This window comes from Martes martes (assembly GCF_963455335.1).
Source record: "Martes martes genome assembly, chromosome: 6".
NCBI classification, from domain to species: domain Eukaryota; kingdom Metazoa; phylum Chordata; class Mammalia; order Carnivora; family Mustelidae; genus Martes; species Martes martes.
The window spans coordinates 61,269,244-61,341,332 of NC_137893.1; positions in this window are offsets into that span (position 1 = coordinate 61,269,244).

The following is a 72,089-nucleotide window of genomic DNA, read 5'->3' on the forward strand; positions in this document are numbered from 1 at the left end:
ACATGCAGTTAATAAAATCTCCAATTTTGATTATAGGGCTGAAGGCAAAATGAGGAAATGGTTTGGTCGTTAACTTGCGTTTATGGTAAACTTACACTGTCTTGTTCAGATTTTCTAATAATTGGTGTGGAATTATATGTATATTAAGTTTAAAAAAAAAACAAATTTGTGTTATTTTGATGAAATATGGACCAAAAGATGATAGCTATTACAGTAAAGACTAATATTTTATTTTTAAAATTTTATGAATATTTAATTTTCAACTTTAACACTGTTCATTTCTTAACAAGTTCTAAAGCAAAATAATATCTTGTCCTTTAAAAGAAAATTAGCCTCATTTTACATTATTTCAAACTCTGAACCCTTCTGAGGCAAATCTCCCATACACAACCACTCCAGCTGACACCTTCTCCATAAGAAATATTCATTGAGTTCTGTTTGAATACCATATATCAAGTGAACACGCAAGTGTCCTCATTATTCATGAATCAGACAGCACCCCAAGTGTACCCAGCATTAAATTGCTTTTGAACCATCTATAATCTCTGGAAATGTCTCCTCCCAAAATACATTTTGCAGAGAAACTCAATTTGAATTCTGCATTTACTCTAGCAACACACAAAAGTCTATAGATAGGTTTGAAGGTCATTTTGACATTGTTCCTTTAAGTAAAACTTCGGTATATTTATGGAAACAAACCCAGGAATGTTCTGCATGTCACAACATAAGATAAGATGCCTGCCTGGTCCTCTTCTGAATAATAATGTAGTAAAGGCACCCTTTTGTTAAAAATAGATGTTTGTTCTTCCTAAAACAGAAACAACATACAGCTTTGAAAGAGACAAGCAGAAAGCCATGAAATGAGTCATCAGCTGGGTTCGGTTACAGTGGGTTTATCTGTGACTGTGTGTGAAAAACCACTCACAAGAAGTCAGCAAAAGTGCAGCCAATTGCTGAGAGCTAATCATGCTGGGTTATTCTTGGAGGAGCCTCGTGTTTGTAGGGAGCACTGACAGTTACCAATTATTGCCTCTACTTGGCAAAATGAATGGGTCTGAAGAGTTATCTTGAAGGTGTTCTCAGCAAGAACTATATTTAAACTGCTGACACCAGTAATTGTGTCTAGCTCACCCAATCCTGAGTTTGATCTTAAGTGTTTTACAGTATGCAGTCAAATGTGGTTAACTTGGGCTTTCAGGACCAAAGAGAGGGTCTGATAAACAGCTTGCACTAAAATGCATGTTTTACAATGTTCCTTTAACTAATTTCTGTTGAGTATCATAATAATGAAAGAAATATTTTTACTATGGTTGCTTCTGAAATACTTAGGTATAAATTTCTATCATCAAGTCATTTCTAATCCTTATAGAAAGGCACCCTGGTGCATAATAATATCCATATTTAGTTTTAAATTGATGATTTATAGCTACCGTGATATAGTAAACTTGCCTTGGGAAATATAATCAATGAAAGGAATACATTTGCTTTATTTCTGTTGATTACCTTAAAGGTATACAGCATAAATGGAAACATATTATGGTGCCTTTACTGTTAGAGGAAAAAAAAACCCTCCTTGTTTGTGTTTGTTGTGGTGATTATTGCTCTTAACAGTATTTCAAAGAAGCTTATTACTTTTTTTTCAGTGTTCCAAAATTCATTGTTTATGCACCACACCCAGTGCTCCATGCAATACGTGCCCTCCTTAATACCCACCACCAGGCTCACCCAACCCCCCACCCCCCTCCCCTCCAAAACCCTCAGTTTGTTTCTGAGTCCACAGTCTCCCATGGTTTGTCTCCCCCACCTTAATTTTTGTTGAAACTTTCTACTTCCAATTTCCCCGAGATACACATAAAATTTAAGGGGAAAGAACAAATAAATTATAGACACTACATGACTGCAAAAATAAACACTATTTTTTACAGTGCAATATGAAAAAAAAGAGAGAGAGAGAGAGAATTAGGACACAAAGTCAGAGAAGTGGGAGGCAAGCAGCCACCCTCAATCTTACCTGATGAAAAAACAGATCAAGCCCTGTGAACTCCTCAGTGGCACTGGCTGGCCCGTCTCAATCCATGCCTCACGCCTATCATCAGTGAGATCATGTGCAATTTTCTTCATTCTTTTTTCTTTCCTTCTTACTGGCAATGTTAAACTTACTGTATTTTACAATGACTTTCAAAGTCTGTATTACCATTTCACAGGAGAAAATCCACAGTTTTGCATAGCTGCTTATTTTGATGGAAAGTATTTTCATTTTTCTATTCATTTTGCTTTTAGCTGGCAAAACAAGGTAAATTCCGAAAAACACATAGAGTGATAAGGGGAAAGTTTTAAAATAAATTGTTACCATAACAGAAGATTTCCCTTGCTTGAAGTATTTTAAGTATACCAAAAATGTAAACAATTATAATCTTTGATTTCATTAACTGTGATAAATGATGCTAAACTGTAAAGAACACAGTAGTTCAACATTATTTGCTTGGATATCTCATTCTTCAATTCTTTTATCTATGGTTTTGTAATTAACAAAATAGAAGAAATGAAAATTACATTAACATGTTTGAGAGATTTTTTTTTCCCCCATTGATTTAGGAATGAATTAGTTTCACACTTTAAAATGGCTCCCTTGATGAATGAATGCAGCAGCCTTCTGCTACCATGAAGTTGTTCCCCAGGATTGTCTTTATTCACTATGAAGATAATATAAGATGTGTTACACTTGGGTTCATTAAATAGGAGCTATTTTAAAGCAACTCTTAATTGCCTGCTGGGATTGTGTTACATTCCAAATCTTGCTAATGCTTCCTTACCAGATAAGAGTATCCCTGCCCCATACTGCTAATGAATGATCATATGTACAAGAATCTCTGAAGAAATGAAGAATTTTGGTTCATTTAGGGTGAATTCATACAATAAAATCTGTTGTTTGTTCTGAACAGAAACAAGAATATCATCTGATTAATACAGAAAGTAATGTATAAATTTCCATGCAGTCAAATTGTATGTCAATTTAGCTACTCAATCATTTGAGGAAATAACATTTTGCATAAGAGTGAATCATCATGTGTCCCACTTTCTCAGTATTAGCATTCAGTTGAGCAATTTTTTCCCAGATGTATTTTATGACCAACTCCCTTTAGTCCTAAGAAGTCATAGAAGAAATCATTCCATATTTTATATTTCTTAAAATAACACCCATCAGCAACTGCATTTGCAGCTGTATCTCTCACACATTTCTGCTAGGGATGTAAAATGATACAGCCCCTCTGGATGGAAAATCAGTCCCTCTGGTGATTTTGTAAAAAGTTAATCATACTCTTAGCTTACAACCCAACAGTCATACTCCTAAGTATTTATCTGAGAAAAATAAAATCTTACGGATATGAAAATCTTTATATGGTGTTCATAGCTGCTTTATTTGCAATATCCCAAACTGAAAACCACCCAAACATTCTTCAGTGGGTAGATGTACATGGTTTTAAAAACCCATGATACACCATAAGATGGAAATGTAGTCATCAATAAAAGAAAAATTATTTTTACACAAATAACTTGGGTCAACTCAAGGACATTATGCTTAGTGAAAAGAGCCAGTCTCAAAAAATTACATACGATACATGTGATTTTATGTATATCACATTCCTTAGGTGGCAAATATATAACTATGGACAGAAGATAGACAAATTGTCACAGGTTAGGATCAAGTAAGGATGTGGCTTAAAATTGTTAGAGTAAGGAAATTTCATCGTAGTGATGAAATAGTCTATATCCTGATAGTGGTGGTTTTTACATGAATCTATACGTATAATAAAATTTCATAGTACTACATACCACAACATATATCACAAAACACATCACATAAACCACACACACACACAAATAGCACAAACATATGCATACATGTGTTGCACAGACCACACATAGACACTACAACACAAACACATACACACACCTGAGTACCTGTAACAACTGATGAGTTCCGGAAAGATATGAAATTAATAGTTGTGTAATGGTGTCAGTTTCCTGATTAAAATGTACTTAGGTTAAGTAGAATGTTACCAGTGTAAAAAAATTTAGTATAGGGTCTTTGGAACCCTCTGCACTATTTTCACAACTTCTTATGATTCTTAAAATTTTTCAAAGCCCATGACCTGTTTAACCTTTATGTAGACAAGATGATATGGAAATTTGCAGTGCTCCAGTAAGTCTCAGGCATTAGGCAATTTATACTTCTAAAAGAAAGATAGTTTTATCTACATTTTATAATTGAAGACCCTAAAACTCATGAGTTATATTTTCCCAAAGTCACACACATAAGCTGGATCTACCAAGCATGGGGACTTTTTGTTTTTTTCCAAAATTCATACTGTTTTCATCTTTTTATTTTATTTTCTATTTTTCTTACTAAAAATTTCCAAGTGTCTTGAAATTTAGTTTCCCATTTCATACCTCTTCAAGTTTTCTAATGCTTCCCTTCCCTGTCCTCCAGGAGAGGTCAAATGTAACATTTTCAGAGGTCTTTCTCAAATTTGGGAGAGGGCTCAACAACTCTGGACCTACTTCCTTGTCAGTTTTTGCCTGAAGATTTGTAAAGTCAGAATCCAGTCTGAATTCACAGGAATGTGTTCTAGAACTCCTGAGAACAACTCAAGACATTCCCACAGCATAATCAGAGATGTTTTCTAAAGCACCTTGAATTGGTTAGGCATGATCTCATCAAAGTTACTGCCCATGTATAATTCCTTAATATATATATATATAAAGAAACTTCCCATTTCTCTAAATTCTTAGAAGTTAAAAATTCTGTCTGAATTATTTTGAGAAACCTAGAGATGAAATAATCTTAAATCTATAAGCTGAAAAAAGTTGCCCTTTTTGAAACATTGATTCAATTTGCAAACCTTGAAGATAGATTGTAGAGTGTGTATTTTACTCTAAAAGCAGTTATATACATTTTCTTCATATATACTTGACATACATATTAGAACAAATTAAAATTTTATGAAATCAGGTAAAAAAAGAATAAATATACTGAAAACCCAGGAGAGTAGTATATTGATTAAAAACAGTATTTTTTTGTTTAGTTAGTTAACATATAGTGTAATATTTATTTCAGGAGTAGAATTTAGTGATTCATACTTACACACAACACCTAGAGCTCATCACAAGTGCCCTCCTTAATACACATCATCCATTCAGTCAATCCATGTGCCCAACCCCCTCCGGCAGCCCTTGTTTTTTTCTCTATAGTTAAGAGTCTCTGGTATGCTTCCCCACTTTTTTTTTTCCGTCCCCATATGTTCATCTGTTTTGTTTCTTAAATTCCACATATGAATGAAATCACGCGGTATTTGTCTTTCTCTGACTGACTTATTTCGCTGAGCATTATAAAGTCTAAATCCATCCACACTGAAGAACACAATTTTTGATCCAGACTGACATGAATTTAAATCCTTACTGTCCCACTTACTAGTAGTGTTTTCTTTGATAAGTTACTTAACCTCTTTTATTTCTTAATTCCATTAGTATTCCTAAAATACTAAGAGAATGCATATTTTATATGTACTGGATGTTAATCAGATTATGATGAACTAGATCATTATCAAAGCAATTATCACAAACTGGTGAGAAAATTGATCCTCAAAAAAAAGTCAAGTCATGGTTCAAGAGAGTTATGAATTATGATCATGTATATTAGTAACCCAAACATAAGGCACTAAAAACATTAACCAATTATGGCATAAATGAGGCAGACAAGCCATTTTTATCCCACAAAATAAATGGGAGAATATAAAAATTATGATACTGTGAACACTTAGTATAATATTTAGTATAGCATATTCAAACTAAACATTAATGTTGAGAGGAAAAAATGATTTACTACAAAAATATGTTGTAAGCTTTAAAACTAATTTTTCTAAAAATTGTGGGCAATTTACATGTGAAAATCTTGGTTTATAATAGCATTTTCTATTCATCTCTTGATAATCTTAAAAAAAAAAAATGTTACCAGCTAGATCCAAGTTAAATACAAAAGCATAGAGATGTACAAGATCAGATTCTATTAAACACAAATTGTGCTTCATGATACAATATTTAAAAAATTGGCATTTAACTTTAAGAACAATTTATTTATTGATGGATGAAAGAGTTTTAAGCATGCTCAGTATTTATTCAGTTTTTAATAAAATCTTTGTCCAAACTCACTAGTAAAGATTATTAAGTGGTTTTCACTAATTCTAATTGATCATTGATTGACTATGAGAAATGTTTGATTTGGGCCACGGGATAGTTTTCTCACTTGATTTCTTTTTTACCAGTGGGCTAATCAATCCTTCCTCTACGATATTATCCTTCCAGTGGTAGCCAAGCACCAATAAATACTTTCAGAGTCCTGTTTGATTCTCCCATGCCAGAGAATTAATTAACAAGACAGGGAAGTAGGGTAGCCTTAGCAAATTAAGAAAACAGCAGCCCTATTTGGCCTAAATGTAGAACATGGAGCCCTTAAAACAGAGGTCTGGTGAAATGAAGCCACTTCTTATGAGTCATTTCACTGAGAGAAAAGAGGAGAACAGTTAAAAAGGAAAGGTTACATAATGGATTAATTACTAAAAAGGAAGTGGCAGAAAGTTGGGATGATACACAAAAACTACCATTATAAAATTTTAGGTGAAGAAAGGAAACCAAATAGGTCATCACAGTCTCTGTTCTCAATGGATCGTGGATGAATATCCTCTTCCTGAGTTCTTTTTCCTTTCTTAGCACCCTCTAAACACTTATTTTTCTGGATGCATGTTTTGTATTTCATCTTCCATTTTATTATACTTTATTTGACAAAGTAGTGTTTTCTTTAATAATTGCTATAAGGAAAAAAATATTTGCTATGAGTTTTTTTTTTTAAATTTTGATCATATATACTAATATTGATATTGTTTGGGCAGTGAAAAAAGCACACTTTGTTTCCTCTGTGTTGCTAAGAACCTGGGTTTCACCCTCAAAATGACCTAGACTAGAATCTTGTCTCTGTGTAATACTAGCTGATTACTTAGGACCAGATGGATAAAGTCCTTCCAGACTTACTTGTCTCATCTGCAGAAAGAAGACAATAATGCAGACTGTAATAGTCAGCTCAGGGTTCCATAACAAAATACTACAAACTGGGTGACCTGAACAAAATAATCTTTTATTTCTCACAGTTCTAGAGGCTGGGAAGCCCAAGAGCAAGGTGTCAACAAGTTTGGTTTCTTCTGTGGCTCCTCTTCTTGGTTTGCATATGGCTACTTTTTGGCTGTCCTTATCTGGCTTTGTGTGTGTGTGTGTGTGTGTGTGCATGTGTACATTCCCAATGCCTCTTCCTCATGAGAACACCAGTCCTGTTGGATTATCGCACCATCCATATGACTTCATGTAACCTTAGTTACCTCCTTAAAGACTCTATCTCTAAATAAAGTCACACTGGGGGTGAGGGCTACAACACATGGATTTGGGGGAGATACAGTTTGGTCCATATCACAAACCTTAAGTGATGTTTTTCATATGTATACAATTTTTAGTGATCTACCTTTTATGTATAAGTGCTCAATAAATGGCAATTTATATAATTTACATTTCACCTAATTGAAGCAGAATGCAATGGGAAGTAAGTGATTGAATAGAAAGATCACTTGGTTTATTAGTTAGCTTTTGGTGAATAAGAAAGAAATCCAAAAAACTATTTAGCACAAGATTTTCTGGGTCAGCTCTTTAAGCTGGACTCAGCAGGATGGTTCATTACTCACCCAGGCTTAGTTGATCTCAACTAGACTTACTTAAGAATTTGTAGTGAGTTAGTGGGCTTTCCAGGGCTGGGAGGATTATGATGGCCTTGTCTGAGATGGCTGGGATGAGAAGGGTCTCTTACTATGTGATCTCTGTGTAGTTTTTCAGCAGGTGAGCTCAGGCTTATCCACATGGCTATCAAAGGGATCCAAGAATAGCAAGCAAGCAAGCTCAGTATGCAAGTGCTTTTCAAGTCTCCCCTTGTCACATTTGAATGTTTTATTGGTGAAAATTAATTTCATGAAAAACCCATCATCAAGGGGTGCAGAAATAGATTCCATGTGACGAGAAAATCTGCAATGCCCCACTGCAAATATGTGAAGACAGGAAGGGAAAGATCTAGTGCTACATCCCCTGACCAATAGACATTCAACTATTAATTCCTATGATCATCCGTCAGAACACCTGATCAAACTGTGCTGTGCTATCATAGATCTTACATCACCGCCATTATGTTCTTCAGTTATTTGGGGATAGAGCAATGTGCCGTTGCTTAGGAATGTTTCTTGGGAGTTTTTCAAAGAAAGATACTGTCTTTTTCTGACCTCTGACTTCCTGGTTCCCACTGCCAGGATAATAGGTACAAAAGGTAGACAGGATAATATAATGGTTTTGTAATCATCAGTTGCAATAATATGAAATGGTTAAGAACCTACCCCTGGGAAACCAACATCTATATACAAATCTCCACTACTTTAAGAATCACATTTTTTTAGTCTTACATGTGTGGATGAGATCACTACATTTTTCTTTTTAGTCCCTATTTCTTTCATAGTCAGTAAGTGTCACATGTTGCCTCAGAGGAGATTCAAATTCTGGAATCAAAGAAGGGATTACATCTTGATTTTTCAGTTTAAAAATATTTCCTGTGATGTACTCAGGATATAGAAAAATGTGAGGAGGCAGAGCAGATTCTGACTTCCCCTTAGATTAGAAATAGATCTCCAAATTCTGGAATGTTTCAGTAGAATTTTCATTTGTACTTGGAATCTGAAAGCAGGACAGCTATGTTGGAATACCCTCAGGTCAAGTCTGTGTCAAGGGAAGGCAGTAGAGTATTCACACTATGTCCCGAGTATAGGTAACAAAATACATTTTCATGTTCAGTCTATAGGCAAATGAGTTGAGACTACCTCTTCTGAGTTTCAGTATGCTTCTGATAAAGATTACAGTCAAACAGGGCATAGGTATAGTTGAGGAAGTTTAAAGAAATATACAGAGGAGATGTGGCTGTTGTTGAAAAGCAATGAAACACCTATCTGCAGTCATTGAAGTGCAAAGGTCCAGAGTGGAAGGTGCATGTGGATACACCTTGAGCAGGTGAAGGCTAGGGGGCAAAAGCCCCCATCAGAGTTGTGAAAACAAGAGCTTAAATGTCCTAGTCTTAAATAAGAAATTTTACTGTTTATACCACAGACAGACAAACAAACCAACAAACCAAGAAAACCTAATTATTGAAGTGAAATTCACAAGCTGTAAAATTTACCATTTTAACATGAACAATTCAGCGGCATTTAGAACATCCATAATATGACATCACCATTTATATCTAGTTTCAAAACATGTTCATCTCTGCAAAGTAAAACCTCACACCCATTAATCAGTTTCTCCTCATCCCTCTCCCCTCTCCCCACTCCCGTGCCTGCCACTGACACCCACCAATCTATGTTCTGACTGTGGGTTTGTCAATTCCGGATATTGCATATGTGTGGACTTAACAAAATGTGCATGTGACCTTTTATATTTGGCTTTTTTTACTTAGTTGTTTTGAAGATTTCATCCATGTTGTACCACGTATCAGCACCTCATTCCCTTTCATGACTGAACAGTGTTTCATTATATATGCATGTATCACGATGGGTTTTTCTGTTCATCCACTGATGAACATTTGAGCTCTTCTATGTTTTGGCTATTATGAATAGTGCTGCTGTAGACATGTGTTTGAGTGCCAATTTTCAGTTCTTTGGTGTATATACCCAGAGTTAAAATATCAGTATCATGGTAACTCTACCTTTTTAAAGAGCCACTGAATTATTTTCCATGGTGCCTCAAACATTATGCATTCCCACCGCATTTTTTGTTTTTTCGCAAAATATCATAAGAAAGTTTTGCATGAAACAAATATGAAAGAACATGAAAAACTAATAATAATGTGTTGATGATTATCTCAAATATAACTCACAAAATATAGACTAAAGTTGCACAATTTAAACATCTCCAGATATCTATTTATCTAATATATTATCTATTATCTATTCATCTATTTACCTACACATGTTATTTTTAAAGCTATAATGAGAAATTTGTTTCAATGTATAAAGTAAATCTTACATTACTAACAACCTGTTTCATAACATAATGATACTGAGAAAATTCCTAGAATTTGACTAAAAGGCATATTAAGTGGTGACACTTTTTTTGTTAAATCTTCTAAGGCAACATAATAGAAAATTTTCTTTTATTCTCAAATAGGAACTGATTCTTGAACAGCCCAGATTCCATAAAAACACTCCACATAATTTTTCTAAGAAGTCTAAGAAATTTGGATTTGAGCTGCATCTGAGTAAATGTCATTGTTTAGTTCAGATAGCAGGTTTCCCTAAAATCATTGTATCAAGAGTTCACTTTCTAAAGTTTTTGGTTAATTACCAATATAAGTAGAACTTTTAAATGTAGCATTGATAAGCACATATTTTCTTAAGCATATATAACAATAAATTTCATTCTTTCTTATGATCTGATATCTGCTCATCTCTTTCTTTAAGTGGCATTATAAAATGTTTTCCAAATATAAGACTGTTTACTGAGCTAATAAAGTAATTAGCATGATTAAAATGATGGTCAACTCAAGCAAACAAATTCTGTCAACACAATCTGTGTATTAACACAGGGGATATTTATAATTTAACACAAATGTGTCCAAGTGAAATAATTTATGTAGATAGATCTCTGGCCAACCATGGAGAGCTAAACAACTTTTTGGAACATGCTTAGAAACCAATTAAAAGATAAATTTGACAAAGATTAAAGAAAATTAATCATGGATAAGCATCAGACTCATGTACATTAATTTCTTTTACAAAGGGTGTGCGACTTGACCTGATTCTGAAAACATAAATGACAAAGGAAACAGATGAGGTGGGCAGAAAAATGACCCACTCTAGTTGTCCATATCCTAATTCCAAACTCAGACTTTCCAAATGTGATTAAGTTAAGGGTCTTGCAGAGGGGACTTTGCAGATGTGATTAGGTTAAGGGTCTTGATTAACCTCGGATATCTGAATAAACCCAATCGAATTACCTGGGGTCCTCTCAGTTAAGAAAGAGTGGTGGAAGAAGAGAGTTAGAGTGATTCAGTGTGGGAGAGCTTGACCCACCATGCTGACTTTGACAATACAAAGGGCCATAAGCCTATGAATGTGGCTGGCCTCTAGAAGCTAAAAAAAAAATCAGTCTCTCCTAGCATCTCCAAAAAGAAATAGAACAATGATAACATCTTTATTTTTGCCTAATGAAACCAATGCCAGATTTCTGGCCTAAAGAATAGGAAGATAATAAATTTGTGTTGTTTAAGGCACTGTTTTTAGTAATTTGTTAGAGTAGCAATAGAAAACTAATACACCAGAAATGGATGACAGTGACTCATGAGTGTGAATTCTAAGTTATGTCTTCTTTGAAGCATTATGTCCATTACTCAACTGCCTTATTTTTATTATGACACCACTATAAAAATAATAGCATTCATGCATCCAAGATGAGCCTCTTTTAAGAAATTAGCAAAATAGACACACAAGAGAACCTCTATTGTAAAGAAAAATGATTATAAATACAAGTTGTATAAAATTGTATCCACAATTTCCTTGAACTTAAGTCAAAAACATCAATGAAATAATTTTCTAAATAAATATGTGATTTCACGTACAACACAGATCTATGAATAAATAATTAAGAATAACTTATAAAATGTTCCATAATTATCACTGATGGAACATTTAACTTCTCACAGAATGAATGAATTGCTAGTTTATAAATTATTCCAGGTCATAAGAGATAAGAAGCTATATAAATCAAAATATGAAAAGATAGATATGTAAGCCAGAATAATTAGCACAGAAATAATTTCAAAGCATGGCTTAACAATTTTTAGTAATCTTCAAAAAGAAGTGTAACACATTCTGTAAGGGAACTACTAAGATAATTCACTATATTAGTTAGTTAACTAAAAACATTTTGTCCTCAAGCAATTTGACCAATTTTATTTGATCAAATCAACACAAAATCCTATTCAAAAATATTGAGAAAAATTAACAAAGACATTTCCTTTTAAAAAATAAATTTGCTTTCAGCAAAGGAAATTGTAGCAGATGATGAAATAGCAGTAGAATATCTATTAAAATTGGCAATCCTGACTGGATATCTGTTATCTTATTATTTTAAGATTATTTTGGAAAATTATGTTTTCTTCAGTTAGAGTGAAACAGAAATAAGAGATCTAGAGTGGAAGAAGATTAAAGTTTATTATTTATACAGTATGTGTAAACACAAAAATCCCAAAGAAATAAGTTGAAAAATCTTCCATATTAAAAATACAGTGCTAGGGGCACCTGGGTGGCTCAGTGGGTTAAAGCCGCTGCCTTCGGCTCGGGTCATGATCCCAGGGTCCTGGGATCGAGCCCCACATTGGGCTCTCTGCTCAGTGGGAAGCCTGCCTCCTCCTCTCTCTCTCTCTCTCTCTGCCTACTTGTGATCTCTGTCTGTCAAATAAATAAAATCTTAAAAAAAAAATACAGTGCTATATATTACAATTAGGTACCTACACAAAATTCAATAGCTCACTGAAGTAGAAAAGAAGGTTGTTAATATTCTTAAGCTAGCAACAACCCCAATAACAAAACAATAAAAAGATTTGTGGTCTTTGGAAAAATATGTATGTATTTTTTATAAATACAAAAGAAAAAATAAGTAGGAAACTGTATCATGATTCCTTCTAAAATGTTAGAATACTGTAAGATTCAATCAATCTATTGAATTCATAGACTAAACCAATCAAAAATAATTAGCCTACTGAAGCTCCCTTGTTACTCAATAATATGATTCCTAACATTTTTTTTTTTTAATTTTTAAAAAGATTCTTTTTTCTCAGAAGATTTTGAGAGAGAGAGAGAGCACACACAAACAGGAGAAGGGGCAAAAGGAGAGAGACAAGTAGAATCCCTACTGAGCAGAGAGCCTGATGCAGGGCTCAATCCCAGGACCCTGAGTTCATGACCTGAGCCAAAGGCAGGAACATAACCAACTGAACCTCCCAGGCAGCACTGATTCTTAATATTTAATTGTTATTCTTGACAGAAACAACAGAGAGATAGTGAAAAATAATGAGATACTTTTGATAGAATATTATAAGATAAATCTCATTTGCATCCTCACTATACTGAAAGATAAAATTCATGACACTCTTCTATATGATGGCTTCCTGTTTGGGTTAGAAAGCTCAGATATTAAGCTGGAAGTCTGGCAAGCTACATGTTATGGATTGAATGTTGGAATCCCTCCAAATCAGTATGTTGACACTAAGCTTCACTGTGATGGTATGTGTAGGTGGAGCCTTTGAGAGGTAGTTAAATTTAGAGGAAGTCATGAAGGTGGGGCCCTTGATTTGGATTAGTGCCCTTTTAAGAAGAGAACTAGACAGGAGAGTTCTCTGTCTTTCCATGAACACACAAGAGTCCATGTGAGTATACACTGCGATGGCAGCTGTTTACAAATCAGGATGTGGGCCACCACTAGCACCAAATCTGTCACCACCTGGATCTTACACCTCCAGTCTCCAGAAGAGTGAGAAATAAAAATTTCTGTTGCTTAAGTCACCCATTCTCCAGTATTTTGTTATAGAAGCCTGGTCTGACTAAGACACCATAGTTTGTAAAATCTTTCAGAAACTCATTTGGAATCTATGTTCCTAGCCCCTTCCCAGCTCAGACTCATCGCCGTAGACCAGCTCTTTTAGTTAATAATTTTTAACAAGTTTTTCTAAATTTTCTTAAGTGATAGAATATAGAAGAATATGACCTTCACAGTACACTCCCTGCAGATACCAAGACTCTTCTCATCTTTTTATCATGTTTTATTTTGCATGTTAGTTTGCTCTACCATGATGTCCTCTTAGATCATTTTGATAGATCATAGGATCGTAGTTGTGCGAGTCTTTCTTCAAGAAAAGAATGAGAAAAATACTCTGTCACCTCAGAAGAGCACAATTCACCTTTGGTAGTTTGAGGAGCAGTTTTCTGACTGGGAGAGACCCAATGTGCCTGAGTTAATAAGAATTAGGAGAGTAAATTCCTTCTCCTTTACATCTCTGAAATTATGAGTCAGCATCATGGACCATGATCCAGACCCCAATTTCTACTAGAAATCATAATTGCATTTTAGCCAGATATCTCTGATGGGAGGGTGCAAACAACTCACCAATTTAAACTAATAAAATGTTCCTGCTTTCAATAATATTACATCATAACTGAAACTCATTTAAAACTTGAAAAAAAACTTATAGTAAATGATTTAGAGTAAATATTAACAAAGCTCTATTTTGTAGAGGTTTTCATGCTGAGAACACTCTTTAAACCAGGGTGGCAAACTAGCAGCCTCAGGCCAAATCTACACCCCCCACTTGTTTTTGTAAACAAAGATTTATTGGAACACAACCTTATAAATTCTGTTACTTACTGCTATCTATGGCAGCTTTCATGCAGCAACAGGAAAGTTACCTAGTTGCTACAGAGGCTGCCTGGCTGGAAAAAACAAAAATATTTGCTATTAGACCTTTTATAAAAAAGAAAAAGCAAAAAACAAAACAAAACAAAAATCAGAAAAAAAAAAAACAGAAAACAAAACAAAACAAAAAAAAGTGCTGATTCCTGATCTAAACCATATATGATATTGAATTCAATGATTTTAGAAGAGATAATGTAATGGCATCCCTATATTTATTTAAAATAAAATACAATAGAGCAGATGCACACGCCATATGTTTGTCAAATTGTATTTGTTAAAATAATTTTATGTTTCTACTGTTTCTGATAAAAGCAGAGTTGTCATTAAACATGCAGCATCAAAAAACTCCGTCAACAGCCTGTTGCCTATTTGGTAATGTATTCAGACATATATCAGGGGACAGAATAACTGTGCATAATCATCTCTTGTTTCATTTTTAAGTAGCTTGGAAAGAAAAAAATTCTTTAATGTTCAAGGACTCTCCAGATGCAAAAAGTATTGACGTTTACCTCTTTTAAATTTCTTTACATTATAAATAAGATGAACGAGGCCAAATGTTGGTATAAAAAGAAGACTGTTGGGTGCATGGATGAGACCGAGTTTCAATATAACTTTTATGAAGCAGGGAGATGGTGCTAGAAGATCTTAGCTGAAAATGTCCAAAATTGCAAGTTATCTTTTTGTATTTAATGTTCTTTTAGCTTATTGCTTGGAATGGTTTGCATAAGAATAAGTGTTTTATTTTTTCGTTCGTCTGTTTCTACTAAAGTCCTATTTGTATGATTATGATACCCTAACTGGTTACTGTGGAAATTATAATGATATTAGAAACTGATTATGACTTCCGAATGAGACAAGCTGCAGGGCTGGCTAAATATATAAGCAGTGAAAAGGATGTGTTTTCATGTGAAGTGCTGAGTATTATTAAAAAAACAAAGGGAAAGAGAAACAAGGAAATGGGGAGATACAAATAAAAATAATGAGCAATTATATTCTGCCTACCAAAGTTCCCCTGCAGTTTCAATCAACGTCTCTGCTCCTGCTTTCTGTTCTCAATAATCGTGCTAGTTCTGGTAAATATAACCAGCATGATCCAAAACAGCTGTGATTGCTTTCCTGTGATTAATTAATTAATTCATACTCTTTAGTTTACTACTTTATGTATTTTTTAAACACTCTACATTAGCATTTATTTCTGACCTAAGATTGGAATGAATGAATGGTATCAAGAGAGAAATTAGAGTCTACTCAAGGCCCAAAAAGTAGAGTCCCATTTCTTACCAAACTCTCCAGAAGTCGAGGGGCTATTCATGTTGTTACACTTGTGTGACCTTACATTCTACCCTCTGTAAAAAGGGCATACAAACACCACCTACTCCATGGAGTTCTGGGGAGATTATATGAGACAATACATGTATAAAGTGGTTAAGACAGTGCCCAGCATGTGAACAGTCCTCAGCAAATGTTAGCTATTATAGTGGTAAACTTGGAAGCTGCATACTTACTCAAACAATGAGCAACCACAAAAACATTTGTGTAACTTCTTGTCTAGAATATTTATAGAAGTAGGAACAGCGGTCCGCTTACAAGCTGTTGCTTAAAAGTACCATGGAGTTTTACCTTCCTTTAATCCCCCACCCCCATTTTTCTCTATATTGGTGATGCTGCGTTGCTATTGGCTATTGGTAGAAATAAAATCCCTATTGGAAGATAATTGCTTGCCCCAAACACCAGAATCTTCATAGTGGGCCCCTGTTGTGCAGTAGTGAGCCTAGACCTTCAAAGAAAGCAAATTCAACGAGGGGCCTGGAGAGAAGCTGAGACAAGACTGGCCCTCAGTTGATCTCATGTACCCAGAAGCTATCCGGTTATAAATAGGTGAGTGAAGACCTGGTGTTATATAGGTCTCCACTGAAAGGAGCCCTTGGAATTAGGTCTCCTAAAGATAATCTCACTCTATTTGCACACCCAAGTTTTATTAGTCCCCGCAAATGTGAGGTACGTTGGGGAAATATTCCTAACTAAAACTAATTTGGATTCCACCTGCTCACCTATGAATGAACTATAAGCATGACCTCTTAATTAGTATGCCCACCTTACGGTTGCTACCTCAGATCCATACAGCTACTGGCTGTCATCTAAACATGAAATCTAGCTAAGCCACCCCCATACTCAAAACTTGTTCGTGTCTTTCCATGGAGTATAAAGCTCAATCTTCATAGCATCCATACAAAGTTATGTTCGTACTGGTCTTGCCATCTTCCTAGCTTCATTTCTCATGCCTCCCTCACACCCCCATTCTAAAAGGCTCTTCCTCTAAGAATCCTCTAAGTAGCATGGAACAGTGAACCGAATTTCTCTGGTATGTTCCCGGTTATGTCAGATTTATTTTTGTTTCAAGGCAGGCAGTTGGTCTCCTTATTAAATTACATTCAATAAACATTCTATAAATGCATTTCTGTTTTATTATTATTCTCATAGTCAGGAGGTATTTCCTAATGTTTTGTCTAAATCTTGCTTTAAAAATTCAAATGCTAAAAAAAAAAAAATCAAATGCTTTCCTGCAACTTTAAAGAAATGTAGAATTAAATGAAGACACATTGCACACATCCTTTCATACACTGAGAGTTGTTGCAGAGCAAGAACTTATTTTTCTATTTTGTCTTTTTTGAACCAGTCATAGCATGGATCATGAAAATTTACATATTAATAGGTGTTTAATAAATTTTTGAATAGAAAGAATGAGTGGAGAATCCCTTTAGACTATTTTTCTAGACTGATGTAAACAAGCCTTCAGAGACTGAGATTCTCCTCTATTAAAATAGGTAGTAATCATCACTTTATAAGAAGCAAAAACTACAAAGTAATTGAAAGAGTATTCACATATATCTCTGTGTGTCAAAACAGGACTCCTATAAACAAGTGTGGAAAGCTTGATAAATATTTCAATTTATACTCTTAAGAGTTTGGGCATCCTTGCGCTATTATTTCTCCACAGAGCAATAGTAAAAAGGGCAGCTGCTGCTCATATAGGATACATATAACAGCTTTCCCACAACTCTGATGCAAGTTCCTACATAATTGGAATTTTGGATGAGGTGACAATTACTTCCAAGTTTTCTTTCAGTTATTCTCTAAAGTGTTATTCAAAACACTGTGTATAATAACTGGTACAATAAGTGCCAACCAATCAGAGTACACATGTACCCATTCAGAACAGACACCGGTCATAAACAACCAGCACAGCAATGTGGATTGAATCACTCTTGCCTACACTGGAATTCTCATTAGAGGGAGAAACCTTCTGCCTTTAGAGCACTAGGCCAAGGCTTCAAAAAATACCTTTCTAAACATCAAGGAAAAAAAAAAATCTACCCTAGACTTGCTTTTTTTAAAAACATTTTCTTGTTTCCTCAAGCACGATACTCTGCAAAGAACCATTCTAAATCAGGGATATTCTAAAATAAAGTTGAACAGAGACTGGAAGAGTTGTTGGACATGCTACTTTTTGAGCATGTAAAATTTTAATAATGCATTTAAAAATAGTGCATGTAAAAATTTTAATGTTTCTGGTCTTCTATGGAATATGATCATTTGGCTAGTAAACTTCAGTTAGAGAAAAATAATGCCTTCTTTGTGAAACTGTAGCCTCATTCTCCCAGCTTTGTAAGTTTCCTCTTATACCACCACCTGTTTCTGTAAGTTGAAATAACACACGAGAAGATTTTCATGCAAGTTTCAAAAATACATAGTAAATACTCTAAAAATTCTATTACTACTTTTATTGTCTTTTGTGTTTTTGTTGTTGACACCAGAGAGTCATGAATAGGGCGAGCCCAAGAGGGAGTCTCGTGGGAGGCCAATGGCATTCCAGGCAGTAATTATTCTCCTTCCGCCCTGTGTGCCCTACCCCATCATAGCCCACATCTGGGTCATAATTCACGCTCCGTGTGTTGCTCGTTCTTCTCTCCTCCAGGCATTAATAATATTTATCCATCCTTTTTCCGAGACTCTGCTCACCATTGAGAAGAAAATCATTTGAAATTCTTCTATTATTTTTTTAAAAGATTTTATTTATTTATTTGACAGCGATTGCAAGTAGGCAAGATTGCAAGATTGCAAGAGGCAGAGAGGCAGGCAGAGGGAAAGGGGGAAGCAGTCTCCCTGCTGAGCAGAGAGCCCGATGCGGGACTTGATCTCAGGACCCTGAGATCATGACCTGAGCCAAAAGCAGAGGCTTAACCCACTGAGCCACCCAGGCTCCCCTGAAATTCTTTTAATGGACACTAATGATTTGCAGTGTTCCTGTTTCTCTTTTCCCCAAACATGATCACAAGCATCTTAGGAAGTCATATTGGGAACCTTATTTCAAATAAACCTTTGACAATTTTAGATAGTGTGGCAAGATGTAAAAAAGGCAACTATTCAGATATTCACTCACCCTCATGTTTCAGAAGGCCCACTTAAGCCTTTTTTTTTTTTTTTGGTAAAGAGGAAGTAGACTTTAGCTTATTATATATTAATATGCATATGATACTTATTCAATTATAGCTTCTACTAATGGTGACACAAAACCTCAGGTCAGGGATAGGCCAGTTTATTTTGAATGTTTCCATTGTGCTGTCATAGGAGGTTTCTAAGAATAACTGAAGATTATCATCTATGGAAACAGCCCTACACAATTTAGTTGAACATTTCCAGTTTTATTCATAAAGTACTTTTTTTTTTCTTTTTTGGTTCAGAATAGCAACAGAATAGCAACTGTAGGGTTGGACGCATTAAGTTTATTTTATCACTTTTAATGCAAAGATTATTACTGTAATTTACATATCTTAGTAAGAGCCAAAAGCTTCCTGCTGTGGTTTTTTCCACAAATGTGCTACAAATTAACAACCCAGCTACATTAAAGCAAATGAAAAAAAAAAGGTTAATTCTTTTCAATATAAGAAAAATTATCTGTACATGAGACTATATAATTCCCTCAATAAGATTTCAAGAAATAAGAAAATAAAAATTCTATATAAGCTGCATTAATGCTTTAGTCTCATGTGATATGGAAACATAAATCATAAGAAAATATAATAAAATCAATATTGATGAGGCATAACATTTGAGGCTGAGAACCATGGTAAATTCATAAGAAAAAGTGCATCAACAATATTTTCAGGAATCACTTAGGCCTTCATCATGTAAAAATGATTGAAATAAGTATGAAATTTCTTTATTTCCCACTGATATAAAAGCATCAGCTTTTGGTAAACAACTAATCTGATGCTTCAAGAAGGAGTTCCAATAACAAAATAGCGCATCGGGAAATTGCCATTACTCAAAGTATTCCAGTGAGGTAATGAACACTTTCTATACCTAGTATCTTGATGGGAATCCCTGGATGACCCTTCTGCCAACATCACCCATAGACTTTACCATAGACTTTACCAAAATAATTTCAAGAGCCATTCACCATAGACCAGTTTCCCAATGACCTGCATCATCTTTTTCCTATAGCTTCACTGATTTGTCCAAACCCAGTGCACATTGTCCCACAAATTTCACTTTCATCTGCTGCTTCCTTTTGAAGCCAAAGTCACTTAGGTCATTTTAGAACATAGGATATGGGGTAGTCAGTAAGTTGATGAGTGAGTAACATAAATTATAGAATGTGCAGTGGTTGAAAAAATATACTATAACTAATATGTCAACAACTTTTAGTTTCAAATGTTCCATAAGAGTCATTTGTTAGGCGCCTGGGTGGCTCAGTGGGTTAAAGCCTCTGCCTTCGGCTCAGGTCATGATCCCAGAGTCCTGGGATCGAGCCCCGTATCGCATCGGGCTCTCTGCTCAACAGGAAGCCTGCTTCCTCCTCTCTCTGCCTGCCTTTCTGCCTACTTGTGATCTCTGCCTGTCAAATAAATAAATAAAATCTTAAAAAAAAAAAAAGAGTCATTTGTTAGGAAACCATAGTATTATTTTAATTCTTCGGTGTTTAAAAAATGTGTAGGAGCATTTAAAGTTGTATATAAATTCACAGAAACTCTGATGCTCTAGCTAGGTAAATAGGCTGTCCAAAAAATATAAGATGTATTGCTTCCAGATTGAGATCAACAATGATTTTTATAGTACCTACTGTTGTTCAGGTACTGAGCTAGGCTTTGGGAAACAAAGACAAAAATGGATCTTTTCCCTCAAGGATTTCAGTTACCTCATGAGAAACCATTTCAGTGCATTCATATTCCTCTTATACAAAGAGATATTAATTACATATTTGTAGAGATGTTTTTAAGAATATGCTGTATTGTGACTATAGCTGACCCTTGAACAGCAGGGGTTTGAGCTGCATGGGTCCACTTACATGAAGATTATTTTTGATAAGTGCAGTACAATACTGTAAATGTATTTTCTTTGTGATTTTTTTAATAGTATTTTCTTTTTTCTAGGTTACTTTATTTGAAGAATACAGGATATAATATATATGACACAAAAATATATGTTTACATTATTGGGGTTTTGGTCCACAGTAGACTGATTAGTTATATTTGGGGGGAGTCAAAAATTATGCATCATTTTTTGACTGTGATATACACAGTGTGTTTGACTCCCACATTGTTCAAGGTCAGTATGTTTGACTCCCATATTGTTCAAGGGTCAACTGCACTGTTTATAAAAACAAACTATAGAGTAAAATCTCAAACAACATGGAAATGTGTAAAACAAAAAGTAAAATGACCTAATTTCCTATAGTCTTCCCTTTGGACTTTAGGTAATGTTTTCCTCTATGTATCCCTCTTCTAAAGACTTTGGAATCAAATTATACAAACTTTCTACAATTTCCTTAGTATTTTTTTGTATAGATAAGTCACAATACATTTAACTTGTATTACTTAAACTTTTACATGTAATTCAATGTACTTAAAAAAATAGAAAAAGTCAACAAAATTAATTATTAATTAAAGTGACTAGGACCACTTAAATTTATAAAAACATCTAAATTAAAAACCATTAACTCCACATATTTGGTACTTGATATTTATTATACGCATTATACATAATATACATAATAAATATCATAGCATATTAATTAAATGTAATTTATTTTATTTTTTTTTATGTGGGGCTTGAACTCATGAACCTGAGATCAAGACCTGAGCTGAGATCAAGAGTTGAATGCTTAACTGACTAAGCCACCCAGGCACCCCCTAATTAAATGTAATTTAAACATGAGAAAACTATTGTCCTAAAATAGATTTTGAAGAATAATGGCAGAAATTAAAGAAGTGTTTATATAGAGAAAATAAAGCACAGGAACATGGTGTCTATTTCATTATTGATCATAACTGATCATTAAAAAAAAGAATATATACCGAATGCTGGTGAACGATCTTTAAAGAAGATATTATTTAATTCTCTTTATCAGCTCTAAAAGCTTTATTTTATGTCTATTACTATATTTATTCCCAGCAGTTTGTGTGCATTTTTTTGCGTGTATGTGTATGAATTCACAAGCTCACTGTAAATTTCCTATGAGGTTGCAAAGTACTTACATTATTTTAGGTGATCTGAATAAGAGTAAAATTGAGGAATCAAATTACTCAGCTATCAATAATAATTATAAAGTTTCAATGATTAAACCAGTGCACTATTGCACACAGACAAATTAATTGACCAATAGAAGAGAATAGGTAAACCAGAAGAAGAATCAGTCATATATGATCATATAATTTGTTCCAATGGGGCCAGTGGTATTCATAGAGGATAAGGATAGGCTTTTCATTGAATGATGTTGGGTCAATTAGAAAGCCGCATAGGAAAAAACACCAAGCCTGACATTTACATCATACCATTTACAAAAATCAATTCAAGGTGGAGTCATAGCCTCTTGTGAAATTGAAACAATAAAGTTTCTAGAAGAAACATAGAAAAATATCTTCATAACCTTGGAGTTGACAAAGATTAGGAACTAGGGCACACAAACACACAAAAAAAGCTAATAAATTGGATTTCATAATTAAACTTAGTACTTTTGTTCATCAAAGCAAATCCTTAAAAGATTGGAAGGCAAGCCAGACTGACAGGGGATATTTGCAACACTATAGTCTAAAAAAAAAAAAAAAAAAAAAAAAAAGTTTTCTATCCAAAAATCAGCAATACATGAATAATGTAACAACAGGGAACCATATTTTAAAGTTAGCAAAGGAGGGGTGCCTGGGTGGCTCAGTAGGTTAAGCGTCTGCTTTTGCCTAGGGTCATGATCCCAGGGTCATGGGATCAAGCTCCATGTAGGGATCTCTGCTCAACTCTCTGCTGCTCTGCCTACTTGTGATCACTCTCTCTCTCTCTCTCTCTTACTTTCTGTCAAAAAAACAAATAAAATCTTAAAAAAAAAAATAAAGTTAGCAAAGGACATGAGCAGGCACTTATCAGCTAAGAATATATTTATGGCTGATACACATATGTAAAAGTTTTCATCATTATTCTTCTGAGAAATTCAAATTTAACCTGCAAAGTGATATTAATATGTAATCATAATATTGGCTAAACTTATAATTGCAAGTGTTGCTAAATATATGGCACAATCTGGAACTCTGGTATGTGGATGGCGTGAATGCATGTTGGCATATCATGTTAGAAAACTACCTGGTAGTAGTTTCTGAAGTTAAACAAATGTCTCCTTTTTGATCTTAGAATTAGAAGCCTAGGGAGAAACAGAAAGTATTGAGTGTGTACAAAAATAAAACAAAATGACTATGTACCAAAATGTTCCTAGTAACTATTTATAATAGCCCAAGCTAAAAGAATTTAAATATTTCACAATATAAGATAAATATATAAATTGTGGTGTATTGATACAATGAAATACAGGTATTCCCCATTTTTGAAAGTGGGGGAATATTATGCCCTTCATTTTCATAAAAGATGTATAATAGTACCTGTTATCAGTAACTCAAACAAATCTGAAGGGATTTTCATTTTTATGAAAAAATATGGAAAGCAAAAATAGCTTTCAGTGTTTTGTAGCGAGCTGTAGAGTAAATGTACATCCTGAACAGCAAGATTGGCCCCGCCAAACTCCTTCTTCCTGGAGCTATGCTCAGCATCTTAGTGTCAAACTGCCAGAGCTTTGAACTGCGTCTGTGAGCATCTGTGCTTTATCTAGACTTGCTCTGCATCCTTTAGCAGATCAGAAAGCTTAAGAGAGGGTTTATGGGGGATGGGGGAGCGGGGTAGTTATAGCTTAAAAATTTTTCCATATAAATTCATGGTAATTGTTTCTTTGCTTTATGCCATTTTGGCTTACAGATTTTCACAGGGTACCTTTACTTCTGGATAGCAGGGGAATCCTGAAGTTAACAGCAATACAAAATAGAAAAATTCTAATTACAACATGGATTCATCTGAGAGACGCAACTTTGAATGAAAGAAGGTAGATGTAAAAATAATACAAATTGTATGATTCCACTCATGAATTTAAAAGCCGGTAAAACCAATATATGGTAATAGATAACAGAATATTGATGACTTTTGGGAATTGGGGAGGTGGAGCTTCTCGGGTTTTGGGAGTTATTCCGTATATTCTAAGAGTCCAGGTACCAATCAAATGTGTACTTAACTGGATTTAAGTTATACATTATGAATATTTTAAACAAGGCAATGCTTATTCCTCTGAGATGAATTTCTTGATACTTACTGATGATCTTAGAAAAACATACAACTAAAGTATCAATTTGTATCCAAACTACATATATGAATTTGTGAAGAATTGACCTAGAATCATTAGCAAAGGGAAATTTCACTACTTATTGTTGAATTTGTACCATTTCAGAATGGACCTAGGGCTTTCTTAAATCAAGGATATAGATTCCTTAGGATTTTTTCATGTCTCAAATGAACCTAGAGGATCCTTTAAAAATTTGATGTATACTGGGGCGCCTGGGTGGCTCAGTGGGTTAAAGCCGCTGCCTTCGGCTCAGGTCATGATCCCAGCGTCCTGGGATCGAGCCCCACATCGGGCTCTGCTGCTCAGCAGGGAGCCTGCTTCCTCCCTTCTCTCTCTGCCTGCCTCTCTGCCTACTTGTGATCTGTTTGTCAAATAAATAAAATAAAAAAAAAAATCTTAAAAAAAAAAAATTGATGTATACTTAGTGATAATAATGTTGTTGCTAACCAATTCAGTTCATACTGTGATGAATCCTTGTTAAGAATAATGGAGAAAGATTGAGTATTGAAAATTAAATGTTCTTTCTTTACCTGTTGCAATTCATCTAACATGATTTAGTTTGAGTTGTATATCGTTTATTCATATGACAAAAATAGGTGTTTTTTTTTGAATAACTGAAAGATTATTCCAAAAGTTGTAACATTATCATTGTAGGTGGTTAGTAATGAATGGATGAGGATGAGTAAATCAATGAAAGAAGGGGTTATTTAGAGACATCTCCTCATTTATTTCTGGACATAGTTCTTTAGCCAATAAATTGGATAGTTTAAAGGTTTGGCAAGTTATATGTAAAGTACACAAAATACTACATAATTGTTAATTAATTCAACAGATATTTATTGAGTGTTGCATATATGCCAGATATTCTTCCAGAATCTGAAGTTATGTTAGGGAACAACAACAACGACAACAAAAAATTACTGTTCTAATGCAGGTTTTATGGAATTTACACATCTTTGATTTTTTTTTCAGCTCTTCAATAAATAAATGATGCATCTCAAACAAAGTGAGAGAATAGAACTGAGCCTTTGTTACTCGTAACATAACATTCTATAGCCAGATACTCTCACGCACACAGGTGCATGCACTCACAGATACATGTCCTGGGTCCACCCATATGAACCCACCTTCATAAATCACATTTACTAAAAGAAAAAAAGAAGAAAGGAAAAAAGAAAGGAAGGAAGGAAAGAAGGAAGGAAGGAAGGGAGAAGGAAGAGAATTTTGCCCATTGCACATTCCCCAGAAGCCATCAGCCCTGCAAGGAGGATATTATTACAACATTCATGCCAATTTACATTAAGATTTCAAAAGATGTGATTGCATGGAGAACAGTTCAGATATTAAATACAAAGCCATGGGGTGCCTGGGTGCCTCAGTGCCTCAGTGGGTTAAAGCCTCTGCCTTTAGCTCAGGTCATGATCCCAGGGTCCTGGGATCAGTCTCTCTGCTCATCAGAGAGCCTGCTTCCCTTCCTCTCTCTCTGCCTGCCTCTCTGCCTACTTGTGATCTCTGTCTGTCAAATAAATAAATAAAATCTTAAAAAAAAAATAAGTGCAAAGCCGTATTTTCACATTTATCTCAAGCCCCACCTCATCTACTCACTCAAGTTTTCACTCACTGAACCCGCCTTTAACTGTAGATGCTCTTAAGATTTATTCCACTACTTGATATTCACCACACACACACCACAGGTGGAATTTTATTATATTTCTTTTTGCATCATGTTCTCTAGCCACAAATACATTACATTGTGCTATATTTGTAGTTAGAATATTGGCCACATACATTAGTTAAAATGATGAAGTACTACTGTGCTAGTTATAGAAGGGATGGTGGTGGGAAAAGTAAAGGTAATAGAAAATAGAATACATGTTACTTACTATTGTGGACTGAATGTTTGTGTCCTCCCCAAATTCATATGTTGAAGCTCTTTCTGCGAATGGCCAGAAATCTCTGCACCGACGGGTGAGAGATTACTTGAAATTTTCCTCTGAGAGAGAGGAGAAAGCAAGGGGGTCAATGCTTAGAGATGAACACCCTTTGCTATTTTTTGCTCCTGCTTTTATTGGTCCTTCTGGATAAGCACAAATCCTTATCACTATTTCTCAAGAACACTATGTGTGACAAGGGGTCTTACTGAAACTAGGAGGATCTGTTTATGGGAAAGATAACGATATGCTAATCTGCATGTTCTGCGTGTTCTACTTGTTCTGCTACACACAGCCTAAGGGACAATACACACATCTCTTAGATCACAGGGCGGATGTTTGGGCTAAGAAAGCCTCGGGGAAGGCAACTCCCCTTGCCATTCCAAAGGCCTATGCCCTTTCTGAAACCTTCCCAGTCCTCAGTGCTCTGTGTTACATTTTAGCAAGCAAGGTATTATGGCTGATTTCATGCTCTACATTAAACCCCAGCATCTCTAACCCTCAGAGTGCTTGTATTTAGAGGTAGGGCCTTTGGGAGGTAGTGAGTTCTAAATGAAGTGATGAGACTGGATTCCATGATAGGATTAGTGACATTGTATGAAGAGAAATAAACCAGAGCTCCCTCTGTCTCTCCATCATGTGAGGATCCAAAGAGAAGGCAGCCATATACGCAAGCCAGGAAGAGGGCTCTCACCAGAAACAGAATCGTCTAGCACGCTGAATTTGGACTTCCCAGTCTCTAGACTGTGAGAAATAAATGTCTGTTGTTTAAGCCAACCAGTCTACGGTATTTTGTTCTGGCTGCCTGAGCTGATTAAGATATTTACTAGCGACTTAAACTATGGTAGGCAGACACAAACTGATGACTTAATTTTTTATAATCTTCTTTACTGTTTAAAACAAACTGATACACTGGGTGCTGCTATTACTGCTGTTTTACAGATGAAGAAACTGAAACATAGGGAGATTAAGTAATTTGCCCCAGGCTACACAGATAGTCAATGAAAGGAAATCTAACCTCCAAACTATTAAATCAATCATAACATGCTGCTATCCCACGAATTTGTGTTATGCTGCTTTTCAGTTAAAATCAGAAGCCATTTCTAATAAATGACATCCACAATTCAGAGTTACACATCTCAATTCAGCAGCATATAATAATGAACAATATATATGGTAGAGTTTATTGTTGAGTAAGTAACATTATTTTAGGAAACAAGAAATAACTTTAAGGGTGTTATCATGGAATTTAAATTATTTATATATAATGTAGCCACTGTTATACATGTATATAATAAAATGGGTTTACATTCATTTATTATTTTATTCATTCAAAATATGTACATAAATAAGAAGCATGTATTCTTATATTTAAGAAGTTCAATAATTAAACAGGAGTATAGATTATTTTTTAGACAACGTATATGTGCTGATGGAGATAGAGCAAGGCAATGGTGTAGAAGAATAGAAACAAATTGCTAAGTCTGAGAAGTCAGAGAAAGTTTCCAGTCAGATATGACATTTAAATTGACATTGAACAATGAGGATCCTTTTGCAATCAGGTGATGTCTTAACTTGAAAACATAGGACCTATTCAGGTTGTCAGCTGATAGGTCATTAAAAATAATTTTTGCTGACTCTTCACTATATGACTTTTCTATCACAAGCCAAAAGGAAGTTATAGCTATGACACTGCTGTAGCAATTTATATATATGTGTATATATATGCACATATATATTAGACTTCTCAGGGCTTAAGGCCATAAAATTTAAAAAATAATATTTTGCATAATGTTGAATCATTTCTTAAGCAGTAAATAAACCTCTTCATTGAATGCATGGATGGATTATAACCAAAACACAGTTCCATCTACTATTATCCAAAACTGTAATATACTAATGAAGCTTTAATCACATGTGTACTAATTCTAATTATAAAAATAATCAATCAAGAGTGGAAATTAGAGCCCTTAGAGGCTTACAGTCATAAAAAATTAATATTCTTAAGGATTATACTTAAATTCCTGTATACTTGGGTAATCAATTATATATTTTAAATGATATGTTATATTATATTTGCATAAAATTAAGTGGGAGAATTTGAAATGGAAAAATTGGAAAAAAAGGCACAATGCAAATATCCTATCTGGTAAAGAAGAGTTCATTTATGTATGTGTAAAAATGGATGATAGTAGCAAACAAAATACTTTGGCATTTAGATTTAATTGGTTCAATTCAAAAAAGTAACCATTAGTAGTTTTATTTGACGATGACAGTATTTTCAATATGCTGGAAATTGCATTTTTGCATCTGTTTAAACATATAAAGTAAGATTTTTAAATGGAAACTAAATATCCTCAAAGGGGTACATAATTTTAAAAAATCATTTTATCAATAGCACAAACAAAATCTGTTAATGTTACTTATTTGAGAACTGAGGGATAATTTATGAGATAATATCAAGCTAAAATATGGCAATCAATACATAATGAAAGTGGTTATACCACGTTGAGAATTTAAGGCAAAAAAGAGCAAGAACAAATGTTTTGAGTAGAATACTTTATCACAATATAGTGTCTATTTTCTTTCTAAAACAAGACGGTGTGGCACAGTTAGTCTTGATACAACCGTTTGAACTACTGAGTTATAATTTGATTACCAGCGTTCATACATTTAGTCATGTCCATTAGGTATATTTTCTTAAGCTTCTTCTCCATTATAGCTTATATTGATAAATGGTAAGCTCTAAATCTCAGCATACATGTACATATAGAACATGAATGCTAAAGTTGTGTTCTGAGCATACATTGTGTATTATTCAGGCTAATAGACTGCAGGAATTCTGTGTCACTGTAGGTTGGAGTTGATGCATGAACTATGTTAGACAGCAAGACAGAATTGTTTTCAATGTAATCCTCAGGGAGTCCTTCAGAAAAGGGAAAACAATGATTTTGAAGGTTCATTTCAGTGCCAGCTGGCAGAGATCTTAAAGGTTATTCTGTTTTGCCCATACTACATAGTTATTTAAATGTCTCTGTGTGCAACATATGAGAGGAGAGTGTATTTAGAAACACTGGAATTTTAAAAATGTGTTTACAGTGGCAAAAGAAATGAAAAGCAGGAATGTGCTGAATACCTTTTCTGGTTGTATTGCATTAGTATTCTAGTTTTACAAATATTTGTTCTATTTTCACTAAAAGATTGCATATCATGCCTGAGATATTTACCTCTACCCTAACTGGATGCCAAAGACCTACCTGGGCATCTTCTATTGTTTCTATTTTCTGCCAAATTAAATATTTGTTATACAGAAGCAGTATTCTACAAGCCTCGATTTATTTTGGTTAGCATGGTTTAGACATGAGTAAAATGAGGTTGAAAAGACCGGAAATTTACTTAAAAAGAAACAATCAAGGGGCGCCTGGGTGGCTCAGTTGGTTAAGCCTCTGCCTTCGGCTCGGGTCATGATCCCAGGGTTCTGGGATCGAGCCCCGCATCGGGCTCTCTGCTCGGCAGGAAGCCTGCTTTCCCCTCTCTCTCTCTCTGCCTGCCTCTCTGCCTACTTGTGATCTCTGTCTGTCAAATAAATAAATAAAATCTAAAAAAAAAAAAAAAAGAAACAATCAATTGAAGAAATCAATGGTCCTTACTTTATCAAGAAATAGTTTTCTAAAACTAATACGACTTCATAATGACATTATACAACTTCAGACTTACTTTTGTTTAAAATTTTCAAATTTCAGATATCCATAAGGAATAAGCAGATAAATAGCTCATTCTCAAACAAGAAATCTTCATTTTCTTTTTATTTTTTTAAATTTTGTCAAATGATATTTTGGCTATCTACTAAGTAAAATTCATGTGGATATTCCCATAAGAGACAGCTTTATGGACATGCAACCAAGAGAGATCTCATGGGGTTCTGTGCAACCAAGTGAGATCTCACGGGGTTCCATGGTTGGTTTAATGCTTTGTTGCCATCACTTAGGAAAAATAAATAAGGCGGGCTTGGGCAGCTCAGTCGTTTAAGCAAAGGACTCCTAATTGCGACTCAGGTCCTGGTCTCAGGTTCTGAGATGGAGCCCATCCCCGCGGAACTCTGTGCTGGGTGTGGAGTCTGCTTGTGATTTTCCATGTGCCTTTTCCCCACAGCTCCTGTGCTCTTTCTTTCTCTCTTAAATAAATAAATAAATATTAAAAATGGAAAATAAAAATATATTTTAAAAACTGTTGGTTTTATGAAACAAGCCTTAAAAGTTATAATGCAGGCAAAATAAAGCACTGCTCTCTAAAAATGTTTAAAAATAGAAAAAATCATTCAATGGACTGAGATATTCCAATAATAATCTGCAAACAAATGTCATTGAGAATATTGTAATGAAATGGGATTAGCACAAAGAATTGAGCACTGGACGTATGGGAGCTTGGAGAGGTAACTAAATGCAGCACAATTAGCCTTCTGTAGAGTTTCATTAAATAAGAATATTGTCAAATCAATTACAAATGCCTACTAGAGAGAACTGACTTAAATACAGAACATCTATAATATGACTTGTCTTCTAAACCAGTGATTCTCAACCTTTCATGCATACAACAGTGTTCTTGGTTAGCTGTTTTAAATTTAGTCACTGATTTATGAGATCTAGGATAAGGCCACAGCAATCATTTTTAGAAAACGCCTGCCGGTGGTTCTGAATGAAGTCTATCCATGGATCAAACTTTGAAAAAAACAAATTTATCACAGTATCCAGTTGGTTTGAAGTTGACAGTTTATTTCCCACCTATTAAATAACCCAGTCATTAGATTTTTTTTTTATTGTTGTCATTGTTTGTTTGTTCTATTAAAGACCTGGCTGCATTAGTAATATCATAAATGTTTTTAGAGAAATCAATATTTTTAGCTGCAAGTTATACATTATGTTTTATGGAAAATTTCCCTTCAATGAGTGGAAAACAAAAAAAGCTTGAGTAAAAGAACTAAGCAGGTAATGGGAGAGCTATAGTTAATCTAACACAAATATCTGGAGAACTTACACCTTTTGGATAAAATTATCCCCTGAATTTACAAATGACATCTTTTAAGATAAGCAGTATAGCGGCTAAAATAAGAAAATGATTACAATTGTAGTGGGAAGAAAGCTCTGTCATACTGCTAAGTAATTTTTTCCATTGTCTAAAAATAAGGCTGGCTTAATTTAATATGCAGTAATATTATAAAAAAAGTGTGTTTAATACTTTGCATTTGTGAATAAAGTAGCATTACTCAGATCAACATGAATATCAAGACTCATTTGGCTTTTTATATGTTAAGTGATTAACACAGTTTTATTTTGCAATCAAGCAAAACTGCTATAGAACCAGAAAATATTCACATGTGTGTGTGTCTTTTTCCTTCCTCAGTATCTAATTTTAACCAACTGGGTTATTTTAAGTTATTCAACATTTGAGATGAAAAAATTTGCTTTTTAATGGAGATTCTGCATTCATCATAAAGATAAAACAAAAAGTCCTTGGCAGAGGTTTTCTCCACAGAAGCAGGCTATTTTTGTACTGTATATTTAGCAAATTGCAAAAATACAAATTCCAGAAATTGTAACTCAAGAATTTAAAAACAAAAAGGGCATCTATGTATGAATCTCTTTTTGGATTTTTTTTATTACTGTTAAGTAATAAAGCTTTCAGGGATGATATTATAATTCTTCTGAAGTCAACAATTTGTGAAGATTTATTTTAAAGTGTAGTTAAGAAGATAGTCAACAACAAATAGAATCAATGAAATGAGACAAACATTGTTCACTATTTGTTTATTTGGGAAAAATAAATGAAGGGGATCCTGAGTTGTGTCAGGTAGATCTCCAGAAAACGCCTTAAAGGAAAGAGAATATTTGACATGCAGTTTTAAAGTTGATGTCAATGTTATTGATAATATTTTTTCCTGAACACATAAGATGCTGTGTTGATGAGGTAATGGAACAGAGTTTATATTGAATTACATTAGTCAGAACTTGAGAATAGTTTGTTGGTTCAGTAACATTAACATTTTGCCCTACTTGGAAGGAAGTGTCTTTTCTATAATAAAGCAATAAACTGTGCAAGCCACACATATTTTAATGAAAAACTATAACCAGTTTCAATTGACAACAAATTCAATGTGTATTAAAAAAAGCATTTATATTTTATTATCCTGATTTTAAAGTGGAATCAAACCAAGTATGAATGTGATTTTATGTTTTGATTCTAGCTGTAGATCTAACGATGACATTAAAAATAACACTTCTTGAATAAAATTATTAGCTTTTGCTCCATCATTACCAGTCAGAAATGTTTGTTCAGTGTCACTATGATTACGAAATATAAAAGAAATACTTAAAAAGTGACTACTTCATTCTACAGAGGTCTATCAAAAATTTTAACTATGCCCTATGAAATATTTAGCTCTGATTCTTCAGAGCTGAAGTAATTTCAATTCTTCCCTACATGTCACATTTCCACCCAATGAGAATCGAATATACGAGAACTCAAATAAAAATCTGTCTTAAGTTTGTTATCACCAAGTAGTTCTTTGGCACGTCAGTACTGTCTTGGTTCTATTTCTGTTTTCATTCTCTGTAGCAGATGGGTAGTTACCTACTAGAGAGACAAAGCAATACTTTTATTACTATTACTATGATTAATTATTAGCTAAACTCCAAGCATGATTTGGATTTCATCTGTTTGTCATTAAATTTTTCCCCCTCCCATGTTCCAATCCAAGATAACACTAGGGTGTTTTTAAAACTGCAAAAATTCTAAAAAATGTGTCCTTTCTCTTGTACTCTTTTCTCCCGCTTTGTTTATCCAAGTGCTTTTTTTGTTTTTGTTTTTTTCTGGGTTCAACTGTAGTAAACATGTTCTAACTTGTTATCCTCCCAGGAAACCATCATACCTTTGATAGAGCATAACAAACTATCCACAATTTCTATCTTCACAGACTCTATTTCCACCTTCAAAACTGTGGGGTTTTTGTATGTTACAAGGTCCTTCTTTATAAATATCGTGTTGCTTTTTTAGAAATGCTCTTTTCTCACAGCTTCAAATCTTACACATCTATTTATTTGCAAATCTCTTTTAGCAAACTGTAACCTCTAAACTCAATTCTAAACTGCATGTTTCCAACTTTTGGTCTGAAAATTTCATCTTGCATATTCCATCAATATATAAACTCAAACTCTTCAATTAATTTTTCTCCTTTTAACACTAATCTCTTATTTCTGTCAATGGATCAATTTCCCCAAACTCAAACTTAAAAACTTAAAGACATTTCAGATTTTAGCTTTTAATCTTCCTCTTATTCACTAATCTCAAACTTCCATTAAGGATTCCTTAAAAAATATTTCTTATAATTCTTTATCTTTCTATTGACTCCACTAACTCATGACTCTTCATTTTATTGCCAGATATTTTTAAAAACCTCCCAACCTGCCTCTCTTTACCAAAGCATTCTTCCATGGTTCTCTACAGTTTTCAAAATATTCTACAAATTTTATTTTCAGATTGTTCTTTTATTCAAAATGTTGAAGGATTTTCCCTTACTTACGGGACAAAAATCTTAACCTTTATGAGTGCTCTCCATCCCCAGAATCTGTTTGACGACAACTTGCTATACCAGTTCTGTCCAGTTGCATTCATTATTCTACTCCATTGTGTGTGTGTGTGTGTGTATGTGTGTGTGTGTGTGTGTATTCTACTTTGTTTTATATATACATATATATATATACACACACACACACACACACATACATACATATATACACACATATATATGTGTATCTTGATATATGTATATCAAGATCAATGCTTGTGAGAGACTGTCTACTGGAATGAGGGGTTAAAGACCTCGGTGAAACTGTTCTCCCAGAAAAGTAATGAAAATACTGAGAAAATTTTTAAAAAAGCATTTTAGAATTCTAGAAATTAACCAATTTAACAAAATAAATGGAAAAATCAACACATGAAGTACTGGTGGGTATTAATAAGGATAGCATGATTATGTCATTTTGACTTAAAGCTATTCTCATTCTCCCTCACTCCCCAGCTCACTGGCATGGTAGGCATGAAAGCCAGTAGGCTTACAGCCAATAGAGATGACTGATAGCTTTTGAAGCTGTTGAAAACCCCATTCCAGAACATAGTCTATAGTTTGAAAAAATTAAAAAATACTTTCTGGAAAGTCTCTGTTTCCAGAGCTTTGTAGCTATCTGATTTAATTTGGGACTCAGCTCTCAAAACAAACACACAGACCCCCAAAACAGTAACAACAATACAAAAACAAAAACAAAAACAAACTCTATTCCCAAGAAATACTGAAAAAAATAGAATTTTGCTGATAACATAACCTAGGACAGTTGGGGTTGACAAAAGTCTGACCAAAAATTTAAAAGAAACCACTAAATTGTTTATCTTATCTATGGTGTTACCTTTTGAAACTGTCTTCTTTCATTTGGAAGTTAAGCATTTAGGATTTATCTATGCTTTTGCATGTCTTGATAACTCATTCCTCTTTATCACTGGATAGTATTTCAGTATTTCATAATTTGTCTTGTTGTTTGTTTTAATTTAACTATTGAGGGATGTCTTGGGTACTTCCAGGCTGGGCAATTATGAAATAGCTGCTATAAAAACCCACACGTAGGTTTTTGTGTACATATACATTTTCAAATCAGTTGGATAAATATCTAGGAGTGTAATTGCTATGTTAAGACTATGTTTAGCTTTGTAAGAAATTGCCACACTGTCTTCAAAATAGCTGTGCCATTTTGCAGCCCACCAGCAGTACATAAGAGTTCCTGTCACTACACATCCTCACCAGCAGTTGGTTTTGTCAAGTTTTTTTTTGGCTTTCAGCCATTCTAACAGGTGTGTAGTGGTATCATATTGTTGCTTTTATTTGCATTTCTTTAATATACATAATGTTAAGGATCTTCTCACATGTTTATAGGTTATGTGTGTGTGTGTGTGTGTGTGTGTGTGTGTATTTAGCAATGTGTCTATTCAGATCTTTTGCCCTGTTCTAGGTAGATTTTATGATAAAAAGAACAAACGCTCCCTCACTGAAATCTGTCAAAATCCAAATCCCTGGAACTATATTACATTCAATAGGAAAAAAAATGACTTTATAAATGTGATTAAATTAAGAATTTTGAGATGGAAAAATTAACCTGGATTATCTGGACATGCTGATTGTAATCTCAGGGGACCTTAAAAAGGGGAAGCAGGAGAATTAGAGTCAAAGAAAGAGTTGTAATGATGGAAGCAAAGGTTGGAGTGACTTGGCACCAGGATCAGCCTTTAGAAGGTGAACAAGACAAATGAGGAGACTCTACCATACATCTTCTCAAGGACTGCATAACTGCTAGTTTGTTTTTTTTTTAACTTTTTACTTGCCAAACTTAAGATTATAAATTTGTGTAGTTAAGCCATGAAATTTGTGGTGATTTGTTACAATAAAACAAGAAACCAATGCAAATTCTTTATTTGCTTACCATCGAGTTATGATTTCTTTGTATTTTCACTAAACATGGATTTTGTAAGTATTTTTCCTGGTCAGACTTTTTTTTTTCCTTTATTCTATTAACATTGTATTTTGAATTTTAATGAAGTATAACTTATTTTTATCATGGATCATGATAATTGGTTTTGTGTCTAAGAACTCATTACCAACCAAATTGCAGGGGTTTTTTCTATTTTTCCTCTACAGCTTTTATATTTTCCATTTCATCTAGTTATATAATCAATTCTGACAAAATATTTGTGTTATATGTAAGGTGTAGGGCTAAGTTCATAATCGTGCATGTGGATATCCAATTGTTCTCCCATCCAATTGTTCTACCATTGGTGAAAAGACTTTTCTTTCTTCTTGCTGCTTTTGTGTCTTCATCAAAAATCAGTTGACTGTATTTCTTGGGTCTACTTCAATGATCTTTATTCTATTCCACTGATCTATGTATCCGTTCTTTCACCATCATGATGCTGTCTTGATTACTATAACTTTGTAGTAAATATTGAAAAAGGATAGTGTGTCTTCCAACTTAGTTCTTCTCAGGATTTTATTGGCTATGTGAAGGCCTTTGTTTTTCTACATAGCTTTTAGAATTAATTTGTCAATATCAACAAAATAACTTGCTGAGATTATAATAAATATTGTGTTGAATTTGCATATTAAGTTGAAAAGAATTGACATCTTAACAATATAGATTATAAACACTTTTCTCTCTATCTATTTAGATCTTTGATTTCTTTTATCTAGATTTTAGTTTAGTGCTAAATTTATGCCTAAATACTTCATTTGGAGGATTTATTATAAAAGGTACTTTTTAATTAAAAATTCTAGTAGTTTTGGCACCTGGGTGGCTCAGTGGGTTAAAGCCTCTGCCTTCAGCTCAGGTCGTGATCTCAGGGTCCTGGGATCGAGCCCTGCATCGGGCTCTCTGCTTGGCAGGAAGCCTGCTTCGCCCTCTCTCTCTGCCTGCCTTTCTGCCTACTTGTGATCTGTCTGTCAAATAAATGAAATCTTAAAAAAAAAAAAAAAAAATTCTAGTAGTTTTTTACTGGTATATGGGAAAGCTATTGACCTTTTAATTTGTGTTGATCTTATATCCTGCAAACTCATAATACTTATTTATTAATTCTAGGAGGCTTTATGTAGATTCTTTTTTTTTTTTTTTTTGACAGACGGAGATCACAAGTAGGCAGAGAGACAGGCAGAGAGAGAGGGAAGCAGGCTCCCTGCTAAGCAGAGAGCCCGATGTGGGGCTCAATCCCAGGATCCTGAGACCATGACCTGAGCCGAAGGCAGAGGCTTAACCCACTGAGCCACCCAGGTGACCCTTATGTAGATTCTTTTGTGTTATCTACATAGTCATGTAATCTGTATATAAAGACAGTTTTGTTTTTTCTTCACAATTCATGTATACTTTGTTTTTCTTATTATACTACCTAGATTTCTAGTATAATGTTGAATTGGAATGGTGACAGAGGACATCTTTGCCTTGTTCCTTATCTCAGGAGGAAAAATGTCTAGTCTTTCACCATTGAGTATAATATCAGCTTTAGATTATTTGTAGAGGTTCATTATTAAGTGAGGAAAGTTCCACTCTATTACTAGCTAGCTAGAATTTTTGTCCTGAATGGATTTTGGGGGACACCTGGGTGGCTCAGTGGGTTAAGCCTCTGCCTTCAGCTCAGGTCATGATCTCAGGGTCCTGGGATTGAGCCCCACATCGGGCTCTCTGCTCAACAGGAAGCTGCTTCCCCCTTCTCTCTCTCTGAATGGATTTTAGATTTTGTCAAAAATATTTTTATGAGTCAATTGAAATGATTATATGATATTCCTTTTTTAACATATAGATATGGTTTATTACTTGTATTTTTTTTTTAATGTCAAGTTAAGCTTGCATAGTTGGCATAAATCTCACTTGGTCATACAATAAATCATGGAGTAAATCCTACAAATATGAGATTAGTTTAAATGACTTCTCTTTCATTTCTAATATTTGTAGTTTATTTCTTCTCTTTCTTTCTTGCTTAACATGTCTAGAAGTTTTCCAATTTTATTGATTTTTTTTCAAATAACCAATTTTTAGCTTGTTGATGTTCTCTATTATCTTCTTGTTTTAGCTCTAATTTTCTTATTATCTCCTTCCTACTGCTTGTTGTAGAGTTAATCTGCATTTCTTCCTGTATATTTCTTTCCTTTTTTTTTTTTTTTAAGATTTTATTTATTTACCTGACATAGAGAGTTCACATGTAGGCATAGAGGCAGGCAGAGAGAGAGGGAAGCAGGCTCCCAGCTGAGCATAGAGCCCAATGCGGGGCTTGATCCCAGGACCCTGAGACATGACCTGAACCAAAGGCAGAGGCTTAACCCCCTGAGCCAACCAGGCACCCCTCTTCCTCTATATTTGTAAAGTGGAAGTTTAGGTTATTGATTTTAGATCTTTCTATCTAATATATGCATTAATGCTATACCTGTCCCTCTAAACATTGCTTTTGCTGCATCCCCACAATTTTTGGTAGCATGTATTATCATTTTATTTAAATCAAAACATTTTTAAAATTTTTTCTTGAGATTTATTTTTGGTCCATGTGCTAACGAGAAGTGTATTTTTTTTTTTATTTCCAAATACTTAGGGATATTCCAGCTATCTTTGTGCTATTAATCTCTACCTTAATTCCAGCATGATCTGAGAATATACTTAGTAGGATTCCAATTTCTTTCTTTCTTTCTTTCTTTCTTTTTTTTTTTAATTTGTTAAGGTGAGTCATCTGGTCCAAAATGTGGTCTGAATTGACAAATATTCCAAGTGACCTTGAGAAAAATGTGCATTCTGATGTTGCTGGATGCAGTATTCCATAGAAGTCAATTGGATAAAATTGATTGATTTGTGCAGTTCAGTTCATCGATATCTTTATTGATTTCCTGCCTGCTTGACCTATCAGTTACTGACAGAGAGGTGTTAAAGTTTCTAATTATTATAGTGTATTCATTTATTTCTCCTTGCAGTTCTGTCGGTTTGTGCTCTCTGTATTTTAATGTTTTGCTTTTAAGTGCATAGACATTAAAGTTTGTTATGTTTTCTTGAGGAACAGATTTCTTTATCATCATGTAATGACCCTTTATCTGTGAAAGTGTCCATTATTCTTAAGTCTGTTTTCTATAAAATTAATATGTTGCTTCAGCTTTCTTTTGATTGATGCTATCCCTCTCTTTAATTTTAACCATCTGTACCTTTATATTTAAGGTCGATTCCACAAAGACATCATATAGCTGCATTTTGTTCTCAAAATGCTCAGTGAAATGAAACTATGCACACAAAACTTACAGAAAGTATGGCAACTATGTCTCACCAACTAGGGAACTTCACAAAAAGATAGAAATAATAATAATAAAACAATAATAATTATTATGATTATAAACAATGATTTCATTAAAATAATAGTAGAGGATAAAATAGAAATTCTGAAGCTGCATAGTACTATAACTGAGATAAAAATTTACTGGAGGGATACAGCAGTGGATTTAAGCTGGAAGAAAAACATAACTAATGAACTTGAACATAGACTGAGGGAGATAATCCAAACTAAGGAACCAAAAAAAAAAACAAAAACAAAACAAAACAAACAAACAAAAAACCCAAGGAATTAAGAAAAATGAATATAGTTTAAAGATGATTGGGACAACATCAAGAATGCACATACGAATAAAGAAGGAACCAGAAAAGTATAGTGGTAAATCAACAGGAAACAATATTTGAAGAAATAATGTAAATAACATCTTAAAAAAAAAAAGAAAAAAAAAAAGACACAAGGGGCACCTGGGTGGCTCAGTCTGTTAAGTGTCCAACTCATGGTTTCAGCTAAGGTCACGATCTCTCAAGTCCAGCCCCACATAAGACTCTGTGCTCAGTGCAGAGTCTGCTTCAGATTCTACTTCTCCCTCACACTCTCACTGTCTCTCTCTCTCAAATAAATACAAAAAATCTAAAAAAAAAAAAAAGATGAAAGATTCCAAAATTTAATAAAAAAAATTTAAGCTAAACATATGAGAAGTTCAACAAACTCCACGTAGAAATACCTCAAAGAGATCCCCACCTAGATTCTTCTTTGTCAACCTAATGAAACTCTCTAAAATTGAAGAGAAAAGCTTGAAGGCATAAAGAGAAAAATTGCTTATCATGTAGAAGGAATCGCTATAAGATCAGCAGCCAACACATCTGAATTGAACCCTCATGTGGGCCAGAGGGGAGTAGGAATATGTATTCATGTTTTGACAGAAAAAGACTGTCAACCAAGAATTCTGTATCTTACAAAACTGTCCTTAATAAGTAAAGGAGAAATTAAGACATCCTTGACTCAGTAGAGAGTGGCAGAAGTGATTTTATACACATTCTTTCTACATATTTTGTATATATCTAGAAGTATTCTAGTATATATATGATAATAATCCAAATATATATAATAAAATACTATTCAGAAAAGAAGGGGACAAACTATGGATATATGTTATGCCATGAATTAAATTCAAAAACATTTTAATGAAAGAAAACAAACATGTTCAGGGGCCCCTGCGTGGTTCAGTCAGTTAAAATCTGCCGTCGGCTCAGGTCATGATCTCAGGGTCCTGGGATCAAACCTCGTGTCAGGCTCTCTGTTCAGTGGGGAGCCTGCTTCTCCCTCTCCCTCTGCATCACCCCCCACTTGTACTGTCTCACTCTCTCTCTGTCAAAATATAAATAAAATTAGAAACAACAATGACAAAGAAAGAAAACATGTTCAGTGAAAGAGGGCAAACATAGAGGCTACATATTTTATTATTCAATTTATATGGAATATAGAGAAAAGATGAAGTTTAAAGACAGCATGTATATTAGTGGTCACCCAGAGAGAAGGGAGGGAGGAAGAAGTACAAATAGTGCATACATATAAACAATACATGGTAATTTTGGGGTGATAAAATGTTCTAAAATGGATTTATTGTGATGGTTTCACAATAACTGAATTGATGTTTTACAAAAAATCATTGAACTGATTGAAATCACTTGAAAAGAATAAATTATATGATATACAAAATATGACTCAGAAGACTTATTAAAATAAACCAAGGAGGAGGAAGAAGGAACTATGCAAGAAACTGAGCATACAAAGATGAGTAAAACATGATCACCACCTTTATTAGCTCCCAGCTTAGTGAGTCTAGTGGGAGAGACAAGGTCACCAGAAAACATTCCCACTACCACCAAAAATAGAAAAGAAAAAAAAAATCCTGTGCAGTTTTCTGTTTGAGAAATAAAGTTAGTATTAGGGGTGTAGACTGTCATGTTTGAGGAACTCAAAGTTCCTCTTACTTATCCTGTTGAAAACTATAGTACGATGTGGGGGTAGTGAGAAGTTAAGGTCAGTTGACAATTTTGAAACTGAAATCTTTTCTGCAATGTGTATAGTCTGTTATAACAAGCTGAAAATTTGCAGTAATGCATTTAAGAAAAGACAATTGACTGAACTAAAATAATGGCAGGGATGATCCTAAACAGCAGTAAGAAACAAGGATATTTAAGAGATATACATGCAAAAATTTAGCATAAAGCAACTTGATAATTTCCTAAGAGTACATTTAAGGAATTTTATCATGTTCCAGCATCTAAGCAAAATGATTCTGGACAAAACTAAATTTGCAAAGATACTTATTTTTAGGTTATGATTCAAGGATGAAAGTTTATACGAAAAGTGTTAAGTATGTTGTTTATATTCAACTTCACAGTGAAGACTACAATACCTTCTTCTAAATTACAGTGATGGTTGATACTGCTTAGAAGTGGAACAGTGTGCATAAACAGTATCTTCCACAGAAAAACTTATATTAGTCAACACTTAAATATAAGGGACATGAAATTAGAGATTTTCATCTATTTTATTTACTTCTGTATCTGCAACATTGAGAACATTACCTGTACACTGTAGACACAAATTATATTTTTGTTGAGTAACTGAATATACACAAAGAGTAAAGGAAAAAATTCTGGAGAAGGATTTTTGTAACCAAAGATACCAAGGTTGAAAGGAATTGATTGAACTGAGATATCACAAATTGAAAATACATTTCCCAGGAATTCGTAATAGAGTTAACCAGAAGGGGTCAGTACCATTCTACCTTGGACCCAAGCATAATAAACTAGAACTAAACAAATAGCACTTTACACTCTGTCAAGAAGAAACAAAGAGGAATTTAAGTATCCAATTAGATGAAATTTCCTCATATCATTTACAGAAACTCAGTGACTCCTATTATTATTGTAGTAGTGAAAGCAAATAATTTAGTGAGACTTTATGAAATAATGTATAGGACCTATGAATAAAGCACTTGGGCAGCAACCTTGTCATTGCCTGAAGGCAACCACCTCATATGAAATTTTAGAAGTGTGTGAAGGTTTTTAAAATCTAACATTTCTATGCCTATCAACATGTTTTATTATCACAGTTCTCATGATGATTTGTTGAGACTTGCTATGGGCTAGGAACTATCTTAATTGTTCTCCACCATTATCTAACATAAATGCCAGTGACAAGCAGTAAGGTTTATTATATAGATGAGGAAATTGAGGATTTACAGATAGTAAGTAGAAAGATATAAACTCCAGGATAGCAGAGACTTTCTCTCCTTCACTCAGTGCTGTATTCTCAATGCTCCATTAAGGTCACTATTACAGGCTGAATTATGATACCCACCAACGTATATGTGGAAGCTCTAATCCCTAGTATTATAGAACATGACTATATTTGGAGATAGGGCCTTTCAACAGGTAATAGGTTAAAAACGAGGCCATAAGGATGGGCTCTAGTGAATCTGACTGGCATTCGTCCAGAAAAGAAAATTTGGACACAAGAGAGATATCAGTGGTGCTCCTGCACAGAGGAAAACACCAGAACACATACACCCAGAGGAAAGACCATGTGGGGACTACAGCAGGAAGGTGGTCATTTGTAAGCCAAGGAGAGACCTCAAAAGAAGCCAAACCTGCTGATACTTTGATTTTGGACTTCTAGTCTGGAGAACTGTGAGAAATCCATTTCTGTTGCTTATGCCACCCAGGGTGCAGTACTCTGTTATGGCAGCCCTAACAAAATTAGACAGTGCTCACAAATATCTGCTGCATAAATTAAATATTTTCTCCAATTTCACAAAATCTAGCATGTCTGTAGTGTTCTGAAGCTAGACTCCAGGTTGTTATACTTACTACTAGAACCTTCTGCCTTTTATGTTCCTGCAGCAGATTCTTTAGGAGAATTCAAAATTAGGCACCTTCAATATCAAATTTATTTAGCCATAGGGATTTTTCATCAATTTATAAAAAGCTCATATTTGGGGGGCACTTGGGTGGCTCAGTGGGTTAAAGCCTCTGCCTTCGGCTCAGGTCAAGATCCTAGGGTCCTGGGATCAAGCCCCACATCGGGCTCTCTGCTCAGCAGGGAGCCTGCTTCCTCCTCTCTCTCTCTCTCTGACTGTTTCTCTGCCTACTTGTGATCTCTGTCTGTCAAATAAATAAATAAAATCTTTAAAAAAAATAGCTCATTTTTTTTTTGTAGTCTAGATGTTTGAAACCACCTTTTCATGGTGCTAAGAACCTGATCATAGGGCCAATTAGAAGACATAAGTTCAAGCAAAAGTCGCATTGATTCTTCAAGTTTCCCAAGAACTAAGGAATAGTCTCTCCAACCTAAGAAATCAACAGCCAAAGTACAGATAAAATTAAACTACATACAATGTAGATAGATCCATAGGAAATAATAGGTACATTTATATATGGCATCTACACAACTGAAATGTTGAGACACTTTCTCAACCACAAAAATATACATGTATTAAAATATTCAAGGAAATAGAATGTTAGAGTCCTTCTCACTTCCTTCACTGAATGCAACTCTGAAAGACCTGAAGATTTGTTGGGCCAGACCTCAAATCTGACTCTGCAGATGTCTTATGATTTAACATCAGGTCTACTCTATCTGTGCCATAGAATTACATTGATTCCCTGGGAACATGGATGTGATTGGATAACTCAACCAAACAATGCAAGGAAGAAAACAGCTAAGCTTATAGGGTCAGAGATAGACGTAGTTTAACAAGCTACGTAGGTAGGTTGGGTGGCAGAAACAATAAAAATAAATTAAATAAAATAACTTAAATAAAGTACACAGTGGTATTGCCTGAATTTATTCCTTAAGTAGTAGATTTGTTATTTTTTTTTTCCACATGAAGAATTAAAGCTTAACTCATATATTCTTTAGGAGATAGCTGCGGGCCATAGTCATTATTTATTTCCAGTTGTGAACTGCAATCTTACTTTTGCTACTGCATTCAGTTCACATTAGGGATTTTTTATAAGGTAAGTATTTAATAATAATGAGTAGATCCTTGCAAGTGTAAATATCTTCTTAAATGTGACCACTGAATAGTACTTAAGTTGAAGTAGGTAACAAGGATCTCTTCCTAAAAATTGTGTTCTGTTGCTTTAGGAGATTATGAAACAGTATATTCAAAAGTTCATGACCGGCGTGCCTGGATGGCTCAGTGGGTTAAAGCCTCTGCCTTCGGTGCAGGTCATGATCCCAGGGTCCTAGGATCGAGCCCTGCATCAGGCTTTCTGCTCAGCAGGGAGCCTGCTTCCCCCTCTCTCTCTGCCTGCCTCTCTGCCTACTTGTGATCTTTGTCTGTCAAATAAATAAATAAAATCTTTAAAAAACAACAACAAAAAGTTCATGACCAATAAAATATTTCACTGATGTAAGAATTTCTGTGTATGTTGGGGGGGTGCATGTGTGGTACATGTGCATGTGTATGTATGTATGTGTGTGTCTTCTTAGATTCTATGAGAAGCCTACTTGTTCTGAGGGGCTGGAACAGCCTTGTGATTCCTATAAATAGTCAGCTTGCCAAAACCTCAGATTCTATTATTAGCAATTAGATAGATAAGAACTAATCAGGATTCACTATTCTAATTGCACTGCATCTGTGTTCTTCAAAGCCCCCTGCAATTTTGTCTTTTAAGAGTGAAAAATGGGAAACACAAAATCTACCACTCTTATTTTGTACAATTTTGTCAAAATTATGATTTAATAGCAATAGAATTTTCAACAGCTAGGCAATTTCCCCTGTTTTTATCCCAAAGTCACATCAAGTGAACCTGAGTCCATGATGAATGTCTACATTAAAGCTATCATTGCTAATAGTATTCCATATCATTTGTCTTTGGTTCCGTGGGACCAAATTACAATCACCACATGACTGTAGCTTATCTTGTGATTAATGATGGTTTTACTAAGTCACTGACAGTGAAGCTTCTGGGAGGAAAATGGTAATATGGTTTGAAATTTTAAATTGCACATTTAAAAAATCATTACCTGGTTTTCAAAGAGATGGTTAATTTGTGCATGATAGGGGGTAAAAATCTAGTCCTTTTAGCCACTGAAAAGAATCTCTCAAGACAATGATTCCAATGTTTAAAGGCCATAAGATGCTATAAATAACAAAATGTTCCAAGGAAATGCAAACATCTCTTAAAATGGCTGCTGAGTTTTTCAGATGGATGAAATTTTAATATCCAAAAAAAGTGCAGAGACTAAAAAAACACCCCAATAGAAAATTAAGTTGGGTGATATATTGAAGAGCATTCTGTATGATATATTGTAGGTTCAGAAAACTGCTCTACACCATTTCCCTGAGAGTCATCGGTGCACATCTAAGTCATTAGTGAAGGAATATTATCAGCATCCATTGGACTTCTGATATTTTCTTTTAAATTACCTCAGTCTCGAAACTCATATGAACTTACATTATTACTGCTGGGACTAATTGGCATTGGTTCAGTTTAAGCAAAGAGAGATTTGTAAATTCATTTTGCTTTAGGAAATAGACAGCCAATATCAGGAAAAGATCTTTTGATTTCAACTTTATCTCTTTTTCTATATGAAACTCAAAACCTTTTTTGCAATCTTAGCCTCAGTTAAGCTTCATAATAATAGACAATTTGCAACTCAAATGCCCATAAAATAACCTCAAAACACTAAAGATAAGTCATGAATGGTTTTGTCCTCCTATAGTTTGGTAAAAATAGAACAGAGGAATCCAAAACTCCATTTCTAGCCCTTCTACAAGTCAATTGACCATATCTTCTATGATTGAAACAGTCAAAATATGTCCATCTTTCAAAAACCCGTAATCATCCAAGTGACTGCAACCCTAACAATGGCAGCTCAGATTGTTATTTTATTTCTGCGCTTTTCATGCTATGTTACCTCCAGAAAAATACTTTTTTTCTAGTAGTGTGTTGATCTTCTATGTGTACTTGGGCTGAAATATTTCATCTATTGCCTGATATGATATTGTCTGAAAGAATGAGTGTCCAAGAATTGATATTCTCATGACATTATTGTTTTCTATATAAAAGGGTATATGATGATGGCTTCTGTTTTTAGAGAGAGTCATCAAAATGTTGGAGGCTGCATTATTTAATCTGGGCAAGTGATCAATCCTACTTGTGCTCACTCTGCTGTTTAGAAGACTAATTATTATAGCAATTTTAGGTGATTTTAATGTTCTAAGAGAGCTCAATGAAGACCGTTAAACATTTATTAGAAACATATTTGCCTCTATGAACCTCTAAAACAAGAACATCACTGCAGTTTAACCATTTATTTCTTAGTGCTGGTGTTAACATTAATTGTTGGTGGTTATAAAACCATTTAATTTTCTTGATTAATATAATAATTAAATGTGTTATTATAAATAAAGAAGATGGAATTAGTGATGTAGTCTGTATGAGTGATGACAGATAAGTCTTATGCTCTATTTTTCTAAAAAGACCAAGTTAAAGAGACATTTGAAGATTATCATTCAAAATAAAGCTATTCAAAACAAGTAAAATAAGGAAAGGAAAAGTCATCTATCATCACTGGCATAATAGCATGATAAGATCTGTGGACTCACTTCCCAGTGGAATAAGAGAGAAATTACACACACAACGCACAAACACAAAAGAAAATAATACAAACAGTAAGGCCACAACCATTAAAGTATCTAGAAATGGTGTTTACATTATAGCCAATAAAAAATATTTATTCAGGAAAACAAATTAAAATTCAGTAATTCAGTAATTTGGAGGAAAGGAAACTCCATTTGAGATCAGTGGAGCTAAGACTACCTCTACTCTGATCTTCTGATTGGAAGTCTACCTTGCCAAAGGGTCAGAATGTTAGCATTTTTCATCTTGTCCTACAAGTAACTTTGTCAAAGTTCTAGGCAAGAAATGGAGGCTCTCTTTTATTTTGACCTAGCCTACACTACTGGGAGGATTTCTGTCTCGAGTTTGGGGCCCTGGTCATCCTTTTCTAGGTCCATAAAGCAATATTTCCATGTTGGAGTGGTAAGCTGAAAAGACCTCCTACTACTCTCCTTTCCACCTAGCACTGAGTTCCTAAAGCAGGGATGACACTAAGAGTGAAATGAACTATTGTTTCTGCCCCAAGATCCAGAGATGTGGCTTAAAGAATTTTTGTGAGGGTGAAGGGAGAGAAAATCATAAAAGAGCTCTGTGTCTCTTCCAAAAATAACAAACTACATTTGCAAAAGGGTGTGGAGAAATTGAAGTCAAGTGTGCTGTCAAAAACAGTAGAGGATGTAGTGAAAGGAAATTGGTAGGAGATTCATAAATTCATAAAAGATTTAGGCTAAACGCCGTTTGCTTATTCTCCAGAGAGAACTGGGAGAGAAACAGCTAGAAGGCACCTTCCTGGGATCAGAACAATATCAAAAACGGATATTTGTAACCATTTATTCAAAGATGTTTGAATTTTTAAAAAAATGAAAGAAAGAAAGAAAAAAAGTGAAAAAGCAACGAGATAACAAGCAGTGGATTTCAACCATGGGGATCTCAATTAGTGGATCTCGACAGCAATTAATGGATCTCAACATTATCTAAAGAAAGAGATGGTCAAAGGAAGCTCTGAAAAAAAAACAGCTATTTCCAAGGTGACTCAGGGTACTCTTTAGGTACAATATAAAGGGCTTAATACTAAGGGAGGGAAGTAGATTTTACTAATATATTATAGCCTAAACCAATAACCAAGCAAAAATAATAAACCTGGAGTCAGGGAGTACCTAGAGTTACTACTATACATTATTTAAAATATCCAATTTCCAACAAATTTCTGAAATTCAAAGAAATAAGAAAGTGACTCACACACCAGAAAACAAACATGCCACAGAAACTATGTGTGACCAAATGCAGCATTTAAAAAGAACAACAAAATATGCTGAAGCATACATTATAAACACATTATAAAACATTCAAGGAAATGCAGGAAAATATGATTAAAGAAAAAACATTATGAAAAAATAAAGAGAGATTATTATAAAAGAATCAAATGGAAATTCTGCAGTTAAAAGGTACACTGACTTTCATGAAAACTGCATGAGGGGCTCAATAGTAATTTAAGCTGGCAGAAGAAATTATCAGTGAAATTGAAAATAGATCAATAGAGTTGATGTAAGCTGAAAAAGAGATATAAAAAAAAGAAAAAGAGAACTTCAGATCAAGGTGAGTACCACTAAACACAACAACAAATGTGTAATGGGAACACCGAAAGTATAGGAGAGAGAGAAAGAAGCAAAACATTTTTCAAAGAAATGACTTAAAACTTTCAAAATTTATTGTCAATTAATAATCTGCACATCCAAGAAGCCTTTTGACCTCCAGTCAACATGAATGCAAAGAGATCCACAAACAGACATATAAAAATACTAAAAACCAAAGATGAAAAAATCTGGAAGATAGTCAAAGAAAAATGACTGCTCTCTTACAAGGGAACTCCGACAAAACAGAGTCCTCATCAGAAGACATAAAGAGTAGAAAGCAGAAGGTTAACATACTCAAAGTGCTCAAAGAAGGACAACAACCCCCCCCCAAAAGTTGTTACTAGCTGACCTACCTTAAAAGAAATGCTAAAGGAAATTCTTCAGGCTAAGGGGAGTGACCCCCAGATAGTATTTTGAATCCACATAGAAAAACAAATAACAATAGAAAAGGTAATCATGTAACTACGAAATATAGTGTAAGTGTTTTGTCTTTCTTCTCCTAAATTGATTTAGAAAATAATTGAATAAGACAATATGTATATAATGTTTTGTTGAGTGTGTATCGTGAAGAAATGTAATATATTTACCAATAACAGCACAAAGATGGTGTTTGCAAGTAAGTATTGAGCTAAGGAAATGATTACAGATAGTAACTTGAATCCACAGAACAAATGAAGAGAAATAGAAATGATAAATAAGAAGGTTACTATAACAAAAACTATATAAAAAAAAGAACAAGTTATTCTTTCTTGAATTTTTTTGCTGATTATACATGTTCATTGAATATATAGTAAAACTTACTGCTTTCATTTACAATATAGATACTGCTTTGGTAACCATGTGGGTTAAAATAGCCCAAATTAATGAAATTTAAAAACATGTATTCTCTTAAATATCAAACAATTTATTAAAATGCTAGTTTACATGTTGATTAAAATTTCTATTATCATATTAGAATAATCACTACATTAAAAACATTTTTTTTTAAAACAAAACTTTAAGTTGCATTTGTGAAGATCAGCAAACTGAAATAAGCCCTTCCAACAAGTGATTTTGACTAACAAAGTCACTTGTTGGAAGGGCTTATTTCAGTTTGCCGATCTTCACAAATACATATATATAAATTCACAAATGCAAATATATAAACTCAGAGTAGTGTGTAACTAGCTTACCTCTGCAAACCCTATGGATTTTAGCAGTTTACCTCTGGTTTGAAGCCTATGTAATACCTTTTGGATAAATGCCATAATCAGTACTTATTGATCTTAACATTAAATGAATAATGGCAAGAATTCCTCTTTTGCATAGGCAAAATTGACATTGTAACTGAGCCAAGACTGCAAAAATTTGGGTATTATCAGGGAGTCATCTATCTCATTGTTCAGCTCCTAAATGGAGTTATTAAACCATCTCATAAATATGGAAATGTGTAATATTTTAAACCATAACCAGGTGGGTAGAGTTCCTGGGAAATACTTCCAAATATGTAGCCATCATTAAATTTAGAAATGAGTTTAATATAACCTAAATAAGTCTATCATTGATGTATTTTTGGTTGATGTAGAAAAGATTTCTCAATGCTTTTCAAAGCAATTTCTCAAGAAAATTCTTTTAAAATATTAAAGAATGAAAGGTCAGAATCTCAAGGTCTTGATTTTATTTGTAGATGTTATAATTACTGAAATATTTTTGCACCTGTCACTCTGACATTTAGAGCAGAAAAAGAAATAGAAGGTAGAACGGAATCTTGACAAAAACTACCTATCATTCAAGATGTCTTCCTAAGTCAACAGAGTTGTAATTAGAAGTTTAACCACATCTCAAATATGGAGTACTATACACATTTTTAGGTGTTTGGTGTATAATTGATGATAAGAAAGATATCTCACTTCCACATTTTGAAAACAATGAATAAAACAGAGGATGCAACGTAACCGTAATTGAGTTAAAATTCATACCTACTAAGATTCTCATAGGGAGAATGTCCTTCACCAGCTTTAGATTGAAATGCCATCGAGATTCCATTACTACCGACTTTCTTCTCCCTTCATTTAAAAGCTGTCTTTAAGAGATGCCACTCATGGGGGCTAGAAGAAACCTAGATCACAAGAGAGAATCCATATGATGTCATCCTTAAGAGAGAAATACTTTAGATCTCTTCTCCAGGTATTCCCTTTAAACCTGTTTTTTTTTTTTCTTCTGTTTTTCAGGTCAATATGACTTTGACATAGCTTTCGATCAACTGCCTTCTTTTCCTAAATGCTTACCTAATTAAACTCCATAAGAGGAATGTGTTTGCAACATATAAATATGATGGACATATATATACACATATATGTTGGAAATTCAATTCAGTGCTTTCCTTCTGCCAGTCTTTTCTTGTTGTTGTTGTTAAAACCTTTATAATGGGACACTACTTGTCTGCTGCCAGCTCTTGAAAGAGATCTTTTCACAGGAAAGAGATGCCTACCACACTGTATCCATCTTTAACTGCATTATTTATTCATTTAAAAAAAATCAAGCTCATATAACATTGAAACCAGAGATTATGTATATTCACAAATCCCTTCTAAAGCTCTATTTTTAAAAATCTAAAATGAATAATTTTATTTAAAAAAGAGAGAGAAGCTTTATTATATTGAGATAGATCAGAGAGAGGCATTAGTAACTAAAAAAAAGAAATGTAAATATTAGCTAGCACTTTGTTATGGAGACTATTAGTACCAAATGTCATGGGAATTACAAATCAAAGATGTTTCTTTAAAGAGAAAAAAAAAAACTTTCAGTGATATCTGGCATCATCTTCAACACATAAACAACTTGAGGAGGAGTTTATACTAGTCTATTAATGAAGATTGATTATGCAATAAAATTAATAATATGGAGATATGAATAACCATGTAAAGATTGCAGGCTATGTGTGTCCTCATGGATAGATTAGAGCCTTTGATAGGGTTGTAATGATTATGGGCCAGCTTGAGGGAGATTTTTTGCCTCATAGGTTTAGAGAAACCAACTGGAAAGTAAAAAAGAGATTGGAGAATACGTAAATAATGAACATATAAGCAACATCTACCATGTATCTGGCATATTGATAAAGCAAAGACTAAGGAGGCAGAAAAGTAAATTATGGTGATGGTATGAATTTGCATCTATACACTGAGGTGAGCAAAAGATGTCCAACTAGTCTGTCTTAATTTTTAGTAAAACACAACAGTGCTGAGGTTGGGTACTATTAACAAGTGGGAAAAGGCAAGCATTGAGCTTCCAGTTCTTGGAATTAAAAATGTGTAATTTTAATTGTGCTCTGAACTCTTTCTCTAATGTCCATTCCATAAAAATAGCTTTAAGAACTGGGTTGTGAGGGGCACCTGGGTGGCTCAGTGGGTTAAGGCCTCTGCCTTTGGCTGGGGTCAGGATCCCGGAGTCCTGGGATAGAGCCCTGCATCAGGTTCTCTGCTCAGCAGGGAGCCTGCTTCCCCCCTCTCTCTCTGCCTGCTGCTCTACCTACTTGTGATCTCTCTGTCAAATAAATAAATAAAATCTCAAAAGAAAAAAAAAGAAAAAAAAAGAACCATGTTGTGAAATGTTAGAAATGAGAAGTAGAATATAGGTAACAAAGGTATTTTTAAAAGAAAATACACCATTTTTCGTAGCTTATAAAATAAATAAGGAAGTCATAAAGAAATAGCTCATTGTCTAGAAAATATAATTTTCCAAAATATTTGTAAAGGAGGAAAATATATCTATCAGAGAAGATTGAAGAAAGCAAAAAGCCAACTACTTCAACAAGATTGCTTAAACACATATGTGTTCTCCTGTGATTCTCTCAGGCTTTCAAGAAAGAAATAATTTCTTTATTATATACCTTCTATAGCACAGGAAAAGAGATTCTCCTAATCTATGTATGTTTAACAATTCATTCAAGTATAATTTACCTACACCTTAAGTGTATAGTTCACTGACAAATAATTGAACCCAAAGTAATCTCCACCATTAACATACATACTGTTTGCATCACCCAAAATGTTCTCTCATACCTCTTTACACTTAATTCCTATACTCTATATCTGGCCCCAAAATTGACCGGCAAGATTTCTGTTACTAGAGGTTGGTTTCCTCCTTCATCAATTTCATATAAATGGAATTATACAGTAGATACCATTTTTGTCTTGCATCTTTCACTCAGAATATAGCTCTATTCCATTCATCTATGTTGTGTATGTAAGCAATTTGTTCCTTTTTAATAATAAGGGATATTCTCTTTATTAGATACATCATATTTTTGTGATCCATTCATTAATTGCTGAATACTTGGGTGGCTTCTATTTGGGGGCTATTATGAATAAGGTTGCTATGAACATTTGTATACAAGTCTTTTTGTAGACCTACTAAAAAAAACCTATTAAGTAAGTATTTACAAGTGGAATTGTTGAATGTATAGTATATGCATGTTTAATCATATAAGAAAATGGCAAAATGCTTGCCAAATGATCACACCTTTTCACCCTTTTGCCATCAACTTTCAAAAGTTGCAGTTGCTCCACATACTTGCTAAGTCTGTTTAATTTTATTTTGTTTACTATGTGTTTTACGCCATTTAGTTTTTACTTTATACATCCCCACTGCAAATGCAAGTTGACTATATACACTTATCTTTCTTCATAAGCTGTCTGTTCACTCTTTTGCTTATTTTTAAAATAAATGGTTTATTTGCTGTTGTAATATTAAGTTTCAAATGTTCTTTCTGTATATTTCAATACAAGACTTTTGTTAAATATATATATTCTTATATTTAATCATAGTCTCTGACTTGCCATTTTACTTACATCCTTCAAAGAATAGAAATGTTTAATTTTAATGAAATCCAACTTATCAATTTGTTCTTTATGGTTTGTGCTGTCAAAGTCCTGTTTAAGAAAGAATAGGACTTCAAGGAAGTTTACCTCAAGATTTGTTTCCATTTTATGTACAAGTTTTAATTTTTATATTTTGAGTTAATTTGGGGGTGTGTTATCTTTTAAGGGTCAAGTTTCATTCTTTTACCAAATACAAATCCATTTTTTTCTCTCACCATTTGCTGAAAGACCAGTCCTTCTTCAATGACTAATTTCAGCACTTGCTTTTAAAAATCAATTGACTATTATGTGTGGGTATATTTCTGAATTCTTTATTTTGTTGCATTGATCTATTTATCTATCCTCATGTCAGTGCTCCTGCATTGACTAATACCAACATCACAGTAAATCTTGCAATCATTATTAAAATTTCTCTAACTTTTTACATCTTTTTTCCAAAATCAAATCACTTAAAGTCCTTGACTGCTAATTCCATTGCCTCTCACATGTCTGAGATTTATTTTCTCCTGTTTATTGGCCACATTTTCCTCCTTCTTTGAATGTCTAGTTATTTTTTAGTTAGATACGACACCCAAAAATACTGGTGCTTACGCTGTTTAGTGTCTGAATTCTATTCTATAAGTTAACGAGTGTTAAAGTTTATTTAGGCAGGCTGCAGTTAAATTACTTAAGAATCAGCTTCATCTTTTTGAGGCTTGTTTTTGAGTTTTGTTATGGTGAGTCTAGAGTAGCCATTATGAGACAAGATTAACCCTGCGAAGTTTTTTATTCCAGGTCCCTTACTGGAAACTAAGAGTTCAATAAGATCTCTCCACTTTGGTGGTGGTATCTCAAATATCTCTCAGCCATATTGTCTTTAGGAACTGCTCCGCTTATAGATCACTAATAATTGTTTCTTGCTTAGCCTGGTGCAGCCTGCCCGGGCATGTGGAGATTAGGTTTGGAACAAAGACCCATGTACAGACTTGTAGAACTTTTTCTCTGTAGAGATTTCTGCTCTGGTCCATAAATTCCAGCTGTAACAGCATTTTAAAACTTTGATTATTGTCTTCTCAACCCAGTGAAATTGCTGTGCTTGGCTTGAATTTCCCTTTCCTGTCTTAAGGCCCAGAAATTCCCCCCAGGCATAATGTGAGGCTTTCTCCTTCCTCTCAGGAGTTAGAGCATTTCTATGACACAATCTATTCATGCTTATTGTATAGGAATGCTTTAGTCATTAGTTGATTTTCTCTTTTAAGTCATGAACTAACACGGGCTATTTTTCTCTCTTTAATAAAAATGATTTTCATTACTATTTTTATTATTCTGAATCTCTGTAACAGTTTTGGTATATTAAAATTATTTAGAGGTATCCAGGGCGCCTGGGTGGCTCAGTGGGTTAAAGCCGCTGCCTTCGGCTCAGGTCATGATCCCAGGGTCCTGGGATTGAGCCCCGCATCGGGCTCTCTGCTCAGCGGGGAGCCTGCTTCCTCCCTTCTCTCTCTGCCTGCCTCTCTGCCTACTTGTGATCTGTCTGTCAAATAAATAAATAAAATCTTTAAAAAAAAAAAAAAAATTATTTAGAGGTATCCAACCAGATAGAGTCATAATCATGAAACAACATGATGTAGAAGAAGAGTTTTCAAAGAATTTTCCATGGAAGGCCAATTCCACTAAGAATCTTCAGGTAGCCATGGTGGGGAGGGAGGCAACATGAACAGCAGCAAAATTAGGCAAACTCTTCCTCTTCTTCCCTTCAATGAGATCAAGTGTATATTTATGGTTGTATCTATCAGAGTTCTCCTCCAGATTTCTTTGAACAACGATTTTTACAACTAAAGTATGAAATTAGCTCATTTAGAATGCATATGCAGAAAATATACACGACATATTGTTAATTCTTAAAGTTCAGATTAAAAAACATTTTGAAACATATTTTTGATTTAGAAAATAGACACTCTAACTGGTTATTGAATTTGGAGTCATTATGATTTTCTCCTTTACAGGCACTGTGTAATCCATGATGAGTATATTATTATATAAATAAGATATGCTAAAATTGTTATAAAGTAATAAACATTGTTCAGAAAATATCAGAAGACCAATTTCATGTTTTATAAGATATAGAAAAATTACTCAGTATCACTATCAGAGGTTTATAAAAATTTATAATCTGTTTTTATTTTGATCAATGATGGACAAAAGCAAAGAAGATAACATTTCCTGAGTGAAAACAATAACATATTGAAATTAATGTATGTGTTATTATTGTAAACATTGTGTTATTATTGTAAACATTGTGAACACAATGTTTTGAGGTAGACTTTCCCTCAACCTCAGGTTACTCAGCTGTGAAATGCCAAAATAATTGATTTGTGGAGTTAAGGGGATTAAAGATGATTTAGACACAAGGCTTAGTTCATAATAGACACAGAAGGAAGACTAGCTTTTACTTCATTCATCATCTTATACATCATATGTCTTAAGGAAAAGAAACCTTAAAATCACTCAAAATCCAGTATGTAATTGTCCTCAAGAATAAGGAAAATAACTCCTTCAAAAGATCTTTGGCCTTCAAATTATTGTTAAACTGCATATATGAACTCAAGATGGCATGAATTTACAATTTGGAAAAGGGAAATTTCTGTTAATTTACAATATGTTGGTATAGAGAATGTCAGGAGTATGTATTGTTGATTTTCATAAATTTTCCTTTTCTGCTTGACTTCCTTTTTCATGGAAAGCTTCCTGTGTTCTGGAAAGATTGCTGTTTGCATTTAGTGCAGATTTGTTCTTGTTAATATTTTATTAGTTGCTATTTTTAGTTTTAATAAAATACTACCTCTGGGCGCCTGGGTGGCTCATTTGGTTAACTGAATGCCTTCGCCTCAGGTCATGATCCTGGAGACCCAGGATTGAGTCCCACACTGAACTCCCTGCTTTGCAGGAAGTTTGCTTCTTCCTCTGACCCTCCCTCCCTCTCATGCTCTCTCTCATCTCTCTCTCTCTTTGAAATAAATAAATAAAATCTTAAAAAAAAAAAAAAAAGACTACTTCTAAGTCTTGTCTCTCCAGGCTTTTCCAGGCTTTTATATGTTAATTGTGTGCAAACTGAAGTGGTTGGGAATATTTTAAAAACTCTTTGTGAAATAAAGTGTTGGGCTCACACTTCCCAGTGGCCACCAGTCTGGAACAAAGCATATTGACAGGATTCTTCACACTTGTTTGGCTCACTTGTTTTGTCTCTACGTCTCTTTGTCTCTCTCTCTTCCTCTTGGGTTGGCTATCACAGCTGAGTGGTGACATTTACTTTTTACATTATTAAAATAGAAAGCAAATTTTGTCTTAAAGATAGCTCCTTTTATGAATTTGAAATGTAGGTTAAATGGAATTTGTGTTTGTAATACCTACAGTTTACCTAGCACGGACGTAACATTTTCCCATGTAGTTGCATTTTACCTTTACAACATTGTGAAATGAGAAGTATTTTGAGCCCTATTTTACAGATCATAAAACTGAGACACAAGACACATAACTTAACCATAGTTACCCAGCTGGTAACCAACAAAAGCTACATTTGATTCAATAATTTATTAGAAATGTAAATCAAACTTTAATATTAATCTAACTTTTCAAAGTATGAGATACTTTTAATTTAATTTAATTTAATTTTAAGATTTTATTTATTTTATTTATTTGAAAGAGAGAGAGAGAGAGAGAGCACTTGAGCAGTGGGGAGGGTTGGCTGCCAGGATCCTGGAATCCTGAGCTCAGGCAAAAGCTGACACTTAACTGATTAAGCCACCCTGGAGCACCTTAAGTATAAGATATTGTAAGTTAAAATTACCAAGACAACAGAACAGTCAACCTTTGACCTCAAGTTTGAGAAGGGACAAGTTCTTCGTTTTCCTTAGTTGCTAAATTTCTGATGATAAACATCTATGCTTCTAATGATTTTCATGCATCTCTTCCCCATGGTGATTCCATTTTAGAAAGTAATTTCACTGATAGGAGTAAAAAGATTCAACATTCTAAAAGGATAGGGGAAGTATTTCAAAATCAAAAATTCGGTTTTTTCTTTTTCTTTTTCATTTTTAACAGAGTTGTAAAATGGTTTGCTTCTTAACTGCTTGTCCCCTTTCAGCATATCTTATAATGGAGGAAGCCAATGACAGAAGACTTGGTGCTGGAGGCAGGAGTAGGTGGAGCTCACCTGCTTCCTGGACTTACAAAGGTACCTAGAGTGTCTGAGCTCAGTAAGCATTAAAATGTGTTGTGTTTATATTGTTAATTTTTTCAGAAAGTACCACAGGCTTTATATGTAGGAAAGATAATGCAGACTGCTAAAGAGTTAACTAAATGAAATAAGAGGCAGTTATATATTATTTTTAGCGAGAACATTAGAAGATAGTCTACTTTAGTTCTACATTTGGCATCATTTATCTTTCAAACTACAATATGATTACCTATTACCAAATTTGTTTGTTTATTTATTTATTTAAAGATTTTATTTATCTGACAGAGGGAGAGAGATAGCAAGATAGGGAACACAGCAGGGGGAGTGGAAGAGGGAGAAGCAGGTTACATGCTGAGCAGGGAGCCCAATGCAAGACTTGATCGCAGGATTCCGGGATCAGGACCTGAGCCAAAGGCTGATGCTTAAGGACTGAGCCACCCAGGCATCCAGTTACTACCAAATTTAGTAGGTGTTGTAAGCATTGCTAAAATTACCTTTTAGAAAAATCCTTTGACCTCTTGAAAACGGTGATCTGGGGAAAAAAAAAAAAAAAGTAATTCAGGTAATACATATGCAAAATTCATCATTGTAAAAAAAAAAAAAAGATGATTAGCTTGTTTCAACATCCTGGCATGCAGTGAGTGAAACTGTTTTGGGTAAAAAATAACATAATCAACTATAATTATTTGCAGTTTTAATAGCTTATGTAAGTCTGTTTAATTATTAATAGTAAAATTGACTCCTGAGGACAGAGCTTGTTGCTCTTGAACTAGGTAGGCAAATAAAAATTCTTATAATACATATAAGTTTGTCAGTAATACATGTATGCCCTGAATGCTGATTAACTACCAGACAACCAACCTTATTTCAACCTTATTTCATTTTATTTGGACTTTACCATATGAAAAAGTAGAAGAGTTTATTACTATCTGTTTAATTTTTTCAAGGCCTATGGGTAAACAAGATAACTTAATCTAAAATAAAGCAGATATTGACATGGGTTATAAAGTTTGACTTCTCTACTTGATCAAATTAGTTGGGAAATTGCCAAATCCTCCTTTTTTATATAACAATAGGTTTATCTTTCTATGTTAGGTCCTAGAGGCATGAGTAGTCAGTTTAAGGGGAGAGAAATACTACTGACTATGTTGAACTGTGTGCAAAGTTGACAAATGTCCTTCAGTTGTTTACATGAAGTAATATGGCCTTGGATCAAAGAGAACATAGATCCCATTTTCATAACAACGGATTGAACTGATTACTCATTTAGTTTTTTTCTTAAAGTTTCATGTATTAACTATGAAAAATGTCTTTCATAGCTGCATTTATTTACACCATATGCCTGTGAATTTGCATATGCCATAAATCTTACAGGTCATATTTAATTCTGAGAGATACAGGCAAATTTTAAGGTTATGTCAAAATGCTGTATGGAAGGCAGCAGGGTGGTCATGAAGAGAGCACCAGCAATCAAACTCAATCTGGAGAATGGAACTTTAGTTCAATAGATTGATCTCTTATTACTCAGATCTGTCCTTTCATTCACCTACCTTGCCAATGATAGACTTGCAACATAATCTAAAAACAAGAGCTTGCTTTTAAGAAGCCATTTGCTAAAGAGCTTAATCTATACCATGAGGTCAGCCATGTGTTAGTAACAAAGATTGTAAATATTGTTAAATAAAAATTCAACTGAGTAAATTGTTAAGATCTAATTGACTTTATTAATTGATTCATGAATCTGGCAGGAGCCTCTCTAGGAAGTAGAGGGGAGTTCCAAAGGGCTACAGAAAAATAAGGTTTTTAGGGCAGAAGAAGTAGAGAAAATATATTAGCAAAGAATCCATTGCTTTAGTCAAGATCACCTTCCTAAAAGGAGCAGAAGGGATCTCTCAGTAAATTTCCTACTGCTGAGAAGGAAATCCCCATGTTAACTGGTTAAAGGCTACATTTCTAGGGGTTTGTAACTGCATTTAGATTACTTTTAAGTCTTGGTTTACTGATAGGGCCTTAACCCAAGAGGCACCATTTTGGGCCTGTGGTTTTCTTTTTAACAAAACCAACTGTATTTTTCTTTTTCATGTCATTTGATCAGGACCAAAACAAAACAAAACAGCTAAAATAAGTAGACTACATTGTAAACTAAATTGTCTGCTCTCCAAGATTAAATTTGTTCTCATCATCTAAAAATTGATTATATTTTAGAACTGAGTGAATATCTTGCTTTTATGTTTTCATTAGATATTAATAAATTCTCCTACTACTAATGCCGTTTGCTATATGAGTGTAGATCTACACTGAAGATACAGTTAGTACTATTTTTCCCAAAATTATTAAATCAGAAGCTCATTTTCTTGAAACAAAAGAACTCCAAGAGGCTGAATTAAACATGTTTTGGAGAGAATGATATGAATTATGGCCATTCTTTTCCATTGCTAATTTAAAAACATTTTGCTTGTAAGAATAACCTTATAGAAATAATAATATTACCTTACTTTCCTTTAACTTTATCACATTGTTATTAATTTACTTGCCTACGAGTTCTGGGATTGTTTTTCTGTGCCTTATTTCATATACATCTTCATTTATAGCCTCAGAACTTCAGAATTTCTATTATACATAGTAATGCATTATATCTTATTTTTGTCTGGAAATTGTGTAAAATATGCTATTATACTAAACTTCATATATTGATAACAATCGTAGAATCATAGGCTCATGATACAGTTTGAGCACAAATAAAATGCATTTCATATATGAATATGTGTATATGCACACACACACACAAATACACACATACTCATATAATTAAAGACTGTGAAGTTTATTAAAAAGAGGGAGAAACAATGCAAATATAACATAAATAGAATTATAGAACATAGAGCCCTAATTGCTTACTTTTTGTGGTAACACTTCCAGAGAATTAAAATCAAAGTAGGTAAATGTATATGATGACAAAATTGCCCCAGAATCATCACATGATAGATATTCTAGCAACCTTTACTGGATGAATTGTTTATTAATCAATGAACAGATAATTCAGCTCTTCTACAAGTCTTATTCTTCATTTTTCATCCCACATAAATCTTTCCTTCAAATATCTAAGATATACTTAGTTTACTTTGGATTGTGTAACTGTCAGGAAATGACCAAAGTAGATATTTCCTGTGTAAAACAGAAAAGCTCTCATTTTAATTTAGATCTACCTTGTGCTTTAAATAACATTCAAATCTGGAGAAATCTTAAATGACTTACTGTGTGTGTGTGTGTGTGTGTGTATAATTTTATAAAATTTATATATATACATTATATAAAATGTATATATATACATATTTATCCTCATAGGACTAAGAAAATGAGAAAGTGCTAAGGAGGGTTATAAAAGAAAGAATTGTTACACTTATTATTTCTAGAGATTTACTTGATATTTTTATGAACATTATTGAATTTTCTGCACTTACTTAGTAATCCTAAAATCTATATAAACGTATCACAGATTGTGTGTATGATCAACTTATGACCGTGTTCTGCTACTTTACTGCAATTCTGGAGTTTGCATTTTCATTGGCCCCAAGTAAAGGACAAATTACCTCATGGCAAGCTGTATAAATAAAGCTTTTACAATCATTTACATAAGGAAGAGTAAGTGGGGAAATTAAGTCATCAAATGACACACAGTCTTTGAACTCTGCAGAACTCAACGGAACCGTCCTGTAGCATTCAGTATCATAATCATTTCACAAGCAGATGTTATAAGATTTAATTTTTCTACAAGTAATTATGATACTAAATATGTAATAAAGGACTTCATACTTCAAATTATTTTTTGTATTTTATGACCGTGATTGAATTAACTGAATCTTTGAAATAATTCCCTGATAGTTAAAATTATTAGTTTTTTTAAAGGCAAAAAAAGAAATGGCAATGATGTACTTATAACTCAAATAATGGTGCAGCATGATCAAAATAAAAATGAGAAAAGTGAAAAAGCCCATTTTATACTTTTAAATTCATTGCTAATTGTGTTTTTTAAAATATCTTAATATACATGCCATATTAAGTTTATGTTGTTAATTTGAATTTTATTGGTATGGTGGGAAGTTTCAGTATTTTATTTGAAAATGTAGTTTAATAGAGATTCAGAGCTACAAATAAAATAAGTTTTATTTATATATATATTTAAGTAATATTATAAAAGTTAATAACACTTGGAATTAAAGATCATTTAGTTTTGTTTTTTTTTTTCAATCTGAAAAAGCTCTTAGATTAGTAAAGTTGAAAACTCCAGAAAAGAGATTCGTAATTATTTTTGTCTAAAATGTAGACCAATATTTGATATTTTTTAGTTACCAGCTGTGTCTCTTTCTTTTCACAATTGTAGCATTAAAAGTTTCCATATTTTTAACATGTGTATGCTCATTTCAGGGATAAAGGCAAAGGAGAGTAAACAATAGTTTCTACTCTCTGCAAGAGGTTTAAGGGAACTCACTAGATAGGACAGTTGATATAGTGGAAGTGAAACAGCAAGTCAAATGGCTTAATGCTATTGACTGGGGAACCTCTTCAGTTCATCGCCCTCAAATTCAGTATCTGTTGCTACATATAATTTTACTTCTTTAATTGATACAAGCAGATGAGCAGTTAATGCAGCTTTCTCACAGGACTGTGCTATAGAGCTGGTATTGGATATTGTATTTAATAACAATAAAAATCTACAAAAATATGTGTCAGAGGAGGGTGGGGAGACAGAGAGATTTTTTAAAAAGTCAAGAAATGTTGAAATTTGGAGGGGAGAAAAATTTAAAGAAATTTAATCCCAGTCGGGGCGCCTGGGTGGCTCAGAGGGTTAAAGCCTCTGCCTTCGGCTCAGGTCATGATCCCAGGATTCTGGGATCGAGCCCCACATCGGGCTCTCTCCTTGGCGGGGAGCCTGCTTCCTCCTCTCTCTCTCTCTGCCTGCCTCCCTGCCTACCTGTGATCTCTCTCTATCGAATAAATAAATAAATAAATCTTTAAAAAAAAAAAAAAAAGAAAAGAAAAGAAATTTAATCCCAGATCAGAAGGGAGTATAATGACCTCACGGATACTATCAACTTAAAATAAGCAAAATATAACATCTAAGACTTTTGTTGAGATAATACACATCATACTGATGGCATATGAGCCTATAGGACTGTCTTGTTTATCTTTTCAACCTCTGTGTTTCCTTTTGTGCCTGATATGTATAGGCTCTGTAATGAATTTCATGGTATTAATGACAAAGGGAGCACAAGGAGTTTAAAATTTAGCACCAGTTGAAGATAAGGACATATATGGGAAGGCCATGAATAACTAAGTGGCTAACAAGACACACACACACACAAAAAAAAATTAAGCGTCTTTTTTTTTTTTTTTAAAGATTTTATTTGACAGAGAGAGAGTACAAGCTGGGGGAGCAGCAGGGAGAGGGAGAAGCACGCTCCTGATGAGCAGAGAGCCCAACGTGGGGCTCTATCCCAGGACCCTGAGATTATGACCTGAGCCAAGAGAGACACTTAACCAACTGAGTCACCCAGGCATGCTGATATACACAAAAATTTTTCAAAGAAATATAGAATTTATTGCTGAGCAAGCTAAAAGCCCTTTCTATCTGGTAAACTTGAGGCTTGAGACAACTTTGACAGATAAATATGGAGTGAGGGGATGACATGTAGAGGAACATGGACAGAATCAGAAGAAGCAAATATAGATTATTTTGTGTACTACCAAAAAGATCAGCTGGACTAGAGAATAGAAAATATAACAAGAGGAAATTTAGAGTAGCCTTGAGATTTAGATGCCGTTTAGATGCCTTGAGTATAAGAGGAAGGACAGGGTCTTTATTTGAGAACAAAATACTGTTTTTGAAGGATTTTCTGCAGGAGTAAAATATAGTTGGATTTACTTTTTAGACAAAATATTGTGAGGAATTGTAAAGGAGACTGGATGGGAAGAGAGAGGTTATTAAAAAATGGGAAACTGTACATACATTGGGAAAAATCATGAGTCCATAAATTGGTGCAATGTCAGTGAAAATGCCAAGGCTGCGATGAACGAAGAAGACTTTACAGAGACATACCAAGGAATTTAGCAACTGGCCCCAAGTGGTAAATGAAAAGTTCTCATTGCAAATGTCTCCGTTGGTTTTAAGGATAAAGAATTGAGAAAGTGATATGAACATTAATTAAAAAAAAAAAAAAGAAAAGTCGAGGGAAAGCCAAATAGAAGGACAGATGAAGAATTTCTGTTTGAACATATCAAGGGTAAAATGTTTATTGGTTAAACCATGTGGAGATGTCTAGCAAGAAATTTGAAATGAAGATCTAAAGATCAGGCACCTATTTAGGATTTGATGTCTATATCAAGGAATCTTGGGGATGATTCTTAAAGATCGGGTAATGCCTGACCTCCCTACAGGAAACACAGGAAAGACTAGACCAATATAATATGGTTTAATCTAGGGTACTGAACACTCCTTGCTGCATTTTGTATTTATTCACTGTGAAGGAATCCCCATTCCCATTCCATACTGTACAAACTTCTATGCTTTAACTCACCGCACACACACACACACACACACACACACACACATGCATGCACAGCTTTGCCATAATCCCTGTATGACCAGTATGTAGCGTGTTGTGTGACTGAATTTACAGCACACTACTGAAGCCTGCATAGTTAGATAGGGTCAGAATGTCAATTTAAATTGAACTCACGGATGAGATGATGGACGCCACTCCATCTGTTTAGGCAGTATTTTGCTTCACCAGAGAGAATCTGACAGCTGTTGTTTAAAGGAAGTCTCACTTCCACTCACTTCCTTATTATGACATTCCAATTTCCTTCCTGAGACTTTCTTCCAAGTTCTTGATCCCAACCTTAGAAATTTGCATCTGAAGTTCCCCAGGCAGATCTAATATTGAAACAGCTGCATTATTACCCCAGCAATCATTCTTCCACCTTTCAATTCCTATAGCACCTGCATTTTTGCTACTCGGGCAGCACTCTTCCCTTACTGCTTTGCAAAAGAGCTGTCTTTGGAGTAGTTTTATCTCTGCCACTAAAATTGTAAACAGTGAGAGGGCAATAGCCTTCCTCATGCTCAACATACAGAAGGGACTTAAAAATAGTACATACTTGACAGATGAATAAATTACTAAGTAAAAGAACAACACTATCTGTGAAGATTTGTTTAATTGTTTGACACTGTTAAAATAGACCCAATACCTTAGATATGCTCTGAGCTCCATCAGGGGTATGGGAAAGTCAAACAAGATTCACACATCCAAGAAACCTGAACAGACAAGAAATTACAAAAGCTTGCATCTCTCTATGGGAGCCTATTGAAAGGTATATGATTTTCTTCTAAAGCTTTAAATAGATTTAGGAACTTTTAAAAAAATTATGAAATAGTGGGTAGATTCAGAGTAATATTTTAAACTATGCGTGGTAAGGTATAAAGAACACTGATGCAATGAACACTTGCGTACATGGTAGTGAGATCAATGTTAAAGACAGAAAGTGACAGCCTCACCACTGTAGTTCTATGTATCTTACCCTGCTCATCCTTTACTTCTCAGTAACCCAAATTGTATGTTCATAATTTTCTCTCTTTTTTTGCATACTTTAACCACAAAATTTGTATTTCTAAGCAAAATGCTATTTACTTTTTTTGAATTCTTTTTTGCATAGAAGGGGATTATGCAGTGTGTGTTCTGCTCAGTTGGCTTTTTTCCTTAGTCATTATGTTCCGAATATTCATGTATATAACTGTGTGCATGTATATCTAGTTTTTTATTCTGTGACTTTATCCTAATATATTTTTCATTTTCACATTTGCTATTATATGTGTTACTGAGGATGTTCTTCCACTAGGGTTCTGGTGCACATGTACAGGAGAGGAATTCTTGGATTGTAGAGTATGAACATCTTCAAATGTCCCATATGAAAACAAATTTTTCTCAAAGTGGCCCACTGATCTCCATTTCCAACAGCTGTACCTCATTGTTCCCATGGCTCCATATCCTCACCAACACTCGATATCCTCAGACTCTCCATATTTACCAGTGTAGTAGGCATAAAATCATAAATCACATTATAAACTTACAAGCTCTTGATTATAAATCAGATAGGAAATCTCACATGCTTATTGGACATTTGGGTTCTCTATTATGTTAAGTGCATGTTTATATATTTTCTCATTTTTTATCATAGTGTAACTTTTTAACCTGATGAATAGGTGCTATTCATTCATTCTGGATACTTGTGCTGATCACTTCTGTGTGTTGTGTGTATTTTCTCCTAGTTTGTGGCTTCTATTTTCAAGCTACAGTGATTGATACTTAATGTAGTTGAAATTGTCAGTAATAATAGGTTTAATCAATTATATTCTATTTAATTTCATAAAGATATGATCCCAAATTGTCATCAGAAATATTGTTATTTTTATCTTTCAGTCATTAACATGTTTATGGCATCAGTCAGGGGACTAATTTTATATTTTCTCTGTATAGATAACCAATGGTGCCAGTAGGATCCGTTGCAAAATACGTTATTTTCCACCGATCTTTAGTAAAACACTATTAGAAAACAATTGTTCACATATATGTAGGGCTGTTCATTTGTATGATTTTTCTATTGTTTCAATACCACATTGTGTTATTAATTACAGCTTTATAATAATTCTTTATAACTGTTAGGACAAATTCTACCCCAACCCAACCCCCTTTTTCTTCTTTAGGAGTGTTTGGTTGTTCTTTGATGTCAATTTAGACTCATCCCCTTAATTTCATACACAGAAAGAACACAGAAAATGAACAAAATAAAAGTAATTCTGTGGGGACTTCAAATGTAATTGATTTGGATACATAAATAACCTAAAATAGAAATGAGAGCTACACTTTTTATCCTGTCACATATTATTTTTACAATTTTGTTTTCCACCTGATTGAGACAAGTGTGTATGAATGCAGTTGCCTTTTGTGCATTGACTTTATAGCCCACAACTTTGAAAATTTTTATTAAATTTCCTAATTCTTTACAATAATTTGTCGGTAATTTCTTTTGTTTTTTCTACATAGATAATCAGATGTTAATATAATGACTTTATTCTATTTTTGTTTGTTTTTCTTGACATTACTATCTTGCCACTAACATACTGCTTTTCAGCATCTAGTGTAATGCTGAATAGATGATATTTTTGCATTACAAATGATATGTGCTACATGCATTTTCATAAATAACTTTGCAACCTTACAGAATTTCCTTCTGTTCTTAGGTTGGTAACTGATTTTATTATGATTGGATGAAGATTTTGACAAAATTTTTTTGCATCTCTTAGGATAGTTATTAAATGATAATATATTAATTTATTTTTAAATTGTTAAGCCAAATTTGTAAGGCTTAAGCATAATGCATTATATTTTATACAATACTTCCATTTTCCTTACTTTTATTTTGTTAAGAATTTTTCAATATGTATTCATGGCAATATTGTGATAGCAGGAGGGTTTATTCTATACTCTAGTATTTTAAGAGAAGACGGCCCGGTCTTTATTTCCCACAAATCTTTTATTATCTTTAGCATATAATTTTAATGTTTCTTATTGATCTCTATACCTTACAGTTTACTATATTTCATAAGGTTTGTTATGGACCACAATACCTTTAACTATTCTACCAAGTAGCTTACAGATGAGCATTATCTAATACTTTATCAGAGAACACACCATAAATTGTTGAGGGGGAAACTGTTAGTTGCCCTTCACTGAAAACAAAACAGACATGGATCATTGGTGTTCTTCCACATGTAAGAGTGACTGTGTCTTTCTAGATGAGGCATAGCAGAAGTGGCTTCTTTTGATGCAATGATTAACACTACTATTTCCATTGTTAAATAAAAAACTCATAATAAATCTAAACTGAGACTACCCTGGAAAAGTTGGAACATATGATTGCCTTGCTTTGATTCAGCTTATTATGTGCCAAGAACTGTTCAAAGCACTTCTCATTTAATTTATGTTTCTTACATTTCACAGAACTTTTAATTCTCATAACAGCCCTGGGAGGTAGGTGCTATTATATACTCTGTCTTGCAGATGGGGGAGTGGAAGCATGGAGAGGTTAAGTATCTATGGAGATTATAAGTGACAGAGTTGAATAAAAGACCAAGCAGTCAGATTTAGACTTCATTCTCTCAATTCTTATATTCTTCTATGTTTTCTTCCTTCTGCTTGGTTTGGATATATTTTGATCTCTTTTTCCTAGTTTCCTAAAACGGAAACTTAGGTTATTATTTTGAGGCCTTTTTTCCTAATATTTAATATTCTAATATTTAATATTTTTAATAATAAATATTTTATAATATTTAATACTTTAAATTTTCTCAAATAATAAATCACTTTTGAAAGAAAACAAATCTCATAAAAGCCTAGTAGAGACTAATTTTTTCTAAAGCATAATTAAAAGGTACAAACATGAATCAATATATGATATTCCTATTCTTATATAATGATTTATATAACTCTGTCAAAAACAAATGAGCAAAAAACTAAAGCAATTCAAAATAAATATATTACTTTAATGTATCAAATTAGGACTTTTTTCTTAAATGGAATAGTGCTCACAGTAAGCATACAGAGCTAAATAAGCCGAATAACAGTGATGTGCTTCTGTTGAGCTCTGTATACCTGTATTCCATAGTCTGTATGTCATGTGATGATTCAGCCCTCCAACACATTGCTCTATGTGAGAGTTCCTTTGTTCAGCTACCATGATATAATTAGGATTCATCTGGCAGGAACATCATTTATGTTTTAAGTCCAATTTAACCTTCTTAATTAAAGGTGTACTACAATACCAAAGAGATGATAAGAGTCACTGAGATTTAATATATGAATGTGTAATTGTAAAGTCCAGTCATCAATAAACCTTCAAAAAATCCAAACTGTGCATAGATTGTGTGTTAGTCCCTTATGAAGGTGAAGACATTTTTTTTTTTTTTTTAAGGCATCTGTAGGATTCTCACGTCTAATATGCTGTGCTTCTCCCCTGAAATCAAGGACATACATCTTTGAACTTGTAGTGGTTACTGACTCTCATTTTGAGAAAATCATCTCGTCTTTAACTATTTCTTCAGATTCATCAAACTGATTTCCAAACTGTCATCTTTCTCATCATCTAGAATTCCTTGTGTGTCTAAATGTGGCAAACTGCATGTGGTAGGTTAAATAATGACCCCCAAATATGTCTATACCCTAGTCCCAGGAAATAGTAAATGTGGCTTTATGGGTCAAAAGGGACTTTGAAGATGTGATTGAGTTAAAGATCTTAAGATGGGGAGATCATCCTGGAGTGATGTGTGGCCTGATATAATCATAACGATGGAGAACAATTCAGACTGAAAGAGGAAAAGCTAATATAGTGACAGGATGGTGGAAGCAGAAGTTGGAGTGATGCATTTTGAAAAAGAGGAAGTGACCGCAAACCAAGGAATGCAAATATCCACTAAAAACTGAAAATGGCAAGGTTCTTCCCTCAGAGCCTCCAGGAGGAACCAGCCCTATCAATAGCCTGACTTTAGTTCAGAGAAATTAATTTTTGATTTTCTAGTTTCTGACTTTCAGAAGCTCTCAGACCTGTAAGAGAGTAAATTGGTATTGTTTTAAGACAATAAACTGGCACTAGTTGATTATAACAGCGTTAGAAAACTAATATGCCATGCCTTTGCTAACGTCGCTCCTTGTGTCTCCAAACAATATCTGACTCTTTGCCTTGTGAACTACGTATTCTCCCATGTTGGCTCTGTCTCCCCACACATTTTTTCCTGAGGAAAGCCGTTAGTGGAAGCCTACATGGGAATAATCACTCTCATGTATTTGTGTTTAGCTTCAGGGTCATGTCTTTATCACAGCACCTACCCTATTTCATTTAAAGTTGTCCTTTAAGGCTCTGTCTACCTAAAACATGAGTTCTGGTGGGAAAGGTATAGCATTTTTCACATTTTTATTCATTAATTTTTAGTTTTTATTTTATTTTTCAGCAACTAGAGTAGAATCTAGAACAGCGTTAATAAATCTTTGTTCAATTAATTTTTTACACAGAAAAAAAACTTGTTGGAGTTCTTTAGATTCTATGCTGTTTTAGACGTATTCTTAATTTAAAATTTAATCTTAGAAAAATTTAAAACTTGGGGCACCTGGGTGGATCAGATAGTTAAGCTTCTGCCTTTGGGTCAGATCATGATCTCCTTGGTCCTAGAATCAAGCCCCATGTCAGGTTCCTGGCTCAATGGGAAATCTGTTTCTCCCTCTGCCTCTCCCCAAGAGCTTGCACTCTCTCTCTCTCAAATGAATAAATAAATTCTTAAAAAAAAAGAAAGAAAGAAAGAAAGAAAGGAAAGAAAGAAAGAAAGAAAAATTTAAAACTGGAAAACTTAAAAATTTAATCTGCTTCGATAAATCAAGACAATTTATGCATAATAAATGCATCTGTATATACATACATGCATGTATATTATCAAAAAATATTCTGACTTTCAAAGGCATCCAGCTTTTAAATGAACTGATGATAAATGATCTGTATGTTATAATAAGTGGAAAAAGTAATCTAGGATAGGTATCCTCAATTTAGCGGACCTGTAATAATGATTCTAAGAGTTAGGAAGAGAGTTGGAATTAACAAGGCCAGATGATATCATTTACTAGAGTACATATAATTAAGATTGCTGCATGAAAAACAATTTCTACATTATTTCCTGCATGAAAATAATGTCATTATTCTGTTTATGTTCTTATTTGTTTTCACTCTGATGAGAATAGGTCACAAGTCTTGGTTACTGGATGAATTCCCTGAAAATGAATGATGCTGTAATCTTCTCTTTCCTTTGAAAAATATTTGCTTAGGAGTCAGAAAAGCAATAATATGTGGAAAATATTGTTAGCAAAAGATATTTATAGCTTCAAGTTGACTTTACGGTTATTGGCACCTAAAATTATATCAATTTTTGTTTTGTTTTGTTTTCTTTTCTTTTGTTGTAGTTAGAATTCTTTTTGATATGTACCTGGAAATAGTGTCACAGAACTGAGTGTAAATTCTAAGAACCCAAGTGACTGGAATATTCAAAGGCGAACGAGGAAATATCTCAGCCAGATTTCAGAGTGCAGAACGTCCCTTCTAATTCTGGGACTGCTTTTCATGTCATTTTTGACAACCATGGCATCATAGAAGGGGAACATGCAAAGAAAAACAAAAGCTTATCTTGTGATGACTCCTTTATGGAATCACTTTACCTCAGAAACTGCTATACCCCCCCCCAAATCAACAAATTATTTTGATCTATGGTTTTGTATGCATTCTAATCAAATGATAACTTAGTAGTCCAGGATGTACTCGATAGAGGCCTATAGACATAAGTCTTTATTTGCTATATGGCTGCATGGATATTACATTGAAAATATTGATATTGCTAATGGTTAAGAAAGCAGAGGTGCCTGGGTGGCTCAGTGGGTTGAGCCTCTGCCTTCGGCTCAGGTCCTGATCCCAGGACCCTGGGATCATCACTGGGCTCTCTGCTCAGCAGGGAGCCTGCTTCCCTTCCTCTCTCTCTGCCTGCCTCTCTGCCTACTTGTGATCTCTGTCAAATAAATAAATTAAAAAAAAAAAATTTAAGGCATTGATGGGGGGTAGTAATTACACTAAAGTTGAATTTTTACACTGAAACAGTTATTACATTCAAATTTATAACATTAAGTATAAAACTGTAGTTCATTTACACCTAAAAAATGATATGGTATTTTCAATACCACATCTCAAGACATATAATAAAAACAGAAATGGACTAGTACTACTTAATTAATAGTAGTTATAAAACAGAGGAATTCTGGTAATATGAATGTAAGACAAATGCATGCACAAACGCAGAGCCATTATGATGGAATGGTGAAAGGTTAGATATGAATGAAAATATTAATGACAGATAAAATGATCTATTTTTTATGAAAGATAAAACCCTAAAATAGTGGAGACAGGAAATATAGACATAGGAAAGTCTAGATCCATATTTCAGAAATGCCTTATTCAGTGGCTTATAAATTTATTAAATCTCAAAGTAGTTCGGTGAAAAGCCAAATTATTTTTGTGTTAAATACTGTCTAATACATGATGAAAAGTAATTCCACTACTGCTAAGTTTTAAGTGTTATGTCAGAGAAGACAGACACCATATACCACTCTAATTCTCTGCTGAAACAGGAATATTGACCTTCTTGGGAAATGGCTCAAACACTGAAGGTAGCTAACATTTACTGAGCACTAACTATGCACTGTACATACATGCATTGTTCTGTAGATTTAATTGTCTGTAACACTATACAGCAGATCCTGTTATCCTCATTTTATAGATTAGAAAGACAAGTTTGGAGTAGTTAAGTAACTTTCCCAATGACAAAAATAACAAGTGCAAATCTATAATGTAATCTAAATCAAATGATTTCTTCCCTTCCCTACACTACTGGGCAGCAACAAGATAATTTATAGAACCAAAGAATTAATTACTGGAATTTTTAAAAATCAGCTTCACTGCTCTAAGA